This window comes from Euphorbia lathyris, chromosome 6 (genome assembly GCF_963576675.1).
Source record: "Euphorbia lathyris chromosome 6, ddEupLath1.1, whole genome shotgun sequence".
NCBI lineage: Eukaryota > Viridiplantae > Streptophyta > Magnoliopsida > Malpighiales > Euphorbiaceae > Euphorbia > Euphorbia lathyris.
Window position 1 is genome coordinate 32,409,153 of NC_088915.1, and position 72,089 is coordinate 32,481,241.

At 38.9% G+C, this 72,089-nt stretch overlaps 5 protein-coding genes across 7 annotated transcripts; 2 read left to right on the top strand and 3 right to left on the bottom strand.

Moving 5' to 3' along the window:
• Positions 1-5,813: 5,813 nt before the first annotated feature.
• On the top strand, positions 5,814-7,941 carry LOC136232959 (uncharacterized protein C24B11.05-like). Its single transcript, XM_066022448.1, has 9 exons — positions 5,814-5,929; positions 6,125-6,187; positions 6,271-6,336; positions 6,433-6,530; positions 6,636-6,673; positions 6,760-6,847; positions 6,993-7,271; positions 7,374-7,439; positions 7,541-7,941. The coding sequence occupies exons 2-9, from the start codon at positions 6,133-6,135 to the stop codon at positions 7,694-7,696; spliced, it is 846 nt and encodes a 281-aa protein (XP_065878520.1). The 5' UTR covers positions 5,814-5,929; positions 6,125-6,132; the 3' UTR covers positions 7,697-7,941.
• Positions 7,942-12,935: 4,994 nt separating this feature from the next.
• Positions 12,936-15,654, bottom strand: LOC136234156 (uncharacterized). Of its 3 annotated transcripts, none has more exons than XM_066023939.1 (10): positions 15,520-15,654; positions 15,302-15,352; positions 14,979-15,032; positions 14,663-14,687; positions 14,482-14,514; positions 14,228-14,349; positions 13,976-14,106; positions 13,662-13,885; positions 13,321-13,568; positions 12,936-13,219 (listed from the first exon to the last, which is right to left on the bottom strand). In XM_066023939.1, the coding sequence occupies exons 2-10, from the start codon at positions 15,302-15,304 to the stop codon at positions 13,124-13,126; spliced, it is 936 nt and encodes a 311-aa protein (XP_065880011.1). In that variant the 5' UTR covers positions 15,305-15,352; positions 15,520-15,654; the 3' UTR covers positions 12,936-13,123. The 3 variants fall into 3 exon arrangements, with proteins under 3 accessions (XP_065880011.1, XP_065880010.1, XP_065880009.1); XM_066023938.1 differs by having other exon boundaries at positions 13,321-13,565; positions 14,961-15,032; XM_066023937.1 differs by having other exon boundaries at positions 14,961-15,032.
• Positions 15,655-25,448: 9,794 nt separating this feature from the next.
• LOC136233434 (uncharacterized) lies at positions 25,449-29,696 on the top strand. Its single transcript, XM_066023087.1, has 6 exons — positions 25,449-25,758; positions 26,048-26,175; positions 26,426-26,523; positions 28,534-28,615; positions 28,725-28,819; positions 29,344-29,696. Exons 2-6 carry the CDS (start codon positions 26,134-26,136, stop codon positions 29,555-29,557), a joined length of 531 nt encoding a protein of 176 aa, XP_065879159.1. The 5' UTR covers positions 25,449-25,758; positions 26,048-26,133; the 3' UTR covers positions 29,558-29,696.
• An 830-nt stretch (positions 29,697-30,526) lies between these two features.
• LOC136232183 (scarecrow-like protein 14) lies at positions 30,527-32,894 on the bottom strand. Its single transcript, XM_066021221.1, has one exon. It carries the CDS (start codon positions 32,615-32,617, stop codon positions 30,656-30,658), a length of 1,962 nt encoding a protein of 653 aa, XP_065877293.1. The 5' UTR covers positions 32,618-32,894; the 3' UTR covers positions 30,527-30,655.
• Positions 32,895-33,477: 583 nt separating this feature from the next.
• LOC136232515 (scarecrow-like protein 14) lies at positions 33,478-36,079 on the bottom strand. Its single transcript, XM_066021719.1, has one exon. It carries the CDS (start codon positions 35,652-35,654, stop codon positions 33,603-33,605), a length of 2,052 nt encoding a protein of 683 aa, XP_065877791.1. The 5' UTR covers positions 35,655-36,079; the 3' UTR covers positions 33,478-33,602.
• Positions 36,080-72,089: the final 36,010 nt, after the last annotated feature.

The window sequence follows — 72,089 nt, forward strand, 5'->3', positions numbered from 1 at the left end:
CTTATTTTAACACTTTATTTGTTGGATCCCCTTTGTCTGATTTAGATGTTGTTAGTATTGTTCCGTATTTGGTTAACGTTAACATGAATGGTTTACTAGTGGCACCTTTGTCTTTTGAAGAATTCACCACTGCAATTTTGCAAATGCATCCAGATAAATCTCCCGCCCTGATGGTTTAAATCCAGTTTTTTCTAACATTTTTGGCCGCTTATCGGTCAGGATATATTTTCGGCATGTACTGCATGGTTAATGCGCAAGGAATTCCCTACTAGTCTTAATAATTGATACATATTATTATCGGACATGCTTGTTTTAACTAACAAAGATGTTCTTCTCTAGCTAAACTAGAAGGAGTGAATCCCGGGTTTTACGGACTAAATCCGTAGGAAGTCAAAGATCCCTCATTGTTGAAGGTGAAAACCTTAACAAACATTTCTTGAAGAAGATGATAAAAATTATATTGATAAAAGTTAAGGATTACAATAGAAAGAGATGCATTCATAGCATCCAAAACCTAGTTAGTAAATTACAATAAAGGGTAAATTACATAACTAATTAAAATGATAAAGATAAGGGTAATTTAGGATAAAGGTAAAAGGGTGGCATAGGTGTAAATATAGAGTGACATGGGTTGTAAATAAGGAGTGACAGAGTTGTAAATAGGAGGAAGCTGGAGTAAGGAGCAAGGTGTTTTAACTGAATGCACTCGGAGCGTGATTTAATTTCATGCGGAGCGTGGATTGGCTGCTGATCTTTTAAGTGACATTCCTACGGATCATACCATCATCCAAGCGAAGTGTGGATTTGATTCTGACCCCTTTAATCACTTAATTTCCCGTGCTTGGTTCTTCCTCCGACTCCCCTCGCTCGGACCCGGTCCTCAAAGGAGATGCTCCGCATCAATAATACTATCATTACTAATCCCAACAACATCATCACCAAGAAGGGTGAAGAAGAGAAGGAGGCAGGAATTAAGTGGCACGCTGAGCCACATACCACACGACGTGCCACACCGGGAGCCAAGACGATCAAAGGCCAGGAGCTGCCTGGCACGCCGTGCCACATCTCGCAGTTCAGCGAGAAAAAGGTTAGGGACCTTACCGTGTGTTTTTAAAAATATAGGGACTAAACAGTGTGTTTTATCAAAATATAGGGACTAATAAATTAATTACTTTTTTTTTATTTCTTAAGGGGTGAAAAGAATCGCCAGTGAATGCGATAGGCATTCTTGAACTCTTAATCCATTCATATTCCCCTCCTTACATCCTGGAGACCTAGATGACATATAGGAATTCTTGAAGGGGGGAAAAGATGTTTAGACTGATTCTCTCGCACATGCTTCTTTTGTAATTTTTCTCGCTTCATCAAATGGACGAGACCACACATGTAATTGTCTGCCTTAGAGGATAGGCCTTCTGTCTCTGTCGCATAATATGATTTAGTTGAATAGTTTCATCTAAAGTGGACGATTGAGCAACATAAAGTGGTTTGAAATGTCATTCAGTTGAAAGCATTGATTGGCACTTTATCGATGGGTTTCGTAAAATCACTATTTTAAGCTACAAAAAGTATTCATTTTAGGATTTTTCAATTAAATTCTAGAATTAGCTCAAATCAGATATATTACATGATATACCAATCAGAATGGAGGGCCTGCCAGTTCTGATTGAAATTTGGAATCAAATCTGGAAACTCCAAGGTACAAGCAAGGTAACGTCTAATCATATGTCCATGACTTGTTATTAATGAATGATTAAATGACTAAGTTGTGCAATGTAAATTTTTGTACCTTAACCCAATTCAAATCTAATAGCGTAAATTCAATATAATTTATAAATATTATATAACTACAATAAAATTTACATGGTAATTTTTTTAATAAAATATTTATAGAATTATTATACATCTCGTGCGAGTTTATTATAATCTTGATTTTTTTGGATTTTACTAATAAAAATGTGACAAATCAGAATTTTTTTTATATCAATTTTTTAATGAAATAGTATACATTATTTTTTATTTATCTGACTATGAGACGTTACTATTAAAAATGTAATCTTGATTTAAGATGTATTAAGCGTATTATAAATGAAACTTCAGTACCATCAATACTCTTAAAAAAATATTTAATATCAATTAAAAAATCATTTGAAAACAAATTTTAAAAATTCATCCACGTCTTTTTTTTAATGTAAATGATAGAATTTATATTTAAGAATCAACCAAAATGGCGTTACAAGCAAAGTCGGGGGGAGTATGATACCATCTCCCATGATCAGACATAGACTCAGATGCCCGTACAATTACATAAGCAACAGAGTTCGCTGACCTACGAACAAATGAAATTGAACAATTATTTAACAAATGAATTAAAGAATAACAGTCACCTATAATAACTTCTACGATAGAGCTATTTGAACTGTTGTGTTGCAGGGTCGTGACTAACAGTTGGGAATCCGATTCCAGCCTGGTATTGCACCAATTGTTCTCCTAGATCCACAGCAAAGACTCATAGCACGCGAGAGCTTCGACCAAGAACGGGTCCGTTACTGAGCCTCTCCTACTGCTGCCAGCTGCCAAGAAACCCGCAGAATTCCTAGCCACAAACCTGTAACCTGCTGACTCGTACTCCCTAAAGATGGCTGCATCAAAATTTACCTTGATTGAATCCGCATCTAGAGGGGTCCAACGAGTTAATTCGAGCGTCGATGCTACAGTAACATGTCGAGTCTGAGCCGCTAGCCATCTTGAGTGTAACGAAATAGCTGTCGAGTGGAGTGACACGGGTGAAGAGAGCTTATTATTCCAAACTTTGTCGTTTCTATTTTTTCAGTTAGTCCAACACACTGTAGAAGCTAGACCTAGCACATATTCAGATTTAGAAGCCAATAAGTAAAGCCAAAAAGCAGACAGGACCGAGAAGGTTTGGCTCAAATCACCGATAGGTGTGAGGGCCCATAAATGTCGAGCAGCGCTATAGCTGACCAGTGCGTGGAAGGAGTCTTCATCGTGCATATTGCAAATCGGACACCCTGCCTGAACTGGGATGTGACGATGGCAAAGTGTCGACATAGTAGGGAGACAGCCTGATAAAGCCCTCCAAAGGAGATGTTTTAATTTTGGGGGTGCTCGGATACGACAAATACTCTGCCAGTTGATAGATCCTGGTGTTAAATTGTTAGAAAGGTCACTGCAAAGGTGTCGTTAGCCTATTTTAACTGTGTACTGGACTTTTGGATTCAGACACCATCCCCATCTGTCATCTATCACTCGTCTGCTGAGATGGATTGAGAAGATTAGGCTCCTATCACGGTCAAAAAAGAGGCCGTTTACCAAGTTCCTATCCCAATCCAAACCATTTGCCAACTTCAGGTCCTGAACTGTACTGACATCAATATTAGTGAGGCAGAGGCTTTCAACATACGGATCAGCACTGTTAGGGAGCCATGGGTCTTGCCAGATGTCAATCGAGTTCCCACTCCCAACTATCCATCGAGCACCAGCTGCTACAAGGTCTTTAGCCTCAAATATGCTTCTCCAAATATAACTTGGGTTGCTTGAGAGTGAAGCATCCAGGAATGAAGTAGTCGGATAGTACCTTGCTTTGAAAAATCGGGCCACCAGTGAGTCCTCAAATCTCAGTAAGCGCTAGCCTTGCTTGGCAAGAAGAGAAAGAGTGAATTTCGTCAGCTGTCTGAATCCCAATCCGCCAAATTTCTTTGGTATGCATAGACTATCCCAGCGTTTCCAATGAAGGCCACTATTTCCCTATCTTGAGGAGCCCCACCAGAACGAGTTCATCATTTTTTCCAAATTCGAGCAAAGTAATTGAGGGAGAAGAAATAGACTCATAACATAGCTAGGAAGCGACTGAAGTACAGATTTGATCAGTACCTCCTTTCTTGCCCGAGACAATAACTTTGTCTGCCAACTCTGAACTTTGGATTTAACCATATCCTCCACATACTTGAATACCTCCATCCTGTTACGACCAATAATGCTAGGAAGTCCCAAATATTTCCCCGGGGCAGATACAAGAGATACCCCAAGTGAATTAATGATTGCGTTTTTATCCAGGCCGTGCAGTTACTACTGAAGGAGATGGAAGACTTGGAGTAATTTACCTTCTGGTCAGATGCTTTTTCATAGCAAAGCAGACAGTCTCTGACCGCTTGACATTCGTTCACTGTAGCTTTAAAGAACAAGTAGCTATCGTCCGCAAAGAAGAGATGAGTAATGGGGGGAGCTCCATGCGCCACCTTGCATCCATGGAGTCGGCCCTCGTCTTCTAACTTAGAAAGTGAAGCAGACAGTCCCTCAGCACAGATAAGAAACAAGAATGGAGAGATCGGATCCCCTTGACGTAGACCACGGCTAGGTACAATCGACCCTAAGATATGATCTCCACACCTGATTTGATTTATTGGCTTTGTCAAACACTGCATTATCAGGTCTACCCAACTCTGTGTAAATCCAAGTTTGATCATCATCTGTCTAAGAAAATCTCATTCCACACGGTCATATGCTTTAGCCATATCCAGTTTTAATGAAGCATAGCCAAATCGACCCTGAGTCTTTCTTTTTAGATAGTGATTAACTTCGAATGCTAACATTACATTGTCTGAGATCAATCTGCCTGGTATAAAAGCACTCTGGTTCTGTGAGATAATATGATGCTTAACCGGACGAAGTCTATTAGCTATTACCTTAGGTAATATCTTGTATATCACGTTGCATAGAGCAATTGGACGAAGATCAGAAGCTTGTTCAGAAACTACTTTCTTAGGAATAAGGACCAGAGTTGTATTATTAATATTATCAAGGATTTTACCAGAATTGAGCCATGACAGACAAGCCGAAGTTTTATCTTTAGAATAATCTGGCTATATATAGATTAATGTTGTGGTAAATAAAGGGTCTTGCTATTTACCGCTCCCAAATTACTAATGACCGCCCCTATTGGACAATTTTGCCCTTGGCATAATTTTTTTTTTCAAAATTGGGAAAAAACAAATTTTGAGAGAAAATTAAAAATTTGGCCTAAACGGATGCCACATCCGTTCGGCCTATGGCGGGAACGGATGCCCCATGGTGAGAACGGATGTCCCATCCGTTCCCGCCATAGGCCGAACGGATGTGGCATCCGTTCCTACCATGGGTCGAACGGATGTCGCATCCGTTCCCACCATGGGCCGAACGGATGTGGCATCCGTTTAGGCCAAATTTTGAAATTTGCAAAATTGTAAAATTTGTAGTGATGAAAAATACTAAATCGTTCGATTTTTTATGACGAAAAATGCAAAATTCTCCAATTTTTTATGACGAAAAAATGCAAAATCGTCATGAAAAATATGTATCATTTTCATGAGTTCTTTGATAAAAAAATATAAATTTTAATGTTTCCTACTCGTAATCATCCATTTTTGGGGTTCGGGTTACACATCAATTATTTTCATAATTTCAATTATTGTTGTTCGGGTTTATGATTTTGGAGAGAGAATTTTTAGTTTTTAATCAAAATTATGAGAAGGAAAAAAAAAAAAAAATTCAAAGGAAGGTGATGATGGTATTTAGCAGCTGACTAAATAAACACCCTTCCTGGTTTGATGATTGAAAATCAAAAGGTGAGATGAAAACTTCATGTAAGAAAGAAGGAAAGTTAAGTTTTCAATTAACTTTTCGTGGGATTGACTAGCGCTTCTTTTTTGGTTTTTTCTTTGATGAATGAAGCACGGAAAAGTCCTAAATATGAGGAGAAAGTCAGCGGTCCCCACGTCTCTTCTCTTCTAGATTTTTCAACCAATCAAAATCAATCTATTCATTTCCATTACTTCCTCCTCCTATTTAAACACTTTCTTCCTCTTCTCTCTTCTTCTAATTCCTCTGATTTCCGTTGCTTTTTTTTTCTGCATTGTCCGAGATCGATCTGGTAACCGTTCCTTCTTTTTTAATTTCTGTTTCGTTTTTTTTTTTTATCCTCTTTTTCATCTTTCTATGTTTCATTTTGCTAAATGCATTTGTTTCTTCTTCTTAAATGGAAGATAATTTTGTTTTTACTGGATTGATCTCCGTTTCTTAGTTTTTTTTCTCTATAATGTTTATGGTTTCTGCATTTTTTTTTTAGTAAGAGAAATGGAGTATGATGGTGATAGACAGACAAAGGGCGACTATGAATGTCTCCTTTTTGGTATGCTTCTCTATATTTTTTGTGGCCTTTCTTTCTTTCTTTTCCCCCTTTATTTGCCTTTTAATATGAATTACTTTCTTCAGATTTAGATGATACGCTTTATCCTTTGAATTCTGGTTTGTCATCACAAGTAGCCAAGAATATTGAAGGTAACTACTAATTTGGTCTCTGGTATCTATGGTTATTTTACAGTTTTACTTAGTTGATTGGATGTTATACTTGATTTCTGAATTTGTTATGTTCAGAATACATGATTCTAAAGCTTGGTATTGAGGAAAGTAAAGTCCCAGAAATGTGTACTTCCTTGTATAAGTATTATGGGACAACATTGGCCGGTCTCAGGGTATGTGTGATTGATTCATGAAATTGTGGCTTTTCTTCTATTTATGGTTTGTTTAACAGTTTTATTTTTTTAATTGATTTTGTTTTTTTACTTTCTTAACATCAGGCTGTGGGGTATAAGGTTGATTATGATGAATTCCATAGGTAAACTGTTGTTATTCTTCTTCTAATAATAATCTCGGTAATGTTTTTTGTTTGGCATTGTTCTAATACTTCTGTCAACATGACAGTATTGTTCATGGAAGACTGCCCTATGATATTCTAAAACCTGACCCTGTTCTAAGAAATCTTTTGCTCAGCGTGCCACTTCGGAAAGTTGTAAGTTTTCATTTCCTTGCTCTTCATATATGCATGCAATTGATTTATTTCCTAATGATTTATGGTTTCTTTCTTGATTTCCTCCTATATGGTATGTCTGGTTTCTCCTTTTCGGATCATAATGAATCAATATTTTTGCCCAAAGGTCTTCACAAATGCAGATAAGAATCATGCTGCTAGGGCCCTTAGTAGACTTGGGTTGGAGGATTGCTTTGAAACTATCTTATGCTTCGAGACCTTGAACGATACTAACAAGGGCACTGATCCTATTGATGAAAGTAATGTTGAAATTTTTGACATCAATGAACATTCTGCGGCTCCTGATGCTGGAATCGAGCTTCCAAAGTCACCAGTTGTCTGCAAACCATTTGAAGAAGCATTTACACAGGTCTTTAATATTGCCAGCATCATTCCTAATAGAACGGTGAGATTATTAGACTTTAGATAATTGAATTCGTGGTAGTTGCATTCTACAACATTTTCAAAATATGTTGGTGCACTGAAATTATTAACTATGATTTTTCAGGTGTTCTTTGATGATAGTATCCGTAATTTACAGACTGCGAAACGAATGGGTCTGACCACTGTATGGGTAAGCAAATGATAATCAAAGTTTTGTGCTTGATGAATTATTTATGTTTTTGTATAGTTCATTTAAGAAGATGTTGCATTGACTCAACCATGTGAGTACAGATAGGGTCTTCTCATAGAAGTGAAGGTGTAGACTATGCATTAGAGAGCATCCACAATATAAAGGAAGCACTGCCTGAGCTCTGGGAAGGCAAGGAAACGTCTGAAGCTGTGAGGTATTCGGAGAATGTTGGGATTGAGACAACCGTGGAAGCATAGTTACAAGCTTTTGGGCATATTTTTGTAGTCCCTCTTTACCAGTTTATCTCATAATGGTTATATTAAGTCATCAAGTAGCATGTAACTTAAGCCTCTTATTTGTTAGTTAATTTATGTTTCTGTGTTTTTCGTAATCTAACTGCTTTCAAATCTCTGTATCGGACCTGTAGCAGGATTGGTCCTCCTGCCTTTGAAAAATGAAGAACACTAACCAGAGCTATGAGAGGTCTCTTTCTTAATTCTAATGTCATGTCTGGTCTAGTATGGATTCTTTAATTTGTGTGCACCCAGAATTTAATATAGGCTTTTCAAAGAAAGAGAAACGGTAACAACGATAACTTTGTCCTAACCTTGATATGCAATTTATCAAAAAAAAAAAAAAAAAAAACAGAAAGTGTAACAACAAATCAATATTGAACATTATCGTGTTGATCCAAAAATACAATTACGATTGGGATCAAATCAAAGCTTGAAGCTTTTTTCTATTTTTTCTTTTACCTCCCAAATGGACTGAAGGGTCCTTCATGCGGCTGGAAAGGCATACATGTACTTTTGGGACTATGCTATGAATGTTATTAGATGATTTTGGCCTAGCAAGAGTAATGAAAAACAACGGTGATAATGATGATTTAGCCGAACCAAGCGAAAGACCTTAACTTGCTGGTTCTTATGGATACATGGCTCTATGTACCTTTTATTCTAGTTACAATTTAATTAATTAGTTTAGCATTTGTTTGGGAGTTAAAAGTGAGCATTCAAGGATTCAAGGAGGTAATAGAAGGAAAAAAAGAAAAGCTGGAAATGAAGATTAAAGGTTAACCTGACAATATGACTTAGTTCGGACTGCTCTGCTAAGTGGCTTCTAAGACTTAGCAGAGCAATTGAATTTGTAGCTAGAAAACAATGAACTTTAAAGGATTTTATAACTTAAATAGATCAGTTGACTTTATACTTAAATAGACGAGTTGAGCCATCTTTTTGGTTTATACTCTCATGGGCATCATCATCCCATATAAATTTTATCTTTCTCATTGTTTAAAGTTGGTGAGCTACCACATCTCAATTCTTAATACTAAAACCATTTGGTAGAGCAAAATAACGTGTCATTAGCTACGATATGGTTTATGCCTTAAACAAAATGATGTTGAAATTCAAGATGAAGAGCATAGTGTGACAGCAACACAAGCACACCGAAAATAGAAACCTATGCTAATAGAGTTCCAATAATAGCGAGAAAGTTAGGCTTTGTAATTCTGTTCGAGAAGCCTCGTTTCTATCTATTGGAGACTCCTTGCTTCTAGTACTGGTTTATCAATAACTGCTCTATTCTTGACCCGGAATCCGGCATGAAGAAAGCAGGCAGCTTTCCCAGACCTATCTTCAAACAAATATAGTAGACAAAGCTGATGCAGCGCGGAATCCACTTAGAGTTTTAAACCGTAAACTCACAAAGGCTAACAACTTATCTAGCTAAACTAGAAGGAGTGGATCCTAATTCATGGACTAAATCCATAGGAATAGTGAAATCCCCATTGTTGAAGGATAAAACCTTAACAAACTTCACAAGGAAAAAGATGATAAATTGTATTTCATAAAAGTTACCTATTACAATGAGAAAGAGATGAATTTATATCATCTCAAAAACCTAATTGCCAAATTACAAAAGGGTAAATTATCTAGCTAATTAAAATACAAATCTAAAGGGTAAAGTAGGGTTAATGGTAAAGGGGTGGCATGCTTGTAAATAAGGAGTGGTAGAGTTGTAAATAGGGAGTGGTCCCAAATATGGAGAACTTGGGGAGGAAGTATTCTTCAGCTGAAACACGTCCCGCGTGTCACGTACTACGCCCCGCGTATGAGGGGACACGCCCCGCGTGTGAGGAGGCACGCCCCGCGTACATGAGCTCCTGGAACTGGTTCTCTTTGAAGGTTCGATCCACGCCCCGCGTGCTGGACAACACGCCCCGTGTGGAATGCCTAAGAGACCCCTTTTCCCACGTGGTTTCCTCCCTTCTCTTGGCTCCGGATTCACGCCCCGCGTGTCCTCTCTCACGCCCCGCGTCCAGGGACAAGATGTCCTCATCATTCTCCTATTCTTCAAAAGAGTTGGCCCCCAACTCAACTATAGAATAAGAGTTGTTCTCGGTAGGTGTTAGCCACTCCATACATTGTCGGCCTCTCCTCCTCTGTATGAACTCTTCCCACACCTCAACTCGTGCATTGTCCCCGGTGCTCATTCCCCGTAATACTCGCCACAATCTCCGACCGACATCGAACGGAATATCTCGACGGAGTTGATCAACCCAATCCACCACAATGTCTTGGAAGCTTCTCCACACTTCCACGACACGTCGAACCGACCAACCCCGGTCCTCCTCAATCTCCACTTTACGAACATGGACGTTGGCCAAAACTTCATTCCACTCATAGCCGACCTCAAATGGAATATCCCGGCGGCACTTTTCAAACCACTCCATAGTGATTCCAAGGACACTTGTATCGACTCCTTCATTGCCTTGGATTAACAATCTCCCGACTCCTAGAGTTGCCGCTTTACTAACTTGGTCCCACTCAACACTCTCCGATTCATCGTCATCTTGGAGCCCACCTTCTTTGCTATCATAAGTTTCTTCAATTCGGCTCCACCCAATGTTCCCAAACTCACTCTCATGACGGAACCTACTCCCCTCATACTCATAGTTATCCACATTATAGTTCCGTTCAACGTCCTCCAATTCATCATCACAATGGAATCTACCTTCGGCATCTTCATAAGGAGCCTCACGTTGATCCCACTCAACGTGTCGAAGCTCACCCTCATCATAGTAAACTCCACCTTCATCCTCTTCATAAACGACCCCATACCGGTCCCATTCAACGTTTCGACGCTCATCCTCCTCAATTCCCTTCTCTACCTCATCTTCCTCATGATCATAGGCGATTTCACTTCCCTCTTCGTTCCCAATCCGCCTCTTCCCACGACCTATCGTTTCCATTTGCTTCCCTCGATAGCTCAAGCCGACTATCCCACGTGCTAAGCCGCTTGACTCAAAGGACATACTGCCACCCAATATGGTAGAACCACCAACATCTCTCCCATCACCATAGTCATTAATCTCTACACATAGTGTGACTTCCTCATTTGCCTCAAAGAGATCAGCAAGCCCCAAGCCATTCTTCCCCTCCTCAAGAATAATACCCCCACCTACAAACAACCTCTCCTCCTCATCCACAAATGACTCTAAATCCTTCTCCACAAGTTCATTATCAATAATTTCACAAGAAGAATTTAAATCCATTTCATCCCCACAAACAACATCACCAACATCTTCCATAGCAATAGGAATATCCAAAACTTCAACATTAGAGATTGGAAGCTTAGGAGTTACCTTTACCACATTTGATGGAGAAAAGATTAGTGATGGATCTTTAGGAGGGACCTCCATGGTAGGTTGAGAAGGTTTTCGGTATTCTTGCTTGAGACTCTCTACGGATGTCGCCATCTCTCTCATTAGCCCGTTCATCACCCGAAAATCCTCTTTAAAACCCGCATGATGCCTTCTCATGGTGGCGTTGAGTCTCTCCAACATTTTGGTGGTTTCTTCATATCTTGGAGATAAGTTTGGTTGAACCATAGTCGAAAGAAGTCTCCGTTCAAGGAAAACGATCGGCTCTGATACCAAATGATGCGGCGCGGAATCCACTGAGAGTTTTAAACCGTAAACTCACAAAGGCTAACAACTTATCTAGCTAAACTAGAAGGAGTTGATCCTAATTCATGGACTAAATCCATAGGAATAGTGAAATCCCCATTGTTGAAGGATAAAACCTTAACAAACTTCACAAGGAAGAAGATGATAAATTGTATTTCATAAAAGTTACCTATTACAATGAGAAAGAGATGAATTTATATCATCTCAAAAACCTAATTGCCAAATTACAAAAGGGTAAATTATCTAGCTAATTAAAATACAAATCTAAAGGGTAAAGTAGGGTTAATGGTAAAGGGGTGGCATGCTTGTAAATAAGGAGTGGTAGAGTTGTAAATAGGGAGTGGTCCCAAATATGGAGAACTTGGGGAGGAAGTATTCTTCAGCTGAAACACGCCCCGCGTGTGAGGAGGCACGCCCCGCGTACATGAGCTCCTGGAACTGGTTCTCTTTGAAGGTTCGATCCACGCCCCGCGTGCTGGACAACACGCCCCGCGTGGAATGCCTAAGAGACCCCTTTTCCCACGTGGTTTCCTCCCTTCTCTTGGCTCCGGATTCACGCCCCGCGTGTCCTCTCTCACGCCCCGCGTCCAGGGACAAGATGTCCTCATCAAAAGCTGGTGGCCGAAGCCCTTTATTGGGCAAAGCCAGACCTTATTTGAGTTTTAGTATGCTCGGAAGCTAGAGCAAGACTTATCTTGCTAATACATACAATACAGATTTTAAGAACAATGGTAATGGAATGGGCAGGAAGGTAAAATAGTGCCGGTACTAGGACCCCCTCTCCAAAAGGAAAGTCAAGTTGGGTCAACGCTCTGAGAAGGGTTACTGGTAACCACGTATTTAGTCCCCCTCCGTCGCTGGATCTAAACTCCTATTTGGCGAGTTGCTTCGTTAATAGATTAAAGTCAACTCGAAAACCCAGTTTTCCCTTGTATTATATCATGCCCCTATGAGCGGGATCTTTAGTGGAAATACAAGCATAATTGCTTCCATTAATAATCCAAATTAGAGAGTTGATTTACCATAACCCAAACAAATTGGCAAAATCTCCTTAAATTTCTCATTTTCCTTCTGTCTTGAGTCCTTGTTCTTCTGCAGTCTCACACCATCCTCCACCGCCCCCAAGAAGCTGACGGTGCTTCCGTTTTGTTTCGGCCTTTGGGGGAATACCTCTAGTCCAAGGCACTGCATTGCATTTCTTAATCTACCAGACTTTAAATTCTCTCTCTTCAAGTTGTATTTGCAATAAATTGAGTTTAGAGTTTAGATTAAATTGAGTTTAGGGTTTAGGTTAAATTCTCCACTTCAAGTTTGTATTTGCAATAAATTGGAAGGGTATTTCAATGAGGAACAAAGAAATAGGAGTGCAACTGTTTGCTCCCAAATTAACTATCAACTATTGGGAGCAAAGCAATAACCAACAGCTACAAGAAGTGAAAGAAACACCGACTATATCATCCAAATATAACTGCCTCTACTTTTTGGTTCTATGGTCCGTAATCTTACTACTTTATAGTAACACTTGAGAGCTCAAAAAAATCACAGATGTTGTATTGCAATTGCATGCTCTTTCTGAGATGTAGTTGGTATTTTTATCACCATGATCAAGTCATTAACATATAATTATATGGCAATAAAACTCTGGGATAACCCTTCACATTATCAGACTCTGGCTTCTATTATGTCAAAAGCAGAGGCCTTCCTTCATTGGATTTCAGCCTTTCAATGAATAACTTTTTCCTGTGAATGCTTCAAATTTTGCTTCTTCCACCTTCTGAGTTTCCTCCTCACTGCTCTTCACTGGGACAACCTAGGACCAATAAAAACCAGTAGAACACATGGCACATTCCAGATTTTGCCTAAAATTCAACCAGACAATTCTTGTATCTCTTGAAACAAAGCAAGACATACCTTGGGGGTTCCCTTTTGCGACTGCGACTGGTTTGCATTTGAACCAAAGACCAGCTTTCCAGAGTGTGAACGAGATGCAGATGTAGATGGCTTGGAACTACAAACATTTTCCCCAGCCTCCTGTTGTTTCTGTTTCAGCCCTGGATCGGTACCTGATGTAGGTAGCTCAGTTGATAGTTTCCCATCCAACCGTCTTGCTACACCCGTAAATGGATTGAATTTGGGTATCTTTTGAGCTACCTCCTCTACTGAAATAAGGAAATTAACCACTGTTTCTTTAAAGTATGTTTTAAAAAAAAATCAGAAATTTGACAACATTTGACGAAAACTGAAAATATAACCTTCAAGCGCTCTCTTCTTTGACCTGAGATTTGGCTGTGGTTTTTCTGGTTCTTTGTAGTCAAGAGGTGGAGCAAAATCCACCTCACAGTCTGTTTCAATAATACTGATTGCCGAGGATGGTTTCGTTTCAACTATATCAATGTAATACTTCTTATTGTTATAGGCAACCATTATCGTATCTCCAGTGGTTAAACAAGAATAGTTTCTCAGTGAAGTCTCTAAGCTGCATCCAAATATCATCAGAGTATATTAAAAAAAAGAACTCATGATCTTTGCAGCATCAGAAAGAAAATAAAACAAATAATAGTCCCACATTGCTTTGGGATTGGTGATATCTAAGAAATCTGAAGTATGGGGTTGTAGCTTCACATAAGATCCCTTTTCCAGGCTGACATTTTTCAATTGCACAATGTCTCCCTCTTGAAGAAGCATGTTTTCCATCATCTATAAGAATATAAGCAGACGACTAAGAAGTAGCATTTGCATGATATACCAAATAAACATAGCTCAATTTGCACCCGTATTAAAAAAAAAACATATTGTATGTATCAAAGTATAAGCATACCCAATAAGGCAAGAATATTAGACCCTCTTCTGCAATGAATTCGAGGACCCCACAGTGGGTAACTCTGCTAGCTGAAGAATTTCGGAGTTCAAAGAGCATAGGATATTCAATGTGCAAAGAAGCTGGAAGACAAACATTTCATCTCACAATTCACACTAACAATAGAAGGAATATACAAATAGAACCTTCTTAAGCGCTTAGAAATTTAAAGGGAAATCAATTAAAGCAAAAAATGAGTACAATTAAATACTTACCAAGATGATCAAGAGCAGAGGGAGGCATTATAACTGAAAGCAACAAGAATAAAGTTAGTACATGGACCAAAGCACAAGGATAAGATCAAAAGGAAGTAATTCATAACAAATGCTGAAGAAAAAGAAAACAAAAGGAGATTGTGAGCCGTAAAACATTAATTGAAGAAGAAGATATGCATACTTTTATCACCATTTTCCAGATGTGCCTGCAAACATTGAAATGAGTATGTATGAGCAAATATGAAGTATAACATTCATGAATTACACAATATGTTGACTCAATCGTAAGAATTTACATGAAAAAGTAAATAATCAAGGAATACTTAGTACGCCAACTCAACCTCGAGGAAAAATGAAAGATCCTTAAATTCCTGAACAATTTTGCAGACTAAATAAACTATAACCAAGACAAACCAACATATCCACTAATCCCAACTGAAAGAATACTAGAAAACAATTCTAGCTGCTCTTTATCAAACCTTATCGATGAAAGATACCGGGTAACAACGATAACTGTGTTCAAACATCAATATGTCCGGAATCAGGCGAGCCTGCAATTTATCAAACAAAAAATCATAAAGTGATTTCAGCCAGTTAGATGATAGAATTTTCACACTAAGCTAAAGAAGTTTGACCCAATGAAAAATAAAATTTCTCAAAGCTCAAAGCCGAATGAAGAGTTCCTTGATGAAAAAGCTCATACACACGCACACAAAAAAACAAAATAAAATAAAGAAAGCTTATGAGTCAATTCTTTCATGATCAAAGGTAATCAGCATTGAGACAGCATCCAAACTATGGAAACGGATCATCAACATACCATGTGCCTGCAGTCTTAGAAAGCTTCTACCCACTGAAAAACTGTCAAAATCTGAAGATAGAAAAAAAAATCCATGAAGTTCAAGAAACCCCAATTGAGATTACAATGGATAAAAGGAAGAATAAAGTGATTGACAGCATAATAAAGATAAAGATGATGAAAAAACAAAAATCACAATGGCGGAGTTTGTAGACTGAAAAAGGTAAAAGAAAACCTACAAGGTGTATGATGGATTGGTGAAGATGGATGCGAGAGGGAGCAAATGAGGGGTCGGTTAAGGACAAGTGGAACGTTTGATGGTGAGGGTGCGGTTTGTTACTTTGTTTATATAGGTTAGGAGAGTCTATACCGTATGCTTAATATACACCAATTAATTATCCACAACGATTCAGACCGGACCCAGATATAAGAGATTAATCTTTGGCTGCTTTTTAATAAATATTTACAATATTACACTTTTTCTAATTTTCCTATTTCTTTTAGGAATAATTACAAAACTAGCACCTTTTTGGGGGTTAATTTCATTTCTAACATACTTTCAAAATCTCACCAAAACTAACACATTTCATTAACTAATTTCCAACCTTACCCTCATCTCTAACCTTTTAATAACGTTGTCTTCCCCCCATTTTTCTCTTTTCGTCCCGCGCGCTCTCTCTCTCTCTGTCTCTCTCTTTCTCTCTAAAGAACGGGATCAATTTACAGCTAACGATCAACAATCAATCCAACCCATAGTGTGTGCTTCAAGATTTTATACACAATCATGTAAGTTTTTCATGAATTTACAATATTTAAAGCTTCGTCATATTCATTGTTGATGTATCGGTTTGTTTCTTTGAAACCCAATGTATATCGTTGTTGTCGTCTATTCATGCTATTACTGTTCGTGCGAAACCCTAAAATCAGTGACATCAATGTAAGAAGATGCATTTGATTTGGAACTTCAATCTGCGATTTTCTCGACAGTGTCGATTATTGTCGATACTGTCGATATGAATGTCGATAATGTCGATATGAATGTTGATACAAGATTCATATCGACATACAGGACTGTGTGATTTTCCATTCTAAATCATAAAATTCAAACACAAAGCACATAAAACATAAAGATAATTTTTATATTATATATTAAAAAGAAAGAAAGAAATACATAAAACATTAAAAAACGAAAAAACAAAAAAAAAACACAATTATTGGTACTCAGGACCCATTAACACCTCAGCGTAGTCCTTCTTGGCCTTCGCCAAGTCCCGCTTGAGGCGCCTTACTGTCCTCCTGAGCCGCCTGTTTTGGGCCATGACTGACTCCAGAAGGTCAAAGGTCTCTTCTGCAGCCCAAGACATGGTTTGTGCCATGCCCCTCATGAACCTGACGATTTCGTCCGTGTCTCCATCACGGAAGGAGAGGACGAAAGAAGCCATGAGTTCTTCGAACTCAGGCATAGGATGAGGTGGTGGTGGTGGTGGTGGTGGCGACTGTGGTGATCCCGGTGGTGATGCTGCCATTGTTTACAGATAAACTTGAGAACTGAAGAGTTTACTAGAATGAATAATAAAGTATGAACAGGTAATGAGTCTATTTATAGATGAAGGAATTGTAATATGCATGGGGAATCTCAACAGACTATAAAGTGATATTGGAATAAGAGTGACATTCGAAGAAGAGTGAAAGTCAAATTAATCATTACTTGCATTTAATCCTCACTAATAGAGTATTCCAGAAAAACGTCTATTCATATTCCGTCGATATATGTCGATATATAAGCTGTATCGACATTCATACCGACAATACTTTGCAGATACGTGTCGATAGGTGTCGAAATCTCTTTTGTATCGGCATATATCGACGTATTTAATGCTTAGCCTGATAGTCAAAGTCATCATTACATGCATTTAAGGCACCGCTTAACAGATCATTCTAGAAAAACGGCTATTCATATTCCGTCGATATACGTCGATATATGAGCCATATCGACGTATATGCGCCGATATGTGTCTTTACGCAAGTTGCATCGACATATATCGGCATATCTCATAGTTTGAAGTGTGAATACCAATACTTATTTCGTTAACTTTCTTCGTTTAGTTACAATAATATACTAATATTATTTACTTATGTATTTATGGTAATGCAGAAATATGTCCACCCCGAATATTTGTCTGTGTATGGTTTCGTGGGATGGAGAATGGAAAAAAGAGGGGCCAATGGACACTATGATATACGTTGGTGGTCAATCTAAGGTGCTCCATTTTTCAACCCCAACTGATTACCAAACTTTGAGAGATAGAATTCACGCTTCCCTGAATGTTGATGCAACCTGTTTTGACATACAAATGGCAATGCACACAACATACGGTCCAAATAAACTTTTTGGACGATTAGCACAAATTGTGGATGACAGTGATATATCTGGTTTCGTTGAGTTTTGTAGATGGAATAAACCCGATGTGATGCCATTATATGTGACTATAACTTCTCAAATCCGTGTTGCAGAAGTAAGGCGACCAATGGTTGCTGAAGTGAGGCGTCAAAACGTTGCGGAAGTAAAACGACCAATTGGTGTAGAAGTAAGACGACCAACTATTGGTGAATTCACTCCACAAAATGTTGCTGAAGCAGAGGCAACCAGAATAAGTTATTGTGTGCCTAACATAGAAATTGAGACTCGTGGTCTGGCAAAACATGTCATGAATCCATATACCCAATCTCCTCTTGGGCTAGACGATATTACATTGGATCAAGGATATGGTAATGGATGTGATAACGATGACCATGGATACGATAACGACTACAATGGATTTGACAATGATGATCACGTATATGATAACGATCATCGCCAAAGATCCGTTTCAGAACCATCGATTGATAATGTTCAACCAAGTTTGCATGAGATTGCTGATGATGCAAGAATGAGAAGTAGAACGGATCCATTTCGTTTTGTTCCACAAGTACCAGAGGATGTAGACATTCCGATCAAATGTACAGGATCTTCCGGGGGTGATGGGTTGAAGGCGCATGATATGTTCAAAAGCAAACGAGAACTGCAAGATGCACTTGGGAGATATTCAATTGATAATATGTTCGAATGGAAGGTGCCCTCTCCTCCTGCTGCTTCTTCTCCCTTTCCTCCTGTTCTTTTTTAGCCCTCTCCTCCTGATCTTTATTCTCTTTCTCCTCCTGCTTTTTCTTCTCCATCTCCTCCTGCTGCTTCTTCTCCCTTTCCTCCTGTTCTTTTTTAGCCCTCTCCTCCTGATCTTTATTCTCTTTCTCCTCCTGCTTTTTCTTCTCCATCTCCTCCTGCTGCTTCTTCTCCCTTTCCTCCTGTTCTTTTTTAGCCCTCTCCTCCTGATCTTTATTCTCCTTCTCCTCCTGCTTTTTATTCTCCATCTCCTCCTGCTGATTCTTCTCCTTTTCCATCTATTCTTTCTTAGCCCTCTCCTCCTGCTCTTTCTTCTCCTTCTCCTCCTGATCTTTCTTCTCCTTCTCCTCCTGGTCTAACTTCTCCTCATTTTCTCTATTCTCCCTCTCCTCCTGAACAGTTTGGTCATCCAGACCTTGTCCTCCAATCCCCATATCATACATATCAACGTCGCGTTGTGACTTCAGTTCCTGCACATCACGTTCTACAACGGACAATCTATTTACAAGGGCATTCAGTTTCCTATCTTGCTGACCAAAGTGTTCAGTTATCATCTTCTCCTGCTCAGCAAACTTGGCATTCATCTTCTTCTCGTGCTCATCAAACATCCTCCTCAGTACTCATTCAATACCAGAGTGTTTCTTCTTCTGGACAGGTACTCTAAGTGAGACAATGAAGGCATTTTCATCATTATCAGTATCAGATTCACTGCCATCCTCTACATCAACATATCCGCCTTCATATGTACCCAATCCCTCATGTTCCTCCTTTTCCATACCTTCATCCTCTTGTTCCTCTTTCCCCTCTTCTTCCACCTCCTTCCCCTCTTCTTCCACCTCCTTTCCCTTTGCAACCTCTTGCCCTTTTTCCTCCTCTTGCACCTTTTCCAAATCGGCAAAGACATGGTCATAATTACAATGCAGACCATCCACATGGTTTACTAGATGATCATACCATGAGCTTTCTTTCTCGGTGTCTTCAGCTGTAAGTTTTGTGGCATTTGGTTTTACACCCGACTAAAAATACAATACAAATGTACAAATAAACAAACCAGTCAGATGTATAACACAATAGTGACACATGTAGGCACAATGCTTGGTCAACTTACTTCAAAAATGGTTAGGACTTTGGGCAATTGAGCGATAGCGGTCTTTTTCCATCGTAGCCATCGTGGGATGCGATTGCCTTTCTTCTCATACCATATCCGGGTGGCATCCCATACTTCCAATAACCAAGCCTGCAACAAAGGTCCAATTCATTATTTATGCCTATGACCAACATTTCTAGTATAAAGAATATACACACATCATACCTGAAATACGTATGCAAAACCATATAGGTTGTATGAGACACGGTTAATCCTTAAATTCTGCCTATAAGCGATCAATTGATCAATTCGGTCTTTTCCACCATCTATTCCATTAACAAGAGACCTGTAGGTCACATCCCAGCCACAAACACCCCACGGGAACTCGTTAAACAATCTTGGAAATTCAGCAAGTTCCAACACCCAACGAAGAAATTTTTTTTTCGCGAGTGTTATCCAACACACAGCCAATGGCAAAATACAACATAGCAAATGAAACTGCATCCTGGTCAGACTGATCCTTCCAAACAGTTTGCAGCATAATTGTTTCCACGTCTTTATAGGATGGTGTAGGGATGCCTGGAAAAAACTTATTCCTAAATCTATATGGCTTCTTTATCCCACTGAACCTTTCCAGAAATGCTTCCATGTCCCCAAACCGTAACCCACTTAGGAGTCCAAACTCCCAATCCCCAAATCTTAACTCAACACCTCTAACTCTGAAGCAAAGCTCCCTGGGTTTGATGTCTTCACGTATGATCTCCCTTGTTAAAACGGTGTGGCATAGGACTCCTGCAAATACTGTATTGGTCATTTCCAAATACTGGCCGAAGCAACTCTTCCTAAAGAGATTTAGTTGGTCTGATGTTAACAACCCCTTTATCTGTTCTGCTGCTTTTAGGTTACACCTAACCGTGATGACGCTTTCCGTTCCAAATGCTTTTTTGTATTTATATGCAGGTTTCTTCTTGGCTTTCTTCTTCGACGGAGAGGCATGCTCATCTCTCTTCCTCTTGTCTACACGATCATGCTGAAAAATGTTGTAGACATATCATCAGGGAACATAAAATCAAGCTAATTATAACGTGGACCTAGGATGAGCTAGGTCGATATGAATGTTCTATCGGCAATATAACGTCGATATGAATGCTTTATCGGCAATATAACGTCGATATGCATGTTCTATCGGCAATATACTGTCGATATGAATGTTCTATCGACAAACTGATCGACGATATCAATGTTCTATCGGCAAACTGATCGACGATATTAATGTTATATCGGCAGTATATCGTCGTTATGGATGTTCTATCGGCCATTAGGCTGTCTATGAATATGTACTATCTACAATTAGGTTGCCGATGAACATACACATCGACGAATTTCAACCAAACCGAATGACTTCCTAACAACAGACGAACCCAGGAAAAACCCTAACACCAGAAGCAGTAAACGAAATGAACCGAAACGAAATGTTCCTTCTCAAACACAACAAATGTACGTGCAATAGAAGAGAGAAACGCAAATGTAAAGTCAAGTTATTTACCCTCTTTTTCGTTCTTCCTTCTGATTTCGATTCGTTGTCTGAGCTTTGTGTTCTCGCCATGTCAACTCCAAGTAACAGAGATTCGCCGGATGAAATGTACAGAATCGGCCAATGAATCGCCGGAAAGTTAGAGAGATGAATAGAGGGGTGTTAGGTTAGAGTTATGGAAGTTCGAATATTGAAGAGCGGGAGCGGACTGTTAGAGATGAGGGTAAGGTTGGAAATTAGTTAATGAAATGTGTTAGTTTTGGTGAGATTTTGAAAGTGTGTTAGAAATGAAAACTAACCCCCAAAAAGGTGCTAGTTTTGTAATTGTCCCTTTCTTTTATACCCCAGTTACTTTTTTCCTTTTTCTAAGAATGAGTTTATTATTTTGTTTTTAGTGGTTTAAAATAAATGAGAGTAAAATGTGAGTCTCATTAACATTTATTTACTAAAAAAAACTCTCAAACATGGTTAATCTAATATTTTACATTTCATTACCTCCATTAATCTCCTCCAAAACAAAACTTAATTATATAATATTAGACAAATATAAACTCGTTATGTGGCATTTACGAAATCCGAACTATCACTCGTGAAAAGAGAACACGTGGCATCACCACAGTAATACTATTTAATACAATCCCATCTTGAAGGCCTTGGTTCGAAAGTTTCAAAAGATCCCGTCAAGGATCCACCTGTTACAACAATCACGTTTGATTTCGTGAATCACGGGCCTAGTGGGCTTAAGGGATATCAAACCCGAATATATGGTCGCATGTCCACCTATCAACATAGGCTTAATCTATATAAATATATGATATCAAATGAATATAAACTCGTCATGTGGCATTTACGAACCTGTACCATCACCCTTGAAAAGAGAACATGTGGCATCACCACAACAAGACTACTCAATACAATCCCGTCTTGTAGGCCTTTGCTCGGGAAGTCTCAAAGACTCCATCTAGGATCCCCCCCATTATAACAATCACGTTCGATTCCATGAATCATTGACCTTACTGGGCTCAAGGGATATTAGACCCAGATATACGGGCGCACATCCACATATAGTGATACGTAGCACATCCCACCCTAAACTTATAACCGTCTTCTACAGCTCGATCATATTATAAATAAAGTAAGCACAACTCTAGGTACATTACTTCATTCATTTATTAAGCTTACATCTTAGTTTAGATTTACTATTGTATTCATCCTCAATTGACCTAGACAATGGCCCCCATTTGACCATGTTTCTTTCCAATTGCAGGTTTACAAATGGACTTACAGGACTTAACCACATCAATTTGGTGCGGTGAGTGGAACAAACATAGAATTAAGCGGTTCCATCACACTCTCATACTCCAGTGCAATCCCTACATCCAGAGTCTAAAGAACAGTGGAAAAAGAAGTGCGCCATCAGTTTCAGGCCGGCCATGACCTAGCTCTGGAAATGGTAGAGGATACTGAAGCCTTAGACGCTCAAAGGCAAAGGCTCTTAGGCACAATCTCCAAACGACTAGGGAAAACCTGGGATTTGTCGATGACGTCGTTAATGTTATGTGATAAGAACACGCCATTCAAATGACAGAAGTCAAAGAGAAGCTAAAGATAGCAGAAGAAACTATCAGATACATGAACAAGCCTGAGAATACCAACTGTTCAACCGGACACCACACTGTCCGAAGCTGCCATTATTATCAAGATGGATCACCAAAGAACCGATTGAGGGATTCTGGCGCCCAATCAAGAGGAAGAGAAGACTCCCTAGTAAGTGTCCACATATATATAACTCCCCTTTACACGAAATGCAAGGAATGCCGATAAGCAGTCCCCCGAGAGATCAACCCAGGTAAGAGAAGAAAAACGACCCTCCCCAAATAGGAGGACCTCAAACTCAAACCATAGAAGGACCCAACACAGATCTGCGAAGTCACAATTTGTCAGCTAGGAAAAGGTAGTGGAACCCAAGATTCGGGATCGATGGGCGCCCAAGGAAAGGACCACCCCTGAAACAAGGATCAACTCAAAGCATCCCGACGTAACATAGGTAGAAATACTATTATGCAATAGGATCATGACAGAACCCATACCGAGAAGATTCAAATATTCACTGTTAAAATAGTACAACGGGACATAGGAAACCACTACTCACATCAAATATCACTATTTATTACTACGTGTGTACTGTATGAGAAGTAGATTTCTGAGATAATTTTTTCTTATAGTACTCAATAGATATATACCAATATATATACAATTGAGTTCGTTTTAGTAAGGACATAGAGTTTGAAACCTAAACCAACATAGATAAGGAACATCAAACCTAAACCAACTCTACCTAGAATTACCAAAACTATATAGAGTTCTAACTAGGTATAAACCTTGTAATATAAACTGAGTAGGAGTACCATCTTTATTATATTGGAGTTGGCTAGATTTAGGTGGCTCATGAATCTATTCAGACATAGTGCTTCTTATGTTGCAAATGAGTATGACACATACTCTACTTCCATGGTGGATAAAGTTGCACATGTTTGTTTCTTGTTGCTATATGATATAGCTCTATTGCTAAGCAAGAAAACATAGCCCGTCGTGGAATTCAAGTCTAGGTCACCTTCCGAATCAGCATTTGTGCATCCTCTTAAGCGAAGATCATTGCCTTGATAACACAAAGAATAATATGTAGTTGCCTTGATAACACAAAGAATAATATGTAGTTGCCTTGAGGTACCTCAATATCCTTTTTACATTGGCATGATACAAAATAACAAAGAATAAAGGCTTAATACATTATTAGCTCCCTAAACTTGTCCATAATAGTAGATTGACTCCTTGAACTTTGCAAGTATCTCACCAGCTCCCTAAACTTGCTTATTTCGTATCACTGGCTCCCTAAACTTGTCCATAAAAATTGATTAGCTCCCTGAACTTTGCAAGTGTCTCACCAGTTCTCTAAACTTGCTTATTCTGTAACAACTAAATACAAACCCATAATACTAACTCAGATTAAGGTGCAAAAATACCCCTAACGTCTTGGGTCAGGAGTAATTTTATCCCTAGAGTCTAAAATGGTGCAATTTTACCCCCTAAAGTTGGAGGCCAAGAGCAATTTTACCCCTAACATTGATCAATCGTTAGTTTGAGAAATAATTCATCAAATTGTCTTCTCGGTCATGAATCTTGTCATCTACACTTCACACGTGCGTCATTTTATCAGTAACAAATCACAAACATATGTTGGGATGTGAAAAAAATAAAAAAATATACTGACTTTTGTATGAATTAGACAAAAAAATTCAAAAAATTCACTAAATTTATAAATTTGCTCTTCGGCTACTAATGTTAGGGGTAAAATTGTACCATTTTAGACGTTAGTGGTAAAATTACTCATACCCCAAAATGTTAGGGGTATTTTTGCACCTTAATCCGAGTTAGTATTATGATTTTTGTATTTAGTTGTTACAGATGAAGCAAGTTTAGAGAGTTGGTTAGGCATTTGCAAAGTTCAGGGAGCTAATAAATTTTTATGGACAAGTTTAGGGAGCTGGTGATACGAAATAACCAAGTTTAAGGGGCTGGTGAGACACTTGCAAAGTTCAGGGAGCCAGTCTACTATTATGGACAAGTTCAGGGAACCGGTGATGTATTAGGCCAAGAATAAAAGTTCAAATTGGCTCTCAAAGTTGACATTGAGGGTCAATTTAGTCCAAATCAATTTTTGGGTATAATTTCAGTCCTTGAAGTTGGCCAAAAAGGTCAAATTAATCTAGGATCAAATTATATTTAAAAATATAATGTATTTTTTATACTTGAACTTTATTATGTTTATATTTTGAGACTTGAACTTTATTATGTTTATATTTTGAGAATTAATTATTCGTGACTCATATTTCTACTTCAAAAGATTTTTTGTAAGTGCGGTTTTTACCTCTATTTACTTTTCCTCCCATTTTATTATTTAATATTATTATTTTATTAACAAAAAGGATTTGAAAAAAGATTTTTCAAAGGAATTTGGATATTGTACTGTGAACAGAGGCAATATTATTTTTTATGTATTCAAAGATTATTCAAAAAAATTTGGAAAAAGATTATTATTTTTTGTAAGTTCGGTTTTTACCTCTGTTTACATTTTACCTCTATTTACTAATCAAAACATTTTATAGTTACGCAGAATATAATAATTTGTAATTATAAAAATAGATTTTAGATATCAAGACGGTATTAAAAATATATTATATTTTGAGGACTTATTTGATTCTGGGTTATTTGACATTTTTGACCGAACTCTTAAGATTGAAATGATACTTAAAAATTAAAAATGGATTTAGACTAAATTGACTTTCATGCTAAGTTTGAGGACAAATATAGATCTTTGTTCGAATAACAAATGATTTATCGTTTCTTTCTCCAAAATCCTAAATTAAATAGTAAGACACTGAGAAATGCGCGTATGAGAACTTGAACCCGTGCCCGGTACCTTATTCAGATTCAGTCGTCTCGCAGCAAAGAATCATCCTCCTCTCCTCGCGCTCCACGTTTTCCAGCTTCCTCTCCCCTGCTGGTCCTCGGAAGCCGAATTAACCCTGTTCTTTTTATAGTTCGCAGCTTCAAGCCTTCAATAATGCCAATCCCCCTCTAGGCCCTAGTTTCCCTCTACTATCTCCAGTCTTCATCGGCGGTCAGTAAAATTTAAGGTATGTAATACCCTAACCCTACATCTCTAACCCTTTGTTTCTTTAACTGTTTATGTGCTGCTTCCTAGCGCCTCCTGCTTGGATGTTGTTTCTTGAATTTTGATCGAATTCAGTGCTGCTTTAACTCAATGTTGCTCTTGGCTGAAGACTGGTTATATTGGTTAATTTGCATGGGATTCGACTGTCATTTTGAGTCATGAATGCAGTGCTTTAGTGAAAATTGAAGTTCTTTCTCTTACTGCAAGTTGAAGTCAGTTGAATAACACAAAAAGCTTCTGTCTTTGTCCAGCAAGAGGTCATAAAGTGTGCAGTCGAAGAGGGGAAGAGGTTATAAAGTTAGGTAATCGATCCTGGTTTCTTGAGTAAGTGGCAAGTATGGCAAAGCGTGAGATGTCCAGCACTTTGAAGAATTTGAAGGTAATGAACTGATAAACATTTTCAAACCCTTTTTCTGTTTTCTTCGTTCCTTTTCTATTATTAGTTTTATGTTTTCCATCGTTAAAGGTTAGGTTTGGATTGGGGTTTCCTTTGATTTATCTGGATTAACCTTGCTTTTATAAAATATTAATCGGTTTCTATGCAACTTGTTACATGCACCATTAAATTTATGAACTATTCATGTACTGATGTGGGAATCTTTTTCTTGTTAAATTTTTATATTCGCAAGTTCATGCAAAGGGCAGCTCAAAGAGAGGAAAAAACTAAGAAACAAGAGGAGGAGAAACCTGATGGAAATTTCTTTTCTGCTGGTACCGTTAGGAAGTGGTAATGTTGCATGTATTGGCCATGCTCCTTAAATTCTAATTTGGTTTCAAATTTAATCATATAAATTTTCCTGTCTTCATGCCTGGCCTAGGAGATAGAATAATTTGATTTGCCTCGTTTTGTTTCTTTAAGAATCATGTTCCTATTGTACTCTTTAAGTTGTCTTGACATTAGTAAAACTATGAAGTAGAAAGAAATTGAGTATGACTATATGATTTTTATTTCTGTGTTTTCCCTTTTGCATTCTTTGCTGCATGGCTCCAAGCTCAAAGATAATCTGTCAAATATGGCATTACGAATACTAATTCTAATTTTTTTTTTCTTGATGGTGTGTTATTGGCTTGATGAAGAGGGCTCAATAACAAGAACCTTAGTTCTCAGACTTCAGACTACCGGGTGCTTCTATATATTCACTTTGTATGTTCTTGTAGCATAGGACTGAGACTAATGTTCCTTATTTGTTGAGGCTTCTTGATAATGCAGTTCATAGTTGTTAAAGGCGTGCCTTGGTTGCGCCTCACTCAAGGCCTCAGTGATGCACCTTATTACTCATAGGCGGGGCTCTGTTTAAAAGGTGCTCGTCTTGTGCGCCTAGCCTGGGTTTCACAGGCTCTCTCAGGCGTGACTCTTCTACATCAGCTATTTTGATTAGGATTTTAATTTTTCTTTACTGCTCTCATTAAAATAAAAGGTTGATTAATCTCAACCAGTTAAGTAAAAAAGAATAAGAGACGTAAAATAGAAGGGAGGGAAGAGTAAGAGACGTAACTAAAGTAGAAGGGAGGGAAGAGTAAGAGACGTAACTAAAATAGAAGGGAGGGAAGAGTAAGAGACGTAAAATAAAAGGGAGGGAAGAGTAAGAGATGTGAAAGAAGAGGAGCTCCTTCTTCTGCGCTGCACAAAGACTCAAGAAACTAGGAGAAGTCTACTGCAATTCTGGTAAGTTTGTGTCTTCTCTTTGAGAAGTAGACGAGGATGATGAATTAGTGTTCGAGGATGAGGATTTAACTTGCGGTGCAGTTGCTAGAGGTAATGGGGTTAAGGATTAAATATACACAACTCGAAGCAAAAGTGTTGCTTCCTTCCACCTCAAGTGTTAAGGCTAAGTAAAAGGAAAAAGCAAAAGCAACTCCCCGTGTGAGAGCTAGGCCATCTATGTCACTTATAGATGAGGATGAGGAAGAGTATGGAGAGGAGAGAGGAGGAAATTGGAGATAAAATGATAATGAAGAGGATAATATTAATCTTGAGGATGATCATTAGTTTTTTTGTGCTCTTTTTCATTGAAAATGAATGTTTATTAGTTTATTAGCATTAGTTAGGTATTTAGGTTAAAGTATATGAACTTGACTTTGAGCTTTTGATGTTTAGTATTATGTGTTTGTGTGGTTTTGTCTTGTTTGTGAGGTTATAAGTGTGTTTTTTAGCATAACTTGTGCTTTAACCAGTAATAGTGTATTAGTGACATTAGTATCAAATATTGATATTTAGATATTGTATCTATTTTTTTTTTTCATTTTCTCCACCTTCTGTTCATCAGACACGCGCCTGAGCCTTGTGCCTAGGCTCCAGGCCCTCCTAGCGCCTTGTGCCTTTAATAATTACGATGCAGTTTAAGGGTCATTATTTATCTGATTATGGCAGTGTCTTAGATCTTACCTAACTAGCTTTTATATGTAGCATACAGTCTCATAGTACTCCCTCCGTTCCACAATAGATGTCTTTCTAGAGATTTTTTTTTTGTTCCATAATACAATGACGTTTTGATTCAGTCTATGCATATTAATTGATTTTTTCCAAATATACCCTTATTTAAGTTGTCTTTTTCTTTTGGGAATAACTAAAAATTAATTAGTGGATGCAATAAATACAAGGGTAACAAAGTCTTTTAATTAAAATTAATTACATTTCTTAATTCTTGTTCCTTAACCTTAAAAGACATCTACTGTGGAACAGAGGCAGTATTATGTTTTATGTATAACTTACACTGCTGTTTTTATGCACTTTTAGTGTGGTGATAATGGAAGGGGATCCTCACCCAGGAGCAGCAATGGGACGTATGTCATTTCAAAGTTTCAATCCTTCTGTTGATGTGAGTATAAAGGTCCAGTGATTTTTTTATTTTATCCAGAGAATACTCCACTCTTGATCTTCTCTTCTGACTTGTGCTCTATTCTCTCAAAAATATATTGTCTTGACAGAAACTAAATGAAGCAGCAGGAAATGTTTGTCGGCCTGAATCAACTGATGCATGTGCCACTAACTCTACTCCTCCAAGTGGAAGGTCATCTTCTAGGTTAGCAGTCTTCAGTCCCATAACTGTTATGCTTTCTTGATTATAGAGTTGCTGCAACTTATACAAATTTTTGTCATAGCAGTATAGAGAATTCGGACAAGTAAAGTTTTGTTTCGCATGAGTAAACTGGCATTGTCTTTTGTTTCCCTATCAATTGCTTAATGCCCTTAAACTCTAGTGTTGCCTCTTTGGAAAATGGAGCTACACCAGTAGTAATATGTAAAATTTCTTGGAGCAATTACTAAAGACAACGATATGAACTCATTTTAATCAGTGTGAATGAAGTGTCAGAGGATTAGTTGAACAATCCAATGATCTGCTTTTGTTTCCTATCCTGTTTGTTACTGATGTCATGACTAAGAAAGACGACCAAATAACAGTCATGTTAAGCGGTTTGAATGAAGTATAAATTAAGAAGCATACCATTTGCATGCTTGTCTATGTATGCTTATTGTGGATATTTTTTTGGCCGGTGTTATTGTGGCAAGTATTGACACTGGACATCTTTATATGTGCTGTTGCAGAGGAAATGGATTATTATTGGATGGAGCAGAGTGTTCAAACACTGATAGTGATGATGGAGACCTGAAAAGAAAACAATCTGAAGTATCAGCTGAAGGTGGCCAACAGTCTTCACCAAATAGCAGTAAAGGCACATTCAAGCGACCAAAACATGACAAGCTAGACTGGAGTGTGCTCAGACCTAAAAGTCAAAAGAATAGAAACAAAAGAGGTTGAGCTTAATTAGGTCACTCATATTGTAATCTTATGGAATTGCTTCTCAATTTCACTTTCAGGTCATGTATTTTTTACAAGTTCAAAGTTTTGTAACTCTTCTACTCGTGTTTTCTTTGCTAGTTTTGCTTTTTCAAGTTAATGTCTCTGTTGGCATATTGGTAGAGATTTCTTGACAAGCCTTGTCATAAATTTTCCTCGCATAAGCATTTGACTTGAAGCATGAATTTTGTTTTGACATCTAAAGTTATTTTCCCTTTTGTCCCTCACATAAGCATTGAGTTGAAGCTTGAATTTTGCTCTAAACAAAATAAAGCCAGTTCTTCTAGTTCTAGAAACAAATGTCGTCACCAATTAATTTGTTCTAGTCTAAACACTTAAAAAAGTTGTGAGCTAAATTGAACCTTTTAGTACTTAAATTGCCTGGTTGACATGAAAGGAATCTGATTTCAGTAGACAAATAACTGACTCGAACAATACTATACCATGCGGTGGAAAAGACAAGCAGATGATAAAAAAACAAAACAAAAAAGTTAGTGTATAAAGTAGAGAATAAAAAAGAGGAGCAATGTCGAGGAAGAGAATATCCAATGAACTTGGCAATATCCAATGGAACCTTAAAAAATGTAGTGGAATTAGAAAAGGTGGAGAGAGCATAGCATAGGATAGCATCATTCGAGAAGTGGGGGGAATTATTATTACCTAGTACAGTACTGGACCCATCTTCTTTGTAAAGCTCCAAACTGCCTCTTTTATTAATTTAGAAAGTGGCAAAAGCAATTTACATATGAATTTTAAGACTCAAACAGCAATCAGATTTCATCTCCAGGAATATGATGTCTTAAGTTCTAAATTTTGGTGAAAATAAGAAATGGAAATGGAAATGTCAGTTTAATTTCCACCATCAAAAGTTGGAATTAAACAAATGAAAACTGCATCAAAATAGAAAAGGATGAATGACAATGGAAACCAGACACAATTAGGAATAAGATTTTCAACTATCTTCAAATGTTAGTGAATCTGCAATACAAAAACTCCATTGCAAATTATGCTTCAACCAAAACTGAAAATCTAGCAATCTAGTAGATAGACATACGCCAATCATATATAGACAGGTTTCCAAACTGAAAGTGCATAGATTATTCTTCCTTTCCATCCCTGCAGCATCCACTGGCTATCTTCATCCACATTGAAGTTCTTATTGAAGTTTGATTTAACGGTGGTTTTGACCTTCTTCACTAGATCTTGATCCAAAGGAATTTGCTTGAATCCCGCCCGTTGATTTCGAGTTTGCCATTGTCTATATGTCTCTGGTCTTTCAATTCTCTCCCACCCTTCACAGGCTATAACATTTATTGCATACCTTCCATATGTTTCTTTCTCGAACATCACTCTTTCGGGTTCTTCACGTGGAACTGTATTATCAAGCAGATCAAATATTGCTGAGAAATGAAACAGTGCATCTCGAAAACGAGTGAGGAAGAACGGTGCGTTGTAAGTACCATTAACTACTCCATGGATGAAGATATCTGGACTAATTCTTCTTATCAGATTTAAAACCTTGTCTCTCACACTGTTCACCACCATGGTGTCATCCGGGAGATTCTTTAGCCGATACAGACAGTTTACTACAATCAATTCGGTTCTGTCTATCTTCAAATCTTCATAATGGATAGTGTCCCATTTCTGTGCTATAGAATTGTATTCAAATGGGACATTGAATCTCTCACAATATTTTCTTATTCGTCGGCCTGTTTCTTCAACCCTTTCTGTAGGCCGAAATCCTGGTTGAGGAAACTCAATTCCTGTAATACACAGCTTAGGAGGTCCACCAATTCTTGTTGAGATCTGTTCAATAAGGCAAAACCATTGAAAGCCATAGAGAATACCAAAGTCAATTATGTGAAGCCTGCTGACTTTCTCTGCTAGTTTAAGGATCGTTTCATTTGCATAAAGAAATGACATTGACATGAAAGGGCAAGCTGTAACATACATGTAGTAACCTTTTAACATATCAGCAGCTGATGTTATACTCCTGACAGCCGGAGTATAACCGGGAGTTCCGGTTCCGGCCATCCTTGCCTCTAGGCCATTGGCAAAGCAATGAGCCAGTCTTTGGTTTCCATCTCCGTATGGGGAAGAATATTGACTTATCTGCTTTAGTAGCTCCTTTGCAGTCTTTTGATCATCATTAGCCACAGCTTGTGCACATTGAGGTAAAAGAGTCCATAAGTCCACCACTTCCCTTTTAGTATTACCTTGTTTCTTTCTGCTCGTTCTACGATTCGATTTAGACCCTTTCTTTTGTGCCTTGTTCTTCAAATTCTCATCAGCTGATGAATTTTGAAGAGAGGAAGAAACAGATGATGAAGCAGAACCACTGTCTGTCTGATTGAGTAATATATCAAACATCTCTATTTCTTCACTCTTTTCGACCGAAAACGCAGAATGCTTGTTGCTTCTTCCATCTAAAGGGGGCTGATGCTGCTTTCTTTCTCTTGAACCATTTGACAAGCAGTTATACTCCTGCTTTTGAGAGTTTGATGGATACAATGGAATCAAAGAAGTATTATTACTATATAAATCCGGCACCTGAATGGTATTTTCGAGATAGCCTGCAGAGTTGTGTACATTAGAGAATTCAAGATCAAAAATCCAACTGGATTCAGCTAAATCGAAAGATTGATCTGATGGAGGAGGATATCTCTGGCCAAGAACATCATAAAAGGATTTCTCAGCGGCTTGCAGAGCGGAACAGTCGTGCAACTTACAACTATTACTTTCTAATTCTTCCTCCATAAGTATATCATTTATGTACTTGAGAACCGGATTCTGAAAATGACTATTCTCAGAAGAATCCACTTCAGAGCATGAGCTTGAAGATGTTGCATAATCACTAGCTGATGATATGTGAGCATTTGTTTGATAACGATTTACAGCTTCATGATTGTTTCCGAACCCGTTAACAAAGTGCCGATTCGGAGGAAGAAGTGACGTAGTTTTATAGTCAAATCTGATTCTTGTCATGGCTTCCGGAGCTGCCTGGATTAAAGCATCATCCATAAATTCTTAAACTGAAGGAATCAGATTGATGTTTGATACTAGCTTGCTGAAGATCTGGCTGAAATAACAAGATTTGCACTAAAATCTAAGGAGAAGAAAGATCAAGGAAACTCAGAAACCTTTGACTATCTGTTGCTTGAGGGAGCACCTTATTTGTTCTTATTTTACAAGGTAACGATCTAAATTGGAGGAAAAAGGCTGTCTTTTGAGAAATATTAGCAAATAGGATTAAAGACTACATTTTTCCATAAGAAAGAATCTGGATGCATAATCAATGAACTGATGTACATAATATGAGAGATTGATTATGGGTGGATATTAGTTCCCATTATTATTGTTATTTAAATAAGTGCATTTCCTTAGCCCACTTCTGCTTTAAAGTAGACTTTTTCTTTCTTTATTTATTTATGCATAAATTATTTTATTGCAATTCAGAATCTTTTCCACTTTCAAACTTGTTTATTTTATTTATTTTGTTAAATTTAACGGATCATCATATTCAGAGTTCTTGAAATGTGTTTGCCAAGCATCAACATTATTTTTAATTAGTAGTTGTTAGCTTTGTGTGGTCTTGTTCTCTTCTTACAATAAAGAATGGCTTTGTTTCTCGAACTCTTTTCATATGGTCCCCTCTTCTCTCTCTCTCTCTCTCTCTCTCAGGTGCACAACATGAGAGAATGTAAGAATTGAAGGGGCAAATAGTAATGGACCTGTGTTTGTTTGATTTGGTGATGATGAATCCAGAATCATCCAGTTTTTCTTTGGTTTTTCAGTCATTTTTTGTGTTCTTATTTGATTATAATTTACTTTCTAAAATCTATATAAAAAAATGTCTGAAAGAGAAGGTAATACTAACAATGGATCGATAACAAATATTTTTAGTTCTATTCAAATAAAAAGATTGAATCAGAAGGTTTTTACAAAGCGCTCATAAGGAGAACGTAACAGTAAGTAAGGTGTTACAGTACAAGTAATGGGTTTTGGGCTACGCAGAGACTGGTTTCCAAACTGAAAGAGCATAGATGACTCTTCCTTTCCATCCTTGTAGCATCCACTGCCCATTCTTATCCACAACAAAATCTTTATGATACTCTGATCTTACAGTACATCTAACTTTCTTCAAAATCTCTTTATCTAATGGAAGTTGCCTGAATCCGGCTCTTGTATTCCGAACCTGCCACTGCTTGTATGTTTCCGGTCTTTCAATTCTCTCTGTTCCTTCACATGCTATCACATTCATTATATCTCTTCCGAATATTTCTTTCTCCAAGACCTTCCGTTGCTCGTCTTCACGAGGAACATTAACCTCATACATGTCAAACATTGAAGAGTAGTGGAAGAGTGCCTCCCTGAACCGAGTGACGAAGAACGGAGCATTATATGTACCGTTAACTACTCCATGGATAAAAGCTTGAGGTCTGATGCTTCTGACCAATTTCAGTACTGCATCTCTTGCACTTTCAACTACAACTGTGTCATCAGGGACATGTCTCAACCGATACAAACAGTTAACAACAGTCATCTCGTCTCTATCAATATTGAGATCCTCATATTTAATGGTTTCCCATTTCTGTGCTATGAAGTTAAACTCAAACGGGACTCGGAACCTCTCACAATATCTTTGCAAGCGGCGGCCTGTCTCCTCAACCCTCTCTGCAGGGCGAAACCCTGGTTGAGGAAGCTCAATTGCAGTTATACGCAACTTAGGAGGTCCAAGAGGTCTTTCAGAAAGGCGCTGGATAAGGCAAGGCCACTGAAAACCATAGAGAGTACCGAAATCTACAATATGGAGCCTGGTAGCTTTCTCTGCCAGTTTGAAAATTGACTGATTAGCAAAGAAATTCGACATTTTCTGGAATGGGCATGCCTTGACATATACTTGATAACCTTTCAGGATTTCAGAAACCGGAGTGTTGTTACTTAACATTGGTGAATAAGTAGGCGTCCTGGCTCCCGCCAAACGTGTCTCAAGAGCATTGGCAAAGTGATGCGCCAATCTTTGGTTTCCATCCCCATGAGGTGAAGAGTGTTGCCTGATCTGCCTAAGTAGCTCAGCTGCAGTTCTTTGATCACTGATTGCCACAGATTGTGCACATTGAGTTAGTAGAGTTGGCAAATCTACAACTTCTCCTTTCTTTCCTTGTCTCCTTCCCCGAGCTGTTCTACCTTTACTCTGCCTGTTCCCACGCACTCCATTCTGCGATTTTTCATGATTAGCACATGATCCAGGTGCATTCTGCTGACAAAGCAATACCTCGTCAAACATATCCGACTGCTCAGACTCTGCAAGAGAAAGTGCAGAATGCTTGTTGCTTCTCTCTTCTTCCAAATAATCACTTCCCTCACGTTGATGATTCTTCCTTCCCCGTGAACCATTAGGCGAATAATATCCATCTTCTTTATCAGAAGATGTTGGTGAAATGCTCTTTGGATCCCATACCAAAGAATCACCATCCAAAACGAACTTGCCAGCATCTGATACTAGAAGACTACTTTGTGGTTGTGGAATAAAAGAAGTTTGCACTCCATACAAATCTTGATCAAAACCCCAATTCGATTTGTTTACCGAGATATTAGCAGCATCAGAACATATGGTGCTGCCATCAACACGGCTACTCCATGGCGAAGAATCATCAGGGCTATCAACATTTTGAGGACAAATGTTGAAAGAATGTGGATATTCCTGGCCAAGGGCATCATAGAAGGACTTTTCAGCAGCTTGGAGGGCTAAACAGTCCTGCAACATACATGTCTTACCATCTAAATCCTCTTCCATAAGCATATCACTTATGTACTTAAGACAAGCATTATTATTTGGATCATGTCCTTCGGAAGAAGATGATAATGAAGAAGATGGGGTTAAGTCTTTCTTAGGAGGCTGTGGATTAAATGAGTGAAAAGAGGAGCAAGAATTACTCATGTTATGGTTGACTTCATACCCATTAAGAAGAATATTATTGGAAGAAAAAGAAAATGGGGTATGCTCAAATTTGAAATTGTTCATGGAATTAGGAAATTCTTGAACAAGGGTATCCATGATAACGGTTAAGCAACTTAGAGCAAGATAAGATACTTATGGCTCAGGTTCCCACTTATATTAAGATAAAAAGAAAAAGGGGGAAAATATCCCAAATTAAAAAAGGACCAATAAAATCCAGAATCTTAATCTATTTGAATAAATGAACCAAGAAAACAAAATTACCCAGAATAGCAGATCAATTAGTGGGATCAGAATATTGAAAGAAAATTAAACCCAGAAAAAAAGAATGAATCTTTCAGTTTCAGTTTCAGTTGGAGAATAGAGTAGCATAAAAAAAAGTGAAATGAGAATATAAATAAAATAAAGAGGATGAAATTGCAGTGTACCTGAGTGATTATTCCACAGGTGCTGAGGAGTGATATTTAAAAAGAATGAAGGAGAGAGAGAGAGAGAGAGAGATGAAGGTTCTGGGAAATGGGAGAAAGCAAAAGAAGAAGCCGCCACCGAATTGTTTTTTTTAGATGATGTGATTATTGTGATTGGTTGATTTGCAGTCATGTTGTTGACCTTTGGACCATACCCCCCCCACATACTTATTATATATATATGTTAATGTTTATTTTTTCTTTTTAAATAGTCTTGATCTCCAAGTCATTGACTGAATGGTGTGAACACAATCGAATGAGGATTGTGGGGTTTTGATTGGATGTACAAGTTCATCAAAGTTGTCCAAATTCATCACTTTAATCCATTTTTGGCACAACACTAATAGCATCACCTCAGTTGTCAAATGTGAACTACCCTTACTTCAAAACTTCTAAAAATGTTAAAACAACGATGTCGCATTTATAATCTCCCAATTTCATGGTATTATATAAAAAAAACTTAATTTTTAGTTTTTAAATTTAATTTAAAATTTGTAAAAAGAGAATAATATTGATGTCTCTTAATTTGTAACGTAAGCTTGGTAGATAGCTTCTAATACATCTGAGATGAAATTAGCAAACTGTAATAGAGGGGTGATGAGGACATGAATCTGTTCATTCCGTTCTTTGAGGGTCAAGCAAGCATTGAAACATTTAAGAGGATTTCAGACGAGTCAGCATTGCCCCGAAATAGTGAGATTACTAAGTTAATATCTATGGTCTCAGGTTTAGAGGGCAACAGATTGAATGGAGGAATAACATGACCCACACGGCGTGTCATGTTATCAACATGTCTCGTGTGAGGCATCACATCTATGAAGGAGAAAGGGATCCCAAGTGACAATGCCAACACGACATATGAGACAACCATTCGATGTATGATTTGAAGGAGAGCTTCGAAGAGGAAGAAAAGACACACATCGTGTGAAGTAGCCCACACGACGTGTAGATTCAAAGAATGGCTCATGCTTCTTTTTGTTAATTCACACAACGCGTGGTTTATCCAACATGTCGCATGACTCATTCGGGTTTCAACCCACATGGGGTGTTAAACACATCACACACCGTGTGAGTTAAATTAATCAACAAGTTCTGTCATTTATGCATTGTGTCCTAATTACTCTATTGTCCCTACATATTTACTGTTTCATCATCTAACCTATTTACTAGTTTGCTATTAGATGATTTGTAACCATGCTACCCATAACACCTTAAGTTATGAAAGTGGTGCACGGTATTATGTTATTTTTATCCTAGGGTTGTGGAGGTATAAAAGCCTGAAATTTTGTAGAAGATGTAACTTTTTTTATGAAATCAAATACAAACTTTCTCCATTGGATGCTAAGGTTTTCAAATATTTGGGATTATTTCCTTCTAATTTAGCTAGAGAAAAGTTATTTATTTGTTAGTTTATGCTAAAAACTATCAATATCGTTACGAATCCGTATCAATTGGTATTAAGGCTAATCGTTTTTCTAACACGAGACTTCTTTCGGCATGGTTCAATTGAGAATCCCACAAGACACTATGGAAGCATTTGATAAGAAGATTGATGAGTTGAGACTCGAAGTAAGAGAGAAAATCCAAGTTGCAAATGAAGAACAGAGGCATTTAGAAGAACAAATGAGAGTGTCCATTGAACGAATGAGGCTAGACATACAAGACATATGACTGGCTACAGAGGCGTAAAGTATATTATTTAATCAAGCATTTTGAAAATTTATACACGGTTGTTAGACGAGGTGCCGCGGCCTAATCTCCCGGGCGGACCGGGGGGTGGACACCTCATGGCGACGTAAGCGGTGATTGGCGCCGAAAGCAACCAATCGTGGAATCAAGCTGCTCGGCAGGACCGGAGCTCGGAGTATGGAAGAGTAGCCACCCACGAATGGGAAAATGAACACCGATCCCTTGTGGGAGACCGGTGAGGGTTTGGGAAACTTAGGTACGAGCCGAGAAGGCTAGCTCCTTTCCGGAGAAAGGCTACTAGGCACCCCGACATCGCCCGGTTATGAACCACCGGCCTCCTACTCAGCGTGTTAGGCGATAACGGACTAATCGCATATTTCTTTAAGTTTAAAATTCATTTGAAACCTTTTCTTTCTCGTTTTGAAAACCGTTTTGAGCATATATTATTAAAAGCCACTTTGGTAAAGAATCACCCATTTACATTGATGCCAAATATATATAAAAGAGAGAGGAGGAGAAGGAAGAATTGATTTATTTTACAGTGTGTCTTATGCTTCGATTCATACGTTAACCCTACACTAAACTCACTCCCCGAAAACGAGTTTATTTACATGGTTCGTACCTTAATCGCCGTTGGAACGATTTAGGTACATTTCAAAACCCCGTTGATTTACATGGCATCTACTCGAATCGCCGTTGGAACGACTCGAGCGTTTGAAGACGTGGAATAAAGAATTTTAACCCAAAAACGTGGTTAGGCATACAAGTCAATTTATTTTGTACAAATCATTTGAGAAAACAATTCAAAACTTTATTATTTACAATAAAAACGATTTTAATTACAAGATTCGCCTAATCCGTCGTTGGAACGGATTAAGGTTTTAAAACGTGATGTTTTAAGAAAAGGTTTAAAAATGCCAAGAAAACGTTATTTACACTTTAGGAACATCTAGAAAAACTTTAATTTACACCAACAAATTAAACTCTCTTTTTGTGATTTATTTTCCCTTTTTCACTCAATTAACCCTTACTTGAATATAATTGCAACGAATAACAAATTAAACCCAAAATTCACCCCACTAAATACATTTTAAAATAGATACATTTTGGATAAAAATGGTATTTACACCTATAGATTAAAAATAAGGTAAAACCTAATATACACTATAGTTATGGGTATGTACCAACAAAAAGGAAAATAATACTAAGAATAGTATACTTATTATCCTAATTAAAAACTTATAAAAATAATGAATAATGTTTATAAATAAGAAAATAGCATTTGACCCAAAAATAGTTTTTACATAAGAAAATAACCTTTATCCCCAAAATAACTATTATAATAAGTATATAGGAAATAACTCTCCTAAATATACATTAAACATCAAAATAACACCTAATTATCCTCAAAACATCTACTAATTAATTACCCCAAAATATCCAAGTAAATAACCTTCTAAAATAATACCCAACATAGCTTAAATGAATTAAGAAGAAAATATATACATATAGTTTAATTAAATCAAATTGATGAAAGAAAGGATATAAACACATTAAATAAACATATGTATAAAGTATTTAAAAATAGCTTGAGAGTATATATTACATAAATATACATATATGAATAAAGGACCAAAAGCCTAAAAGTTGAGAAGGAGGGACCAAAACAGCATTTTTTTACATTTCAGCAGATTTACCGACGGAAAATCCGTAGGTAAACAGCAATCAGTGACAGAAAAGGAAGAATTACAGAAACAGTCCACAACTTTCCAGATTTGTTCAAAAGCTTTAAATTAAGTCTAATTCGATCGTTTTGGAACTCCGAACTACCAAAAATGGATCATAGTCTATAACGGAGGTTCTTAAACGATGTTTTTTATTTAAAACGTTATTTGGGAAAATTTTGAAAAACTTTTTATTACAACGTTTTTAATACCCGAACTACCTTTGAATCGGATCCTAGTTCGTATTAGGATATCAAAACGAGGTTTTTATTTCAAAGCTAAACCGAATTTTTATTTAACACGGGATGAAAATAAATAAATACGGGAAATTAAATAAAACGTGACAAATAAATAAATAACTAAATAAATAAAATTATAACATAAAAATAAATAAAGAAAATAAAACAAATGAAATAAATAAAACGAGTCTAGTCCTCAGATAATACCTCAAGTTCGGTATTGACGGTTGAAGTCGGTTGATTCCACAAATCGTGCCTTTCCGGTGTTTTTTGTGTTTTTGGTAAAATCTTAACTTTTAGGAAATTCGGAATTTTTAGGAAAAAAATGTTTTTTCCCAAAAAAAAGTCACTTCTCTCTCTAAAATGTTAGAGTAAGAAGTTCCCCTCCCAAAAAAGTCCTCCACAAATGCATGGGGATCCGTGCCTTATATAGGCACCGGATCCCTGGAAACTTTGGGCGACGCCCGAAGAAAATTAGGCGTCGCCCAAAGTCCGTTGGGCGAACGCCCAACCTAGTTGGGCGTGTTGGGGTTTAGTGTCCTATAGTCAATTGTTGCGGGATACAAACTTATTGTAAATGAGTTGTTCTTTATATCATTTGTTTTAATGAGATATATGTTTTATAACTATATAAAGGCAATCCCTTTTAAGCACTAAATAAAGTCTAATAAAAGGAAATCCGTAAGTTTGTTTAAAGTGATTATAAAGTGTTCATACAAGCATGAAGTGAGACAAAACTTTATAATAAACTAATAAACTTAAAACCACCCCAAGTCAAGTGAAATATTTAGGATTGATATATCACGGTTGAGACTTATATGTAACAATGTCTTCTGTCCGACAGAAAGCTGATTTCACAAGCTTCATATATATAGATATCTGGACAGTTACATAGATCCGGTGAAACGTTGTTCATTAGGATTGGGGATCCGACTTGAGATAACAGGATGGGTAGATTCATCCTTGTCAACTGTTCATCTCATTGGTATTACTAGGTATAACTAATCCTCAGACTCAAAAGAATGTTAATTGGTCATCCTGAATTACTGAATGTGAGACTTTGATCATGCGGTCCCACGATCCTTAATAGAGATGACTCTGGGGTGTGAACTGCAAAGGTTGGGTGTCACAGGAAGTAATTTCAGGGTAGTTATACATTGGATTGAGCATTTATCACTCCTGATTAATGGGAGATACATCCAAGGATCGCTTATGGAAGACTCGACTCTAAACCCTTGCAAGGTGATAGCTTAAGAGTAGAAATACGGATTTCACTTAACCTATCTTTTTGAGTTGACTCGGCCAAGAACAAGTAAAACGAACGTCTCGCTATATGTGACTTGACATTACCCATAGTCATAAGATTCAGTTCAAGGATTTAGTTGATAAAGGATCGTATTATACCGTAACTAATACGGAAGGGTTAACGACAGAATCAACCTGTCTTCTTAACGGACTCTGGGGGAATGATTACAGACTTGCCTATAACATACTCCGTACATCATTCCGTTATGCAAGGATTAAATATAATTCTTGAAGAAATTAATTTAATAGTTGCATACGGCCAGAAGTAGTAAGGACCTAATGGATCACACATAAGACTTGGAACCAAAAGAGAGATGGATATGATTAATAGATGGAAGCCCAATTGAGCCCAGTAAGGCCCAAATATATGGAGGGGGCCGAAATTTATATATAGAAATAAGGAATTAATTTTATTCCATTAATCCTAATTTGATTAGGATTATGAATTAAATTAATTAAGAGATAATTAAATTAGGAGTTTTAATTAGATTAATATACTCCTACTATTATCCAATTAGGTTCTTTATTATTATCCTAAATATATTAGATATATAGTGAGATAATAATTAGGAATCCTATTCCGAATTGGATTCCTATTAAGTAACCTATTCCTATCTAACTAGGGTTTAGATATAAGCAACTATATATACCCCCTCCCTATAGGAATTTCGACTAAGCCTATCCCTCCCCCATATAGTGATTTTCGAAATTGCTAATTAGAAAGAGAAAAAGAATTCCCATCCCCTAGTTCGTGGACAAGAATTCATACGGCATCCCATCGATTGATTAATCTTATTCATCCCTCTTTCTCCTTGATCTTGTGTTGGTTAATTAGAGGCAATCTAATTTGGTTGCATCTCATAAGGGTTGATTTTATCTTAACATCACCGTATTCTACTTTGCGGTTGGAACCTCGGAGAAGAATTGTGGGCGCTTCTTTAACAACGGTAGATTGTTCATCGAAAGGTATTCATTCTTATCCCTCTTTATATGAAATAACGATTAACGGATCCTATGGTTAAAAGGAAATAGGCTAAAAAATTTATATTTCCGCTGCTATACCTTAGCCCTAATTTCCTTCAGTGGTATCAGAGCCATCGTTAAATCCGTTATTTCATATATGAAAATATAGAAGTTTTCAATAGGATTGAATAAATATTTATGGTTAGGATTAATTGACAAATAGTTTTGATTAATTAATTTTAAAGATAAATAAAGTTTTGATTAATTGTTAATTAAAACTGATTATGCTTATGTTCCTAATTATTTCGGTTGATAATCATTATAACAAAATCTATTAGTTTTATAGTTAGGTTGATAAAATTAGTTTTATTAATTCTAAATGATAAAACGGAAATCTATTGTAGTTTTTCCTATTTCTGAAAATCGTTTTAAAATTGTTTTAGAACTGATATATATATATATATATATATATTTAATAAAAAATATATATATATATATATATATATAACGACAGCAGCCGAGTCGCGCCTCACGGCGCGACTGGCCGCGTGCGGCGCAGGGGCGCCGCTGCCGCAAGGCAGCGGCGTCCCGCGTGCCCTGAGGGCTGCTGCCAATCGGCAGCAGCCCGCTCTCGGGCCCGGCCCGACACCCACTTGATTTTAAATAGTTTAAAATCGGTTTGTATTAAATGTATATATATGTTTCAGAAATTAATAGTTTTCTGTTTTGATTATCGAATGAAAAATTCGTTTAAATGTTTGTTTTTACCAATATGTAAATCAAAGTGTTAAATGAATTGAAATAAAAATAATTGGGACGTGCATAATCAACGTTTTATATGGTTATATTAATCTAAGGATTAATATAAAGATACAAAACGATTAGAAGTAAAATTGAATGAAAGTTAATTTGACGAGTTAATGTGATTAACCTAAATATTACATAAGCCGGTTATGTGATCAACCAATTAAATTTATTTAATTGAGTCTATGCATGTTTGGAGTTATGGACATATTTGGACCCTCTTTTAGTCTTTTGGTATTTTTGAAATAGGGCCTGCGCGTCCTGCCTTTCTACTATCTATTGTAATTTCTCCTCTCATCTGATTCCCTTCAATTCAATTGAAGTTTTCTTATAGTAGTATAGAAATTAATATGTAATTTCAAGGCGCCATGGAGAAGACGGAGGACCTAAAGAGAAATATGTAATAGTTAGTATTTCCTTAGGTTTGGCCTTTTATTCCGTCTCTGGCTCGACGGAATAATTTAGATGATATGTCCATAACGCCAATGTATGTGAATGTATGTCTGATGTATGCTAAAGCAAATCAAGACTAAGTTAGATTATGAGACTTAAATAAAATCCCTCGTTAAAAGTTAAGTAAATAAGCAAGTTATTAAAATCGGTTGCCCCTCCCTAATATTATAATTCAGCCGGTAGTACTGGGGGCCTTTGGGTTGTTGAGCAAACTCAAGCTCGGGGTCTTATGGTAACACCTGAATTATCGAAAGTTATTCTTTCATGAATATGGGGTAATACTTAAATTAGATTATGATAATTGGATGAGCAAACTCTTATTGTCATAAACTAATGGGCAATATGGTTGGGATTAATATGAGTAACATATTAGTTACTAATGTGGTTAGTAACCCAATAACCTAGGAGTCACATTCAAGATGTGATTGATTACATGAATCTACCTAACAAATGGGACTAGCTTGTTGAGCAAACTCAAGGCGAAATCTCAGGAGTTAGGATCCTAGCTCACTAAAGAATTTGTGAAATTCTTCGAATTAATATGGAGGGTTATTAATTTGGCAAAATAGTGGGAGCAATCTGAAATAAATTAAAAGGCCTATAATTTTAGATTGTTATACTTTAAAGCAAATGAATGACATACGTTTACTCTTTCTCACTCTCAGGTTTTGTTTAAACACACACTCTTAAAATCATGGCTAAAACCAATCTGCAAAACATTCTTACTGATAACAAATTGAATGGTTCAAACTTCACCGACTGGTTTCGTAACCTCAAAATTGTTTTGAAGTTCGAGAAAATTGGGTATGTACTTGATACATCGATACCCCCTGTCCCTGAAGATGATGCTCCCATCGAGGAAATTGATGCTTATCAGAAGCACAAGGCTGATGATGATCATGCCGCTTGCATCATACTTGCATCGATGACATCGGAATTACAAAGGCAACATGAGGAGATGAATGCCTATTCCATCATCATGCACCTAAAGGAATTGTTTGGGAAACAAACCAGGTGCGAACGCTACGAGATATCAAAATTGTTATATCGTTGCAGGATGCAAGAGGGCACATCTGTCATGACACATTGTGTCAAGATGATAGGCTATATTACCAAACTTTCTAGTATTGGATTTGTGATGGACAATGAATTAAGTACCGACTTGGTTCTTCAGTCCCTCCCAGAGAGTTATTCACAGTTCATCATGAACTACCAAATGAATGACTTGCAAACCTCTCTTGAAGAGCTTGCAAACATGCTCAAATCAGTTGAGCCCAATATGAAGAAAGACAAGGCCATACCGGCTCTTGTAATCGAGGGATCGAAGAAAAGGAAAGGGAATTTTCCCAATCCTAAACATCCCAAGAAAGGTAAGAGAGATGTGTCCAAGGGAAAGGAACCAAAGAAGCCCAAAGGAAAGTGTCACTATTGTGGTGATTTCGGGCATTGGAGGAGGAACTGTCTGGAGTACCTAACCTTCCATAAGAAGGCAAATAACGGTGCTTCAGCGTCTGGTATGTTCTATATTGAAATAAATACGGTTTCATTGTCTGAATCTTGGGTACTTGATACCGGATGTGGATCTCATATTTGTACAAATATGCAGGAGCTAAAATAGACTAAGGAACTAAAGAAAGGAAGCATAAACTTGCGAGTGGGAAATGGAGCAAGAGTTGCCGCCCTCGCAATTGGAGATTATGTTTTACTTTTTCCCTCTGGGCTTGTAATAGAATTAAGGAATTGTTTATACGTTCCTGAGATGTTGATAGGGGTCAAAAACCCCTATCTTTGGGTACGGTTTTAGGACGGGTTTTAGAGTTATTTGGTTAATAAGCGAGCAATTCTCGCATTTAAATGCTTTTGTGTGAGTTAGTTAGGAATTGGAAACGTGCTATTTACTTTTCGTCGTTTAGGCTCGTTTTGTGATCAATTTAGGCAAATACGGCCGAAATAGCATGCATAGTAGAATTCCGTTATCTTTTGAAGCTAATTGGTCCGTCAAAAGTCGCACCAAACGAAGCGTTTGCTCAAAATAGGCGATTGACGGATCTATTTGGCTTTTGGACTAATGTTTTCTGGAGTTTTTATGCGTGTGCAGGTGTAAGTTCGAACGAAAAAGGGCATAGAAGTCACTCGGCATGAATCGAGCACGCTTCGGGTGAAAACGCTCGGCGAGTAGGGCCCCACGGGCCATTTCTGCTCGCCGAGCAGGCCCCTGGAGGCCTGCTCGCTGAGCAGGAGCCTGCTCGCCGAGCAGGAGCCTGCTCGGCGAGCAGGCCACCAGGCGCCTGCTCGGCGAGCAGGGGGCTGCTCGGCACGAGCAGCCCTGCTCGCCGAGCAGCCTTCCCTGCTCGGCGAGCAGCCCTGCGGGAATTGGTCAAAAAGACCAATTCTGCCCCCACGAAGCCATGTTCGGCCCCACGTCTTCCTACACTAACAAGGACACGAAAATAGGTCAAAATGAGGCCCGAGACGCGTCTATAAATAGGATTTTTCCATTGTAAATTAGATATCTTTTTCCTTTGTAATTTTCTTAGCTTTTCACCTTGAGAAATCCTCTCCACCTCCTCCATATCCTTCAAACCTCCATTGAAGATACCTCCGAAGCTCCATTCACCGAGGATTGCTCAAGCTTCATCCTTAAATCCTAGAAAGACGCCTGCATTGGTAGACAGGTTCCCTGAAAGGGATTTTTCTTCTTTTACATTCTGTCTAGCCTCTGATACATGCTATGAATTCTAGGTTTATTGTAACTTCGTGACAATGTTTCCATCTTTGATATATATTATAGTTCTTGTTTGTTCAATTGTTTTGATGTTTTAATCTTTGTCTTACGCTTTGTCTGATTGGTTTAACTCATTCGATAATCCCAAAATTAGGTTGGCACATATTGCGAGCTGAATCTGACCTAGTCAGTGCCTATAGGATTGACGACCCTATAGAAGATTAAGCCCAAATTACTGAGCCTTAGAGCTAGTTTCGGCCTTACAAGGGAATCACGAACTAGGGACTTTAGGAGGATAGGTCGGGTTAATCGCCTTGGACACAAGTGATTTAGGTTTCAATTTAATTGTTTAAACATTCTATTTTCATTATCATCGTATCCCTTCATGTTCCTTCGGTTAATTGCATTGGTAAAAGATCATTTAGGAGTAGTTTAACTTAATTAGGGGTAGAGTAACTCAATTAGGCGTAGAATAACTTAGTTAGAATCGGATAACTTAGCTAGGAATAGTGTAATTCAACCTAGGAGTAGATTAATTTAAACAAACCAACTCAAAACCCCCTAAGCCTAGATAACATCCGAGATCGAGTAGCTCGGTACTTACAGAAATAAATCCTGTGGACGATAACCTGGACTTAAACCAGAAATTTATTACTTGATAACGACGGGGTACACTTATCCGTTAGTGAGTTCCCATCTCTAAGTTAGGTGGGGACGCATCAAGTTTTTGGCGCCGTTGCCGGGGATTTATTTCTTCTGTAATATCGAACCAAAGGTCGATTTGTTAGTTTAGGCATTCCTTTGTGAATATCTTTGTTTATATCGTCTATACTTGTTGATATATAATTTCTTTATACTTTTCTATACTTGTTCATATCTGTATACTGTTACTTATCAACTTTTGTGCTAGAACTTCACTTTTTCTCAGCATTCTCTGATCAATGAATTGGCAAGAAAAAGTCGAGTGGCAAGCTCAAAAGTTTACTATCCCATCAAGACAATACATTCATGCCCTGGAGAATGAGGCTCCCAATCCCTCCATGGCCGACTTAAATGAGAAAATGGATATCTTGATGGCGAAACTGAGCCTCAACACCAATGAAAGTGTAAGTTTTGTGGGTAATCACCAAAGGTATAATTCTAACCCCAATTCTTACAGCTTTTATGGTAGTGATTGGAGGAGACCTCAACACTCAAATCTGTCCTACGGGAACCCTAACATGCTGAGGCCTCCAAATAGGTTTGTTAATGAGCACAGGGAAAACGAATTGGGAATGTTCCCTTACGAGCAAGCAAGCCAAGTTCCTCCACAACCCTCTAGCTCACGAGATGAGGTGCTGTCCCTTTTGAAAGGAATATCAGCCTGACTTACAATCAATGAGGAGGTTTGCAAGGACTTGAGCAACCAATTGGCTCAAATAAACCATGAGATGCAAGAGCACTCCCGAGATGCCCTCCCAAGCATAAAGGAAAACATAGAAATCCCACAAAGGGAATCAGCTCAAGCCATCTCTTTGAGGAATGACAAAAAGGTAGAACCAAGTCCACTATCACATGCATCACTCGAGGTAAGTGAGGAACCGGAAGCGGTAAGCAACCCCGGTTCAAAATCTGAAATTCTAAATCATGTGATAGAGATAAAAGATCAAATCAAAACTTGTGTATCTCAACTACCTTTTCCTCAAAAATTAGAAAAGTTTAGGTTTGCTTCATGCTCAGAAGTTTTCATTCTCTTCGACCTATCAAGAGAATCCAAAAGGGAGCAAACCAAACTTTTCATAATATGTTTAAATTCGACCTCCTGCTTTTATTAAACTTATTAGAGGCTCTTAATCCATTTTGTAGGTACGGGTTATTTCTCAAGGAGTTCGAGTTCCTAACGCGAGTAGAAGCTTACACCTAGGAAGGAACTCCATGTCGAGCTAACCGACTATAAAGTAGCGCTTCTTGGGAGGCAACCCAAGTTTGGATTAAACTTTTTCTAGGTTTGTTTTTCTTTTTTCAATTATAGATTTCTGTTTTTAACTTTGGTTAATAAGTTGTCTTCTCCACCCTAACTTTTTTGCACATGCGCTTGATGGTTTTAGATGCAATGTTGGAACTTATTGCATATTTTAAGTGTGAGGAGGAGGGGTAGACAAACTTACAAAAATTTGTATAATTTTTAAATTTTTGTTGCGTCGTGTCTAGTTTAGTTTTTCGTTTTTCGGGTTTTATTTATGTTTTACATGTTTAGGACCTAAAACCGTGAACCTCCTTCGAATCCAAACTTCGTTATTTGTACTTGAGGGCTGAGAACCGAATCTAATATTGCATGACAACTAGTTTAGGTGTAGGACACAATCCTTGTATCTGTAAGAGCATGAGCTAAAGTTTGCATTTAGACCCTACTTTTGAAGAAATGCTAAAATCATTACTTAGGTAGATAACTTAAGAATTGAAGGCATGTGATATTAAACTTGAGTTTGGGGAAAACTAGTAAACACAAAATTGAAACCCAAAGAATTGTGAGCTGAATTTGAGCCTAAGAGCGAACATCAAAAAGCTCTTTTTCTTGACATTTTTGTGTGAATGCTTTGACTTGTGGAAGATTACAGATTTTGCACCTAATACTATGTTGAACCTACATGCAATGGTTTGAGATGATAAACAATGAATCAGCCTCATTAGAATTAACCCTTTTCTTTACCTTATTTTTTCTTTTTCATCCACTCTAGGAAGCCCCTTTGAGCCTACATTTTTGTAGTTTATAGATTTTTCTTTCGTTCTAACCTGTTTTTGCAAACCACAACTTGGTTTGCTATTTAACCCAATTTATTTTGCAAAGCTCAATTAGAGCCTTTGTTTTCTAGCGCTTTATCTTTGTTTATGGCATTACAGTAGCAAGCCAAAAGGCTAAGAAGTGAATGAGCATCACTATCAAAAAAAAACAGAAAAACAGAAAAAGAAAAGAAAAGAAAAGAAAAGAGACGAACAAAAGGGAAGAACTTCATTCCCCAGTTCTTAAAAAAATAAAAAACGTCTCAAGGAAACATCCCAAAAAGAAAATAATAAGGGATGAATAAAAAAGCTCAGTCACTTCATATTTGCTAAAGCCATTTAAACTTTGTTTTTGTAGCGCTAGAACTAATAACCCTTGTTGTACCTTTAACCCTCTAACCACATTACAACCCCGATTAGAGGCTGTTTTTGATATCATCGGAATCATATAGCATAGTAGAGGAACGCGGATGAACGTGCAAAATCAACGTAATCCTAAGCAAGAACATAAGCCGAGAGTAAACACTTTAGCCACCAAAATTGTGTGAAATGAGTGAACTGCCTATGGTGAGGTGTTTTACTTAGCGATCCTCTTAAACTCGTTTAATTGAACATGTGTCCATTTGCTTAAAACTATGACCCATGATAATTGAAATGTGGCTTTTGGATATCGTGTCTCTACTTTGTATTTCCGAATGCATGTAATTACAGATGCTCGAAATTGTGTCAAGCACCTAGTCAAACCGGGAGGTTTTCTAGCTTGCTTGTGATGGCGGGTTTAGTTTTTAGTTTACTTGGGGACAAGTAAAGTTTTAAGTGCGAGGAGGTTTGATAGGGGTCAAAAACCCCTATCTTTGGGTACGGTTTTAGGACGGGTTTTAGAGTTATTTGGTTAATAAGCGAGCAATTCTCGCATTTAAATGCTTTTGTGTGAGTTAGTTAGGAATTGGAAACGTTCTATTTACTTTTCGTCGTTTAGACTCGTTTTGTGATCAATTTAGGCAAATACGGCCGAAATAGCATGCATAATAGAATTCCATTATCTTTTGAAGCTAATTGGTCCATCAAAAGTCGCACCAAACGAAGCGTTTGCTCAAAATAGGCGATTGACGGATCAATTTGGCTTTTGGACTAATGTTTTCTGGAGTTTTTATGCGTGTGCATGTGTAAGTTCGGACGAAAAAGGGCATAGAAGTCACTCGGCATGAATCGAGCAAGCTTCGGGCGAAAACGCTCGGCGAGTAGGGCCCCACGGGCCATTTCTGCTCACCGAGCAGGCCACCAGGCGCCTGCTCGGCGAGCAGGGGGCTGCTCGGCGCGAGCAGCCCTGCTCGCCGAGCAGCCTTCCCTGCTCGGCGAGCAGCCCTGCGGGAATTGGTCCAAAAGACCAATTCTGCCCCCACGAAGCCACGTTCGGCCCCATGTCTTCCTACACTAACAAGGACACGAAAATAGGTCAAAACGAGGCTCGAGACGCGTCTATAAATAGGATTTTTCCATTGTAAATTAGATATCTTTTTCCTTTGTAATTTTCTTAGCTTTTCACCTTGAGAAATCCTCTCCACCTCCTCCATATCCTTCAAACCTCCATTGAAGATACCTCCGAAGCTCCATTCATCGAGGATTGCTCAAGCTTCATCCTTAAATCCTAGAAAGACGCCTGCATTGGTAGACAGGTTCCCTGAAAGGGATTTTTCTTCTTTTACATTCTGTCTAGCCTCTGATACATGCTATGAATTCTAGGTTTATTGTAACTTCGTGACAATGTTTCCATCTTTGATATATATTATAGTTCTTGTTTATTCAATTGTTTTGATGTTTTAATCTTTGTCTTACGCTTTGTCTGATTGGTTTAACTCATTCGATAATCCCAAAATTAGGTTGGCACATATTGCGAGCTGAATCTGACCTAGTCAGTGCCTATAGGATTGACGACCCTATAGAAGATTAAGCCCAAATTACTGAGCCTTAGAGCTAGTTTCTGCCTTACAAGGGAATCACGAACTAGGGACTTTAGGAGGATAGGTCGGGTTAATCGCCTTGGACACAAGTGATTTAGGTTTCAATTCAATTGTTTAAACATTCTATTTTCATTATCATCGTATCCCTTCATGTTCCTTCGGTTAATTGCATTGGTAAAAGATCACTTAGGAGTAGTTTAACTTAATTAGGGGTAGAGTAACTCAATTAGGCGTAGAATAACTTAGTTAGAATCGGATAACTTAGCTAGGAATAGTGTAATTCAACCTAGGAGTAGATTAATTTAAACAAACCAACTCAAAACCCCCTAAGCCTAGATAACATCCGAGATCGAGTAGCTCGGTACTTGCAGAAATAAATCCTGTGGACGATAACCTGGACTTAAACTAGAAATTTATTACTTGATAACGACGGGGTACACTTATCCCTTAGTGAGTTCCCACCTCTAAGTTAGGTGGGGACGCATCAGATGTCTCGTAACATTATTTCTATTAGCCGTCTCGCTGACGACGGTTTTCATATTTCAATAAAGAACAATAGTTGCAATTTTTATAAAGATTCGATCTTTTATTTTTCAGGAATATCACAAAATGGGATTTATGTGTTAGATGATAAAACTCCTGTTTTTGCAATTGATACCAAAAGACATAAGCTAGATAATTCAACTTACTTGTGGCATTGTCGTTTAGGCCATATAAACAAGAGACGCATGCTAAAGCTACATTTAGATGGGCTTATAGATCCAATCGATTCTGAATCATTGGAAACATGCGAATCATGTTTAAAAGGTAAAATGACAAAGACACCCTTTAGCAATAGAGGTGAGCGTGTATCAGACACTCTAGGACTCATTCATTCAGATGTATGTGGTCCTATGTCAGTCCAAACAAGAGGAGGATTCAGATACTTCATTAGCTTCATAGATGATCATACTCGCTATGGTTATATCTACTTAATGAGGCACAAATCAGAAGCCTTTGACAAGTTCAAATGCTTCAAGAATGAAGTGGAAAATCAATTAGGAAAGAAAATAAAAACACTTCGATCTGATCGAGGTGGCGAATATCTTTCTGATGATTTTCTGAATTATCTAACTGAATGTGGGATATGCTCACAATGGACACCTCCCTATACACCACAACACAATGGTGTATCCGAGAGGAGAAACCGTACCCTATTAGATATGGTACGATCCATGATGAGCATGGCCTTACTTCCAAAGACGTTCTGGGGCTATGCCTTAGAAACTGCCCTCTTCACCCTGAACCGAGTACCAACTAAATCCGCGGTTTCCACACCATATGAATTGTTCATTGGTAAGAAACCTGTGTTCTCGTTCATGAGAGTATGGGGTTGTTCAGCATATGTCAAACGCGTTGCGTCCGACAAATTAGATTCTAAATCTGATAAATGTTTCTTCATTGGATATCCCAGGGAAACCATAGGGTATTACTTCTATCATCCAGATGATAAGAAAGTAATAGTATCCAAACACGCAACCTTCTTAGAGAAAGAGTTTCTCGAAGAAACACAAAAGGGAATCGTGATTGAACTCGACGAAGTTCAAGAGGAAGAAACAACGACTGAAACAACAGAAGCGGTTAAGGTATCCGAAGAAGTCCCATTAGATGAGACTCCAGTGGCACCTATTCGTAGATCACGAAGAGTTCGTGAACTCCCAGTTAGATATGGTTTTCTAGTGGGAGATGATGACGAGGTTCCCGTGTTAGACGACGAACCCGAAAACTACGAAGAGGCTCTTACTAGTCCAGATTCTAAAGCATGGCTTGAGGCCATGGATTCTGAAATGGATTCCATGTATACTAACCAAGTTTGGACTTTGGTTGATCCACCCGAAGGGATAAAACCCATTGGGTGCAGGTGGATCTTCAAAAAGAAGACTGACATGGATGGAAAGGTTAGCACCTACAAGGCTAGGTTAGTAGCGAAGGGATATCGTCAGAAACAAGGTGTTGATTATGACGAAACCTTCTCTCCTGTTGCTATGTCCAAATCAATCAGAATCATGCTTGCAATTGCCGCTCATTTTGATTATGAGATTTGGCAAATGGATGTGAAAACAGCTTTCCTAAATGGAAATCTGCTTGAGGATGTATACATGATGCAGCCTGAAGGTTTCATATCAAAGGATGCAAATAAAGTTTGCAAACTTCAGAGATCCATTTATGGACTCAAGCAAGCATCTAGAAGCTGGAACAAGCGTTTTGACGAAACCATAAAACAATTTGGTTTCGAACAAAATTGCGAAGAAGCTTGCATTTACAAGAAAGCAAGTGGGAGCTCTATAGCATTTCTCATACTATATGTGGACGATATACTGTTAATGGGAAATGACATTACTCTATTACAATCGGTGAAAATTTGGTTATCTGGTAACTTCTCAATGAAAGACCTTGGTGAAGCAGCCTATATACTTGGTATAAAGATCTACAGAGATAGATCGCGTAGACTGCTTGGTCTTTCACAGGATACATACATTGAAAAGGTGCTAAATCGGTTTAGAATGCTTGAATCGAAACGAGGTAACTTACCTATGGTACATGGAGTAAAGTTAAACAATCATCAATGTCCTAAAACTGATGATGACAAACGACGCATGGCTGTAGTCCCGTACGCCAGCGCGATCGGTTCGATTATGTATGCTATGCTATGCACTAGACCTGACTTAGCGTTCGCGTTATCTGTAACGAGTCGTTACTAAGGGAATCCGGGAGACGAGCATTGGATTGCCGTCAAGAACATTCTTAAGTACTTGAGAAGGACTAAAGATACGTTCCTAGTGTACGGAGAAGGAGATCTGAAAATACAAGGATTTTCAGACGCTAGTCATCTCACAGATGACAATGATTTTAAATCCCAATCAGGATACCTGTTTATCCTAAATGGGGGCGCGGTCAGTTGGAAAAGTTCCAAGCAGGGAAGCGTAGCTTTCTCTACGACCGAGTCAGAGTACATCGTTGCTGCGGAAGCAGCAAAGGAAGCAGTTTGGATTAGAAAGTTCATTACAGAACTAGGAGTGGTGCCTGACATTGTCAATCCTATTACTCTGTACTGTGATAACAATGGAGCCATTGCGCAAGCAAAGGAACCACGGTCTCATAATGCATCCAAGCACTACCTAAAGCGATACCACATCATTAGAGAGATTGTGGCTAGAGGAGATGTGAGAATAGAAAGAGTACCCACAGAGGACAACATTGCAGATCCGTTGACAAAGCCTTTAACCCAGAGAATACATGATCGTCATTTAACTTCTACTGGGATAAGTTTTAGAAACAATTGGCTTTAGTCCAAGTGGGAGTATGTTGGGGTTTAGTGTCCTATAGTCAATTGTTGCGGGATACAAACTTATTGTAAATGAGTTGTTATTTATATCATTTGTTTTAATGAGATATATGTTTTATAACTATATAAAGGCAATCCCTTTTAAGCACTAAATAAAGTCTAATAAAAGGAAATCCGTAAGTTTGTTTAAAGTGATTATAAAGTGTTCATACAAGCATGAAGTGAGACAAAACTTTATAATAAACTAATAAACTTAAAACCACCCCAAGTCAAGTGAAATATTTAGGATTGATATATCACGGTTGAGACTTGTATGTAACAATGTCTTCTGTCCGACAGAAAGCTGATCTCACAAGCTTCATATATATAGATATCTGGACAGTTGCATAGGATTGGGGATCCGACTTGAGATAACAGGATGGGTAGATTCATCCTTGTCAACTGTTCATCTCATTGGTATTACTAGGTATAACTAATCCTCAGACTCAAAAGAATGTTAATTGGTCATCCTGAATTACTGAATGTGAGACTTTGATCCTGCGGTCCCACGATCCTTAACAGAGATGACTCTGTGGTGTGAACTGCAAAGGTTGGGTGTCACAGGAAGTAATTTCAGGGTAGTTATACATTGGATTGAGCATTTATCACTCCCGATTAATGGGAGATACATCCAAGGATCGCTTGTGGAAGAATCGACTTTAAACCCTTGCAAGGTGATAGCTTAAGAGTAGAAATACGGATTTCACTTAACCTATCTTTTTGAGTTGACTCGGCCAAGTACAAGTAAAACGAATGTCTCGCTATATGTGACTTGACATTACCCATAGTCATAAGATTCAGTTCAAGGATGTAGTTGATAAAGGATCGTATTATACCGTAACTAATACGGAAGGGTTAACGACAGAATCAACCTGTCTTCTTAATGGACTCTAGGGGAATGATTACAGACTTGCCTATAACATACTCCGTACATCATTCCGTTATGCAAGGATTAAATATAATTCTTGAAGAAATTAATTTAATAGTTGCATACGGCCAGAAGTAGTAAGGACCTAATGGATCACACATAAGACTTGGAACCAAAAGAGAGATGGATATGATTAATAGATAGAAGCCCAATTGAGCCCAGTAAGGCCCAAATATATGGAGGGGGCCAAAATTTATATATAGAAATAAGGAATTAATTTTATTCCATTAATCCTAATTTGATTAGGATTATGAATTAAATTAATTAAGAGATAATTAAATTAGGAGTTTTAATTAGATTAATATACTCCTATTATTATCCAATTAGGTTATTTATTATTATCCTAAATATATTAGATATATAGTGAGATAATAATTAGGAATCCTATTCCGAATTGGATTCCTATTAAGTAACCTATTCCTATCTAACTAGGGTTTAGATACAAGCAACTATATATACCCCCTCCCTATAGGAATTTCGACTAAGCCTATCCCTCCCCCATATAGTGATTTTCGAAATTGCTAATTAGAGAGAGAAAAAGAATTCCCATCCCCTAGTTCGTGGACAAGAATTCATACGGCATCCCATCGATTGATTAATCTTATTCATCCCTCTTTCTCCTTGATCTTGTGTTGGTTAATTAGAGGCAATCTAATTTGGTTGCATCTCATAAGGGTTGATTTTATCTTAACATCACCGTATTCTACTTTGCGGTTGGAACCTCGGAGAAGAATTGTGGGCGCTTCTTTAACAACGGTAGATTGTTCATCGAAAGGTATTCATTCTTATCCCTCTTTATATGAAATAACGATTAACGGATCCTATGGTTAAAAGGAAATAGGCTAAAAAATTTATATTTCCGCTGCTATACCTTAGCCCTAATTTCCTTCAGTGGTATCAGAGCCATCGTTAAATCCGTTATTTCATATATGAAAATATAGAAGTTTTCAATAGGATTGAATAAATATTTATGGTTAGGATTAATTGACAAATAGTTTTGATTAATTAATTCTAAAGATAAATAAAGTTTTGATTAATTGTTAATTAAAACTGATTATGCTTATGTTCCTAATTATTTCGGTTGATAATCATTATAACAAAATCTATTAGTTTTATAGTTAGGTTGATAAAATTAGTTTTATTAATTCTAAATGATAAAACGGAAATCTATTGTAGTTTTTCCTATTTCTGAAAATCGTTTTAAAATTGTTTTAGAACTGATATATATATATATATATTTAATAAAATATATATATATATATAACGACAGCAGCCGAGTCGCGCCTCACGGTGCGACTGGCCGCGTGCGGCGCAGGGGCGCCGCTGCCGCAAGGCAGCGGCGTCCCGCGTGCCCTAAGGGCTGCTGCCAATCGGCAGCAGCCCGCTCTCGGGCCCGGCCCGACACTCACTTGATTTTAAATAGTTTAAAATCGGTTTGTATTAAATGTATATATATGTTTCAGAAATTAATAGTTTTCTGTTTTGATTATCTAATGAAAAATTCGTTTAAATGTTTGTTTTTACCAATATGTAAATCAAAGTGTTAAATGAATTGAAATCAAAATAATTGGGACGTGCATAATCAACGTTTTATATGGTTATATTAATCTAAGGATTAATATAAAGATACAAAACGATTAGAAGTAAAATTGAATGAAAGTTAATTTGACGAGTTAATGTGATTAACCTAAATATTACATAAGCCGGTTATGTGATCAACCAATTAAATTTATTTAATTGAGTCTATGCATGTTTGGAGTTATGGACATATTTGGACCCTCTTTTAGTCTTTTGGTATTTTTGAAATAGGGCCTGCGCGTCCTGCCTTTCTACTATCTATTGTAATTTCTCATCTCATCTGATTTCCTTCAATTCAATTGAAGTTTTCTTATAGTAGTATAGAAATTAATATGTAATTTCAAGGCGCCATGGAGAAGACGGAGGACCTAAAGAGAAATATGTAATAGTTAGTATTTCCTTAGGTTTGGCCTTTTATTCCGTCTCTGGCTCGACGGAATAATTTAGATGATATGTCCATAACGCCAATGTATGTGAATGTATGTCTGATGTATGCTAAAGCAAATCAAGACTAAGTTAGATTATGAGACTTAAATAAAATCCCTCGTTAAAAGTTAAGTAAATAAGCAAGTTATTAAAATCGGTTGCCCCTCCCTAATATTATAATTCAGCCGGCAGTACTGGGGGCCTTTGGGTTGTTGAGCAAACTCAAGCTCGGGGTCTTATGGTAACACCTGAATTATCGAAAATTATTCTTTCATGAATATGTGGTAATACTTAAATTAGATTATGATAATTGGATGAGCAAACTCATGTTGTCATAAACTAATGGCCAATATGGTTGGGATTAAATTGAGTAACATATTAGTTACTAATGTGGTTAGTAACCCAATAACCTAGGAGTCACATTCAAGATGTGATTGATTACATGAATCTACCTAACAAATGGGACTAGCTTGTTGAGCAAACTCAAGGCGAAATCTCAGGAGTTAGGATCCTAGCTCACTAAAGAATTTGTGAAATTCTTCGAATTAATATGAAGGGTTATTAATTTGGCAAAATAGTGGGAGCAATCTGAAATAAATTAAAAGGCCTATAATTTTAGATTGTTATACTTTAAAGCAAATGAATGACATACGTTTACTCTTTCTCACTCTCAGGTTTTGTTTAAACACACACTCTTAAAATCATGACTAAAACCAATCTGCAAAACATTCTTACCGATAACAAATTGAATGGTTCAAACTTCACCGACTGGTTTCGTAACCTCAAATTTGTTTTGAAGTTCGAGAAAATTGGGTATGTACTTGATACATCGATACCCCCTGTCCCTGAAGATGATGCTCCCATCGAGGAAATTGATGCTTATCAGAAGCACAAGGCTGATGATGATCATGCCGCTTGCATCATACTTGCATCGATGACATCGGAATTACAAAGGCAACATGAGGAGATGAATGCCTATTCCATCATCATGCACCTAAAGGAATTGTTTGGGAAACAAACCAGGTGCGAACGCTACGAGATATCAAAATTGTTATATCGTTGCAGGATGCAAGAGGGCACATCTGTCATGACACATTGTGTCAAGATGATAGGCTATATTACCAAACTTTCTAGTATTGGATTTGTGATGGACAACGAATTAAGTACCGACTTGGTTCTTCAGTCCCTCCCAGAGAGTTATTCATAGTTCATCATGAACTACCAAATGAATGACTTGCAAACCTCTCTTGAAGAGCTTGCAAACATGCTCAAATCAGTTGAGCCCAATATGAAGAAAGACAAGGCCATACCGGCTCTTGTAATCGAGGGATCGAAGAAAAGGAAAGGGAATTTTCCCAATCCTAAACATCCCAAGAAAGGTAAGAGAGATGTGTCCAAGGGAAAGGAACCAAAGAAGCCCAAAGGAAAGTGTCACTATTGTGGTGATTTCGGGCATTGGAGGAGGAACTGTCTGGAGTACCTAACCTTCCACAAGAAGGCAAATAACGGTGCTTCAGCGTTTGGTATGTTCTATATTGAAATAAATACGGTTTCATTGTCTGAATCTTGGGTACTTGATACCGGATGTGGATCTCATATTTGTACAAATATGCAGGAGCTAAAACAGACTAAGGAACTAAAGAAAGGAAGCATAAACTTGCGAGTGGGAAATGGAGCAAGAGTTGCCGCCCTCACAATTGGAGATTATGTTTTACTTTTTCCCTCTGGGCTTGTAATAGAATTAAGGAATTGTTTATACGTTCCTGAGATGTCTCGTAACATTATTTCTATTAGCCGTCTCGTTGACGACGGTTTTCATATTTCAATAAAGAACAATAGTTGCAATTTTTATAAAGATTCGATCTTTTATTTTTCAGGAATATCACAAAATGGGATTTATGTGTTAGATGATAAAACTCCTGTTTTTGCAATTGATACCAAAAGACATAAGCTAGATAATTCAACTTACTTGTGGCATTGTCATTTAGGCCATATAAACAAGAGACGCATGCTAAAGCTACATTCAGATGGGCTTATAGATCCAATCGATTCTGAATCATTGGAAACATGCGAATCATGTTTAAAAGGTAAAATGTCAAAGACACCCTTTAGCAATAAAGGTGAGCGTGTATCAGACACTCTAGGACTCATTCATTCAGATGTATGTGGTCCTATATCAGTCCAAGCAAGAGGAGGATTCAGATACTTCATTAGCTTCATAGATGATCATACTCGCTATGGTTATATCTACTTGATGAGGCACAAATCAGAAGCCTTTGACAAGTTCAAATGCTTCAAGAATGAAGTGGAAAATCAATTAGGAAAGAAAATAAAAACACTTCGATCTGATCGAGGTGGCGAATATCTTTCTGATGATTTTCTGAATTATCTAACTGAATGTGGGATATGCTCACAATGGACACCTCCCTATACACCACAACACAATGGTGTATCCGAGAGGAGAAACCATACCCTATTAGATATGGTACGATCCATGATGAGCATGGCCTTACTTCCAAAGACGTTCTGGGGCTATGCCTTAGAAACTGCCCTCTTCACCCTGAACCGAGTACCAACTAAATCCGCGGTTTCCACACCATATGAATTGTTCATTGGTAAGAAACCCGTGTTCTCGTTCATGAGAGTATGGGGTTGTTCAGCATATGTCAAACGCGTTGCGTCCGACAAATTAGATTCTAAATCTGATAAATGTTTCTTCATTGGATATCCCAGGGAAACCATAGGGTATTACTTCTATCATCCAGATGATAAGAAAGTAATAGTATCCAAACACGCAACCTTCTTAGAGAAAGAGTTTCTCGAAGAAACACAAAAGGGAATCGTGATTGAACTCGACGAAGTTCAAGAGGAAGAAACAACGACTGAAACAACAGAAGCGGTTAAGGTATCCGAAGAAGTCCCATTAGATGAGACTCCAGTGGCACCTATTCGTAGATCACGAAGAGTTCGTGAACTCCCAGTTAGATATGGTTTTCTAGTGGGAGATGATGACGAGGTTCCCGTGTTAGACGACGAACCCGAAAACTACGAAGAGGCTCTTACTAGTCCAGATTCTAAAGCATGGCTTGAGGCCATGGATTCTGAAATGGATTCCATGTATACTAACCAAGTTTGGACTTTGGTTGATCCACCCGAAGGGATAAAACCCATTGGGTGCAGGTGGATCTTCAAAAAGAAGACTGACATGGATGGAAAGGTTAGCACCTACAAGGCTAGGTTAGTAGCGAAGGGATATCGTCAGAAACAAGGTGTTGATTATGACGAAACCTTCTCTCCTGTTGCTATGTCCAAATCAATCAGAATCATGCTTGCAATTGCCGCTCATTTTGATTATGAGATTTGGCAAATGGATGTGAAAACAGCTTTCCTAAATGGAAATCTGCTTGAGGATGTATACATGATGCAGCCTGAAGGTTTCATATCAAAGGATGCAAATAAAGTTTGCAAACTTCAGAGATCCATTTATGGACTCAAGCAAGCATCTAGAAGCTGGAACAAGCGTTTTGACGAAACCATAAAACAATTTGGTTTCGAACAAAATTGCGAAGAAGCTTGCATTTACAAGAAAGCAAGTGGGAGCTCTATAGCATTTCTCATACTATATGTGGACGATATACTGTTAATGGGAAATGACATTGCTCTATTACAATCGGTGAAAATTTGGTTATCTGGTAACTTCTCAATGAAAGACCTTGGTGAAGCAGCCTATATACTTGGTATAAAGATCTACAGAGATAGATCGCGTAGACTGCTTGGTCTTTCACAGGATACATACATTGAAAAGGTGCTAAATCGGTTTAGAATGCTTGAATCGAAACGAGGTAACTTACCCATGGTACATGGAGTAAAGTTAAACAATCATCAATGTCCTAAAACTGATGATGACAAACGACGCATGGCTGTAGTCCCGTACGCCAGCGCGATCGGTTCGATTATGTATGCTATGCTATGCACTAGACCTGACGTAGCATTCGCGTTATCTGTAATGAGTCGTTACCAAGAGAATCCGGGAGACGAGCATTGGATTGCCATCAAGAACATTCTTAAGTACTTGAGAAGGACTAAAGATATGTTCCTAGTGTACGGAGAAGGAGATCTGAAAATACAAGGATTTTCAGACGCTAGTCATCTCACAGATGAGAATGATTTTAAATCCCAATCAGGATACCTGTTTATCCTAAATGGGGGCGCGGTCAGTTGGAAAAGTTCCAAGCAGGGAAGCGTAGCTTTCTCTACGACCGAGTCAGAGTACATCGTTGCTGCGGAAGCAGCAAAGGAAGCAGTTTGGATTAGAAAGTTCATTACAGAACTAGGAGTGGTGCTGACATTGTCAATCCCATTACTCTGTACTGTGATAACAATGGAGCCATTGTGCAAGCAAAGGAACCACGGTCTCATAATGCATCCAAGCACTACCTAAAGCGATACCACATCATTAGAGAGATTGTGGCTAGAGGAGATGTGAGAATAGAAAGAGTACCCACAGAGGACAACATTGCAGATCCGTTGACAAAGCCTTTAACCCAGAGAATACATGATCGTCATTTAACTTCTACTGGGATAAGTTTTAGAAACAATTGGCTTTAGTCCAAGTGGGAGTATGTTGGGGTTTAGTGTCCTATAGTCAATTGTTGCGGGATACAAACTTATTGTAAATGAGTTGTTATTTATATCATTTGTTTTAATGAGATATATGTTTTATAACTATATAAAGGCAATCCCTTTTAAGCACTAAATAAAGTCTAATAAAAGGAAATCCGTAAGTTTGTTTAAGGTGATTATAAAGTGTTCATACAAGCATGAAGTGAGACAAAACTTTATAATAAACTAATAAACTTAAAACCATCCCAAGTCAAGTGAAATATTTAGGATTGATATATCACGTTTGAGACTTGTATGTAACAATGTCTTCTGTCCGACAGAAAGCTGATCTCACAAGCTTCATATATATAGATATCTGGACAGTTACATAGATCCGGTGAAACGTTGTTCATTAGGATTGGGGATCCGACTTGAGATAACAGGATGGGTAGATTCATCCTTGTCAACTATTCATCTCATTGGTATTACTAGGTATAACTAATCCTTAGACTCAAAAGAATGTTAATTGGTCATCCTGAATTACTGAATGTGAGACTTTGATCCTGCGGTCCCACGATCCTTAACAGAGATGACTCTGGGGTGTGAACTGCAAAGGTTGGGTGTCACAGGAAGTAATTTCAGGGTAGTTATACATTGGATTGAGCATTTATCACTCCCGATTAATGGGAGATACATCCAAGGATCGCTTGTGGAAGACTCGACTCTAAACCCTTGCAAGGTGATAGCTTAAGAGTAGAAATACAGATTTCACTTAACCTATCTTTTTGAGTTGACTCGGCCAAGAACAAGTAAAACGAATGTCTCGTTATATGTGACTTGACATTACCCATAGTCATAAGATTCAGTTCAAGGATGTAGTTGATAAAGGATCGTATTATACCGTAACTAATACGGAAGGGTTAACGACAGAATCAACCTGTCTTCTTAACGGACTCTGGGGGAATGATTACAGACTTGCCTATAACATACTCCGTACATCATTCCGTTATGCAAGGATTAAATATAATTCTTGAAGAAATTAATTTAATAGTTGCATACGATCAGAAGTAGTAAGGACCTAATGGATCACACATAAGACTTGGAACCAAAACAGAGATGGATATGATTAATAGATGGAAGCCTAATTGACCCCAGTAAGGCCCAAATATATGGAGGGGGCCGAAATTTATATATAGAAATAAGGAATTAATTTTATTCCATTAATCCTAATTTGATTAGGATTATGAATTAAATTAATTAAGAGATAATTAAATTAGGAGTTTTAATCAGATTAATATACTCCTATTATTATCTAATTAGGTTATTTATTATTATCCTAAATATATTAGATATATAGTGAGATAATAATTTGGAATCCTATTCCGAATTGGATTCCTATTAAGTAACCTATTCCTATCTAACTAGGGTTTAGATACAAGCAACTATATATACCCCCTCCCTATAGGAATTTCGACTAAGCCTATCCCTCCCCCATATAGTGATTTTCGAAATTGCTAATTAGAGAGAGAAAAAGAATTCCCATCCCCTAGTTCATGGACAAGATTTCATACGGCATCCCATCGATTGATTAATCTTATTCATCCCTCTTTCTCCTTGATCTTGTATTGGTTAATTAGAGGCAATCTAATTTGGTTGCATCTCATAAGGGTTGATTTTATCTTAACCTCAGCGTATTCTACTTTGCGGTTGGAACCTCGGAGAAGAATTGTGGGCGCTTCTTTAACAACGGTAGATTGTTCATCGAAAGGTATTCCTTCTTATCCCTCTTTATATGAAATAACGATTAACGGATCCTATGGTTAAAAGGAAATAGGCTAAAAATTTTATATTTCCGCTGCTATACCTTAGCCCTAATTTCCTTCAGGGCGAACGCCCAACATGGTTTGGCGAACGCCCAACTATTGTTGGGCGCGCGCGCCTAACCAACGTTGGGCGTTCGCCCGACGATCGTTGGGCGTCCGCCCAACGTCGCTGGGCGCTCGCCCAGCGGCTGCCGGGCGTGCTTGCCCAGCGCTCGTCGGGCGTGCGCCTCGCGTCGTCAAGCGTGCGCGCCCCATGGTCGTCGAGCGCGCGCTCTGCGCTGCCGGGCATCCGTGCCTAACGGGCGTCGAGCGTGCGCCCCACGCTGCCGAGCGTGCGTCCAACTGTCGTCGGACACGCGTCGGCTGCCGCTAGGCGCTCGCACGACGTCGCTGAGCGCTCGCGAGCCGTCCACTTGACGACCGCGCCTCACATTAACTTTTCTTTTCTTCTTATATATTTTTGTTTTAAAACTTCCGAAATCAACCGCTTCGACCGTTTTGTTTACAGGTTTTCGTCACAGGTCCTCCGACTCGGTGTCTACAGTTGCCCCTACTTTCCTATTTTGACAGTGATGTGTGTGTTTTGAAAACGTTTTTTGCTAACACAACACATGCAATGTAAAACATATGAAAGTAAGAGACACGTAAAGAGTAGGAGGAAGAATACCTGACCTTTGCGCTGCGCGTTCCGACGTCGTTCTTGATTCTTTCCGTCCTTGCCTTTGAATTGGCTGCCGGTGGATGTTCTTCTTACGGACCCTAGCCTAAGTGGACTACGGGTAAAAATGGCTCAAAAGCAACCTTGGTGCACGACCGCGAGTAAAATGGCTTAAAAGCGACCCTAGTCTACGACTGTGGGTAAAGTGGCTCAAAAGTGACCCTGGTCCACGACCGTGGGTAAAATGGCTCAAAAGCAACCCTGGTCCATGACCGCGGGTAAAAATGGCTCAAAAGCAACCCTGGTCCACGACTGCGGGTAAAATGGCTCAAAAGCGACCCCGGTTCACGACCGGGGTAAAATGGCTCAAAAGCAACCCTGGTCCACGACCGCGGGTAAAATGGCTCAAAAGCGACCCCAGTCTACGACTGTGGGTAAAATGGCTCAAAAGCAACCCTGGTCCATGACCGTGGGTAAAATGGCTCAAAAGCGACCCCGGTTCACGACCGGGGTAAAATGGCTCAAAAGCAACCCTGATCCACGACCGCGGGTAAAATGGCTCAAAAGCGACCCTAGTCAACGACTGTGGGTAAAATGGCTCAAAAGCAACCCTGGTCCACGACCACGGGTAAAACGGCTCAAAAGCAAAGGTTCTTTCTAACAATTCTGAATTCTTTTAAAGCACCGTTGTCTGTATTTCCTCATTGGAGCTAGTGTCTTGGAGGTTTGAATGGTTCGATAGGAACGTCTTTTTAGTCCGGAATGATTCAAACTAACAATTATTTTTCTGTTGACTGTCGTCTGTATTTTGACTGGTGCCGCTGTTCTGTAAAAATCGGCTGTCGTCTGGAGTTCCATCTTGATATTATCGGTCACTGTCTGGCAGAAACGCGGGCTGAAACGGACTGCAAATCGGAGGTCTGTGCACCTAGTAAATAATTATTTACTTTTTACCTTTATGTCACATCGTACCTTTTTCACTATTTACGGGAATGTCATTCCCCTTTTCTATATAAGGTGGTGGGGTTTCATTTCAACCCCACACCTTCTCTCTCTTCTCTCTCTCTCTCTCTCTAACTTTTGATTTGGATTATTCTCGGGATGGATTTGGATCAACATGATGGCACGAAGGGCATGGAGGAGGGTTTCGTGAACCTTACTGCAGTGGACCCTTTTCAGGACCCCACATCTCATCTGAGCCGGACCCGCTGTAACCAGGTAAGTACTTTCTTACTCCCTCATCTTTTGACTAAATTTCTAGGCTTTAGTAACCCTACTTTGAACATGATTTGCATGCTAAACTCTAGGTTGCTCTAGAAGACTTTAACTAGAAGACCTGAATTTCCTTGCCCGCAATTAACACTTTATTTGTCTTTTTGGAAGAATGCGAATTATATGCATATGAATAGTAAACATACGAGCAATGCATGCCAACAGTAAAAACGTGAATAGTGCACGCGAATAGTAAACACGTGAATAGTAAAACGTGAATAGCACACACGAATGCGAATAGTGCACTTGAATAGTAAAAACGTGAATAGTGCACGTGAATAGTAAAAACTTGAATAATGCACGTGAATAGTAAAAACTTGAATAATGCACGTGAATAGTAAAAACTCGAATAATGCACGTGAATAGTAAAAACTCGAATAATGCACGTGAATAGTAAAACATGACTAATGCACGTGAATAGTAAAAACGTGAATAGTGTACGTGAATAGTAAAAACTTGACTAATGCACGTGAATAGTGAAAACTTGACTAATGCACGTGAATAGTAAAAACTTGAATAATTCTCTTTTCCAATGCGGGCGAGAGTAGATCAAAGAATAATGAATTAATCAAATCCTATGCAAACAACCCTAAGGGAGAGATTTCACAAAATGACGGTCCAAATTGACAAGATGTCTCTAGGTTAGATTTGACCGAAGGAATAGCTAGATTAACGTGCTTTCATCAGATGCAAGCCTTGTAACTACATTTAAACTTACCTGTTCCGTTCTTTCCAGTTCATCGACATTTCCGGGACTACGGCAGATATTCATGTGTGGTATTCCATGCTAGGCGCCGCGGAGAGAGCCCGTGTGCGAGAGTTGGGCTTTGAGCCCTTTATTTTAGCGCTGCCCCGCGCCAACGGGGTGTGCGACCATTTCGGCCTACGGGCCTTATACGAGAGATGGGTTGATTCGACCCACACCTTCCACCTCTCATTCGGGGAGATGACGATCTCGCCCCACGACTTCTCTTTATTGACCGGGCTGCGGGGGAGTGGTACTCCGGTTCCCTTCTCCTTTGATATGATGCGTCCACGAGTTGACCGTGCTAGGTTGGCTGCTTTGATCGGGCCGGGAGTTTATACGGGTGTCAAATCCACCCCGGCGAAGTTCATCACTACCTCGAGGCTTTTGAGTCGTAGGGACTTTTGTGGGACCGACGACACTGATCTGGCTATCCGCAGCTTCCTGATATATGCTTTAGGCGAGACGATCTTCCGCACCAAGAGCGGGACGATACATGCGGGTCTTATTCAGGCCTTCAGTGATTTGGACGCGACGGCTTCTTACGATTGGGCAGGAGCGGGTCTAGCTTACCTGTACAAGTTTCTGGATTTGACTTGCCGGAAGCGCAAGGACTTCGGCGGTTAGACCTTTGCTCTTCTGGTACGTGGTTCATCCTTAACTTGCCCCCTTTTATCTTCTTCGTGCCTTCTGTTCATATCCTTTGTTTTTACAAGCAGGTTTGGGCCTACGAGAGGCGGATTCTTCCCAGCGAGCGTCGGGGGAGACCACGGGTAGTGACGCCCCCACTTATGGCTCGGTGGAGCGAGTTTAGTCTAGGTACCGGGGAGAGGCACACGGTGGTGCAGCTCCTAGATTGGATTGATTCACGGACCTTGGGGCAGGTAAATATCTTCTAATCGCGCTAGATTTTTATTTGATCAGACCTTACTTTTTCTTTGTGTTTTCAGATACGATTCAGGTGGGACGACCTTGACTTCGGTCCCGATTACGCGTACGTCACCCTGATCCAGGAGCAGCAGAGCGTGCTTACCGGCCCTTGCGTGCGGGCATGGTACTTGGGCGACCGGGGCATCACCGGAGTTAGTGCCTCTCATTGGACACCAGGCGAGATCCCCGTCTCCATGTTTGCGGTGCGGACTATGCCCTTATCGGTCATTCGTAGGGATTTGACTCGCCGCTTTGCTGGTAGAGATGTATAGGTTCATGCCGGGGGCCGTGTTCCATATTTATCGACATTATTGAGCGCGAGGGATGCCCCAGCGGTGGCGATGGAGGTAGACCCCGTGGCGGACGTGTTTTCGGGGGAGGCTGTCGCTACAGTCTTCGGTCAGGAGGCAGTTCCGGTGAGTGTTTCGGCCTATTTATTTTTTATTTACGAGATAGTTAGTGGTATTTATTGTGCCTCTATTTGCAGGAGGGTTCCTGGAGGAGTGCTCATATGTCAGATTTCTTTGATGGTGCTCGAGTTCAGACGTCTGTGAGCGAGCCGCCCTATTATGTCGGCGAGTCCTCCGGCGTCGCCTGACAGGAGAGGTCCTCTCTAGGCGTACCCGTCCCTGACTTTGGGAGGGATTTCACGACCGTTTGCTATGACGAGTCCGGAGTGGCCTATGCTGGTGTCGAGATGGCTCCTCCTGCCTTTACGTCGAGGATACCGTTTGATCCCTCAGACGCTCTCCAAACTTCGAGGGAGACGTGCACCAATTATGTGGGGCTATCTGGTTACCTCAGAGATCGACTCAGCTTGCGTTGTGCTGACCATCTGGTAAGTATCCTCATTTCATTTTAGTGTAGTGGAATGTATGCATATATGTATGTATGATTTCTATTCTTGCCCGTATTTCTTCTCTTTCTTTTTTTTATGTCTGTTTTTTCTTTTCCTTTTTTTTCAGAGTGATCTTCATACACATGAGCGGAGACGGAGCGAGTCGGTGCGGGAGGCCGATGCCAGGGTTGGCCAGGTCTACCGGGAGAGGAACGACTATTGGTCTGGGGTGATGCGGGCAGAGACTGCGAGACGTCTTGCCATTGAGGAGAGGGTGCAGGAGGAGACTACAGGACGCCTCGCCGCTGAGGAGAGAGTGCGAGTCGCCGAGGAGAGGCTTCGAGTTGCCGAGGAGACCCTATCTACGGAGCGGGCGTCACATCTGAGGGACTTTGAGGCCCACTGGGATTTCCCTCCTTATTAGGCTTATCATGTATAGCTTCGTAGCTTTTATTAGAATTACCCCGATGTATAGCTTGTGTATAGGGAGTGGGGTAGATAGAACGTAGGCTTTTTATTGTGAAAAGAAAGGTAAGAAATGTATAACTCATGATTCGTATTACCATGCATTCAGTAGATTATAACGATTCCAATCATTCTCTTCAAATATATTCATGCCTTTATTTATTTACAAACAACAGAAATACTTAGCCTCTTATACATTATTTTTATAATTGCTCAAGCTATAACTACCGTTACCAGGACCTGCCTTTTTCGGTTTTCAGATCCCAGCGATTTTTCATATCTCCTTTTACTATCCCGGAATTTTCAAATGAGTGCCCTTTCGGGTTTTCACCCATTGGGATGTCCCTTATTGTTGCATAGGCCGCCCTTTGCGGGTTTTTGACCTATCGGGAATTTTTCTTTGTTTTTTTTTTTTACGAAAAGTATTTCTTAAGCCTATCCAGATTGGTAGGTTCGGAGAACTCCATGCCGTCCATAGTAGTTAACTTCACTGCTCCTTTGCTTAGTATCTTCTTCATGAAGAACGACCCTTCCCAGTTTGGCCTAAACTTGCCCCTCGGGTCGGTGTGCGTCACACGGATCTGTTTTAGTACCATATCCCCTTCTTTGATAGGGCTGGCCTTGACCTTTTTGTTGAAGGCTCGGGCCATCCTTCGCTGATATAACTGCACATGGTAAAGGGCCTCCATCCTTTTCTCGTCAACCAATGCTAACTGTTCATACCGCTTCTTCACCCATTCCGTCTCGGGAATCTCTGCTTCTACTGCGATTCTCAACGATCGCTTTTCAACCTCAATCGGGAGAACGACTTCTGCCCCATACACTAAGGAGAACGGTGTTGCCCCCGTTGATGTTCTAACTGTCGTGCGATAAGCCCATAACGCGAGTGGAAGCTGCTCGTGCCAATTTCGGTGCGATTCTACTATTTTTATGAGAATCCTTTTAAGGTTCTTATTAGCTGCCTCTACTGCGCCATTAGCTTGCGGACGATACGGAGAAGACCTATGATGTTCAATACCGTACTCTTGGAATAGACTTTTCACTTCTCCTTGAAACTGGACCCCATTATCCGTGATCATATGATGAGGCACTCTGAACCTAGTGATCAAGTGCTTTTCAATGAACTTCCTCATCTGTTTAGACCCCAACTTGCTAAATGATTCTGCCTCCACCCACTTGGTGAAATAATCAATAGCGACTGCAATGAATTTGTGCCCGTTCGAAGCATTAGGCCTCACCTCTCCGATAATATCAATGCCCCAAGCCGCAAACGGCCAAATGGGTGCTAATACGTGCAGTTCCATAGCTGGTAAATGATTATAATTTCCGTGGATTTGACAATCATGGCATTTCTTCGCATATTCGTTACAATCTCTTTCCATGGTGAGCCAATAGAAGCCTTGCCTTATGATTTTCTTCGCTAATACCGCCCCTCCCATATGGGCTCCACAAATTCCTGAGTGTATTGACTCCATTGCCTCACGGGCTTCTCCCGCATCCAAGCACCTCAGTTGCAAACCATCGGTGTGCCTTTTGTAAAGCAAGTCGTTGTGGATGACGAACTGTTGTGCTAACCTTCTAATCACAGCCTGATCTCTAAGTTCTGATTCTGCCGGGTAGGTTCCACTCTTCATGAAGTTTACGATATCGAAATACCATGGCTTTTCATCTGCCCCTAATAGCATTACGTCTTCGTAGCACGGTTTGTGAGATCTCTTCAATACCAAAGGCTTCGAGGCCAGGTTCCGAGGGTTGTCCCAAACTGACACCAAAGTGGCCAAAGCATCCGCTGCCTGGTTCTGTGCTCGAGGAATGTGATAAAAACGACATTCGCTGAATCTTAGTGCCAACCCTTCTAGCTGGTCTAGGTATGGACGTAACCTTTCTTCTCTCACTTCCCAGTTTCCTTATGCCTGTTCGGTGATCAGCTTTGAGTCGCCCCAGATTTCAACATATGATGCTCCCAGTGTTGCTAATGACTCCAACCCATAGATGCACGCTTCATATTCGGCCATGTTATTAGTGAGAGGGAAGGATAGCTTCTTTGCCATCAGGATCCTTTCTCCCTCCGGTGAGATAAGTAACACTCCTACTCCGGCTCCATTCGAATTAACTGCTCCATCAAAGAACATTTTCCATGGTATAACTTCTATTGCGTTCAAGTGCTCATCGGGGAAATCATAGTTTATCTCTTCCTCTTCTGCGTTCAGAGGTTGGTTGGCCAGAAATTCTGCTACGGCTCTTCCCTTGATAACCTTCTTCGTTACATATTCAATATCAAACTCGGACAAAAGCAACAACCATCGGGCTAGCTTCCCTGTTAGAGACGGAGTTCGGTACAGATACTTCACGGGATCCATCCGGGAAATAATGATCACTTTGTACGATTGAAAATAGTGCCGTAGTTTCTTTGTTAGCCATACTACTGCCACACACGTCTTTTCGATCATGTTATACTTAAGCTCGTATTCCAGGAACTTCTTACTCAGATAATACACCGCGTGCTCCACACCGGTGTCCCCTTCCTGGGCCAGCATTGCCCCAATAGATCGCTCTTCGATTGCCACATAGAGGAGCAGCGGTTTTCCCAGTTTAGGCGGTCTCAGAATTGGCGGATTAGACAAATAGTTCCGGACGTTTTCCAAGGCTTGCTGACACTTATCATTCCAAATCGTGGGTTGATCTTTCCGTAGCAACTTAAAGATTGGTTCGCAGATTGCGGTGAGTCTTGCTATGAACCGACTGATATACTGAACCTGCCCCAGAAACCCTCTCACTTCTTTCTCATTCTTTGGTGCCGGCATTTCTCGTATGGCCTTCACTTTGTCGGGATCTACCTCAATTCCCTTGTTTCCGATTATATAGCCTAAGATTTTCCCCGATGAAACGCCGAAGAAGCACTTCTTCGGGTTTAACCTTAGTTTGAATTCTGCAATTCGGGCCAAAAACTTCTTAAGTGCAGCGAAATGCCCCTCTCTTGTCTCCGATTTGACCATCATGTCATCCACATAAACTTCTACTTCTTTGTGTATCATATCATGGAACAGTGCCATAGCCATTTGCTGGTAAGTTGCCCCGGCATTTTTCAAACCAAACGGCATCACCCTATAGCAGTATGTTCCCCACTCAATTGTGAACGAGGTTTTCGCTTTGTGTTTCTCAGCCATCTGAACTTGCATGTAGCCCATGAAACCATCCACATTCGTGTGTAAGACGCTTGATTCTGCAATGTCGATCAACACGTCAATATGAGGCAACGCGAATTCATCTTTGGGGCACGCCTTATTAAGATCTCTATAATCGACGCACATTCTCACTTTGTCGTCCTTCTTTGCGATGGGCACTACATTCGCGACCCAAGGGGGATAGTCGATTACTTCGATGAACCCTGCTTCTAACTGCTTCTTCACTTCTTCTCTGATCTTATCTGCCCATTCTGGTCTCATGCGTCGGAGTTTCTGCTTCACGGGCTTCGCGTCGGGGTATGTTGGAATACGGTGAGTTACGATTGATTGATCAATTCCTGGCATGTCTTCGTATGTCCAAGCAAACACTATTTCCTATTTTTTAATTATTCTCTCAAATTCTTTCCTCTCTTCAATAGTTAATTCTTGAGCAATTTGTATAAGTTTAGGATTTTCATCCGTGCCAAGATTGAAAGTTGACATTTCTATTGTATTGATTTCAAATGTAGGCATGTTATATGAATGAGAATGCATGGAATGATCACGATCAACATCAAGCAAGTAAGCAAAATCAGAATTCATTTCATTGATAGTTTTGGTGAGTACATCGTCGGATTCAAATAAAGCAGT

Coding starts and splice junctions, on each gene's coding strand:
- LOC136232959 (XM_066022448.1), top strand. CDS start 6,133: ATGGAGTATGATGGTGATAGACAGACAAAGGGCGACTATGAATGTCTC. Junction 6,337..6,432: donor AGTAGCCAAGAATATTGAAG/GTAACTACTAAT, acceptor TGTTATGTTCAG/AATACATGATTCTAAAGCTT. Junction 6,848..6,992: donor GCGTGCCACTTCGGAAAGTT/GTAAGTTTTCAT, acceptor TTTTGCCCAAAG/GTCTTCACAAATGCAGATAA.
- LOC136232183 (XM_066021221.1), bottom strand. CDS start 32,617: ATGGATGATGCTTTAATCCAGGCAGCTCCGGAAGCCATGACAAGAATC.
- LOC136233434 (XM_066023087.1), top strand. CDS start 26,134: ATGGCAAAGCGTGAGATGTCCAGCACTTTGAAGAATTTGAAG. Junction 26,176..26,425: donor GCACTTTGAAGAATTTGAAG/GTAATGAACTGA, acceptor TATATTCGCAAG/TTCATGCAAAGGGCAGCTCA. Junction 26,524..28,533: donor GCTGGTACCGTTAGGAAGTG/GTAATGTTGCAT, acceptor ATGCACTTTTAG/TGTGGTGATAATGGAAGGGG.
- LOC136234156 (XM_066023937.1), bottom strand. Junction 14,350..14,481: donor CTCTGCTCTTGATCATCTTG/GTAAGTATTTAA, acceptor TTTGTCTTCCAG/CTTCTTTGCACATTGAATAT. Junction 13,569..13,661: donor AAAGAAGAGAGCGCTTGAAG/GTTATATTTTCA, acceptor TCCTTATTTCAG/TAGAGGAGGTAGCTCAAAAG.
- LOC136232515 (XM_066021719.1), bottom strand. CDS start 35,654: ATGGATACCCTTGTTCAAGAATTTCCTAATTCCATGAACAATTTCAAA.